This window comes from Salmo trutta, chromosome 33 (genome assembly GCF_901001165.1).
Source record: "Salmo trutta chromosome 33, fSalTru1.1, whole genome shotgun sequence".
NCBI lineage: Eukaryota > Metazoa > Chordata > Actinopteri > Salmoniformes > Salmonidae > Salmo > Salmo trutta.
In genome coordinates, this window is record NC_042989.1 from 36,618,180 (window position 1) to 36,689,949 (window position 71,770).

General features: G+C 41.6%; 2 protein-coding genes and 1 long non-coding RNA gene across 6 annotated transcripts in view; 1 reads left to right on the forward strand and 2 right to left on the reverse strand.

Annotated features, from left to right (window-relative positions):
• Positions 1-9,255: 9,255 nt before the first annotated feature.
• Positions 9,256-46,907, reverse strand: bahd1 (bromo adjacent homology domain containing 1). 4 transcript variants are annotated; one of them, XM_029730803.1, is made up of 7 exons: positions 46,807-46,907; positions 18,560-20,112; positions 14,512-14,873; positions 13,929-14,088; positions 13,474-13,553; positions 11,729-11,820; positions 9,256-11,567 (listed from the first exon to the last, which is right to left on the reverse strand). In XM_029730803.1, exons 2-7 carry the CDS (start codon positions 20,103-20,105, stop codon positions 11,378-11,380), a joined length of 2,430 nt encoding a protein of 809 aa, XP_029586663.1. In that variant the 5' UTR covers positions 20,106-20,112; positions 46,807-46,907; the 3' UTR covers positions 9,256-11,377. The 4 variants fall into 4 exon arrangements, with proteins under 4 accessions (XP_029586663.1, XP_029586662.1, XP_029586664.1 ...); XM_029730802.1 differs by lacking the exon at positions 46,807-46,907 and adding an exon at positions 23,700-23,808; XM_029730804.1 differs by lacking the exon at positions 46,807-46,907 and adding an exon at positions 22,962-23,420.
• On the forward strand, positions 46,899-48,766 carry LOC115172926 (uncharacterized). Its single transcript, XR_003871514.1, has 2 exons — positions 46,899-47,179; positions 48,521-48,766. It is a non-coding gene; the product is annotated as an uncharacterized LOC115172926 (long non-coding RNA).
• A 14,819-nt stretch (positions 48,767-63,585) lies between these two features.
• ivd (isovaleryl-CoA dehydrogenase) overlaps positions 63,586-71,770 on the reverse strand; it is a 10,972-nt gene continuing 2,787 nt past the window's right edge. The window contains exons 5-12 of the mRNA XM_029730806.1: positions 71,087-71,180; positions 70,819-70,949; positions 67,313-67,409; positions 67,103-67,196; positions 65,440-65,521; positions 65,115-65,219; positions 64,861-64,933; positions 63,586-64,675 (exon numbers count right to left, since the gene is read on the reverse strand). Of these exons, the coding sequence (XP_029586666.1) occupies positions 64,542-64,675; positions 64,861-64,933; positions 65,115-65,219; positions 65,440-65,521; positions 67,103-67,196; positions 67,313-67,409; positions 70,819-70,949; positions 71,087-71,180 (810 nt within the window). The 3' untranslated portion in view covers positions 63,586-64,541. The remainder of the gene's footprint in view (positions 64,676-64,860; positions 64,934-65,114; positions 65,220-65,439; positions 65,522-67,102; positions 67,197-67,312; positions 67,410-70,818; positions 70,950-71,086; positions 71,181-71,770) is intronic.

Below are 71,770 nucleotides of genomic sequence, written 5' to 3' on the forward strand. Positions count from 1 at the left end.
GTATGGGCTATTCTATTTAAATGTATTAACCGGACCGAGAAAATCCCATAGTTTATAGTTTAATTGGATAGGAAAAGTGAATTCCCCATACTTTCCTGTCATAAATGTAACACATATTGCCCCTACACTCACTTTTCGAATGACCACAGGGCCCACACACTACGCTTCGGTATCTTTCTGCCACCCCTGCAATTTATATGTATTTTATTTTTATTTCACCTTTATTTAACCAGGTAGGCCAGTTGAGTACAAGTTCTCATTTACAACTGGGACCTGGCCAAGATAAAGCAAAGCAGTGCGACAGAAACAACAACACAGAGTTACACATGGGATAAACAAATGTACAGTCAATAACACAATAGAAAAATCTATATGCAGTGAGTGCAAATGTAGTAAGATTAGGGAGGTAAGGCAATGAATAGGCCATAGTGGCGAAATAATTACTGGAGTGATAGATGTGCAGATGATGATGTGCAAGTAGAGATACTGGGGTGCAAAAGAGCAAAAATAAATAACAATATGGGGATGAGGTAGTTGGGTGGGCTATTTACAGATGGGCTGTGTACAGGTGTAGTGATCGGTAAGCTGCTCTGACAGCTGATGGCGGTTATGATATTGTATAGGACCTTGAGCGTGGCTGAGGTGCACCCATGACCAGCTTGGAAATCAGATTGCATAGCGGAGAAAGTACGGTGGGATTCGAAATGGTCGGTGATCTGTTTATTAACTTGGTTTTCAAAGACTTTAGAAAGGCAGGGCAGGATGGATATAGGTCTATAACAGATTGGGTCTAGAGTGTCTTCTTTGAAGAGAGGGATGACCGCGGCAGCTTTCCAATCTTTATATCCATGCTGATGGATATATACATGCTGATAACAGGTTACAAACCTGACATCAAAGCAGACGTACACATTCTATCAAAATACTCACATACCCAATCTGTGTTCAAATACTCATACTAATATACTATATACTACATGCTCTAGTTATGGTATTTGTGCCTTTTAAATTGGTAACGGTTTTGACACCTTGTATTAGAACCAATACTGTTACGTCTGGCAATTTACTACTGGATAATATGTGTTCATTTATTCGATCACACAGTGCAGCCAGTCGGGCTGATAGGGTCCATAATATTAATCTCTCGTCAATACACACACTCAGGAAACAAAAACCAAAACACAAAACAAACAATATTTGGTTAGTAATGTTTTCCTTTCTTAGAATTTGAAAAGAGTAATTTCGCCTCCATGAAAATATTTTTTCATTACTCTATATAATTTTAAATGTTGCATATGCACATTTCCGTGTAGGGTTTACATGTATAGCTGGTTTCCCAATCATAACCAATCATAGCTGTTTTACCAGTATACTGATTCATACATTTTCTTTTACAATGTTTATTTAATTTTGTATACACACATATATATATATATATATATATATATTTTTTTTTTTTTACCTGCAGGAATATTTTCTTATTTCTTCAGGATTTTATCCTGGAACACTTTCATCAGGACTCTGTCCTTGTATCTCTATAGTACCTCAGGATCTTATTCTGGAATTGCTTTCATCAGGACTCTGTCCTGGTATCTATAACATGCGTGACAGGATAGGTACTGTTTGGTGTAGCACAGAATTTTAGACCAACCTTAGATTGGCTCTCTTCGTCCTCAACTCGAAACAGGAGTCTGAAAATGTTCATGTCCAGTTGCAGCAGCTCTTTTGAAATAAGAAAATGCATGAAAACCCTCTGCAACTGGACATGGACATTTTATGAGACTCCTGTTTCCACTAATCAAAGACGAAGACAGCATCGCCAAGCTAAGGTTGGTCTAAAATTCTGTGCTACACCAAACAGTACCTATCCTGTAACTCCCAGTAATGGTTGGTTGACGATGAAGACAGTATCTCTGGTTGAATCACATTATCTGCTGTAACAGTCTGTAGCTAAGAGAACTGGTGATCAGCAGATGATGGGAGAGGTGGTCAAGATGAAATTGCCAATCCAAAGAAACATACACTAAGTTCAGGGCACACTTGTACAGCTGTGTGAGGAGTGTTGTCATGAACTGCCATTCAACCTCTCTTGGGTCATCTTCTACTTGAAATCCAGCATAATGTCCAATCCATCGAGAGGGCTACAGTTCACAGGATACAGTTCTGCTACAATGAAACACGCAGGCAAAGGAATTCTGTTTCTCTCCAAGAATCCACTCCAGGAAGAAGCCCAGGCACCAGATGATATTTTCTGTAAGACATAAAAAGATAATACATTATACTCCATTGCAAAGTTTTAACAACAGTTTAACTGTGCCAGTATAACAACAGATTAGTTGAACATGAATACATGTACATAGACACAGAGATTACATTTAGAACAATAGCTATCCTAATAGAAAGAAATATGGCATAACCCTCAACCTTTGCACAGTGACCAGACTGTACAAATGTACCTAGGTAGGTAGGCCGACAGTATCTAGCTACAGCCATGCCTAACAGGTATACTTAGTCACATCTTTCTTTTATATAGTAAAGCCATATTATCAGTTTTAGAGATTTACAATAGTTAAATGACTGCATTATTGTTTCTCCTCACTGTTAGCTAGTAAACTTAGCTAGCTAGCTAACTTGCTGGATTTGTCTTCTTCCCTCTTGGTGATGGCATCGGTTCTAGTTAAATCCAACTCTTTGTTTCTATATTCCAGTTGAAACATTTATGGTTGAATGATGCCAAGTAGTAAAAAAAATGCTCCATCATCAAATTTATGTTGATGAGAGGAATCATTTAAAGCCATTGTGGTCTGGTCAGTTCTTTCAGTTTTGCCCAAAGGATTGTGTTGTTAGCTCCCTTTCAAAAAAGCCTGCCTTGGGGGAGAGATGGGACCAGAGCACAAAGCACTACATCACACCATCTGTAGTCTTTCAGCGACTGGCAAAAATGTGTCAGCTTGTATATTTAGCAATGAATCTGCTGATAGGAACATTGTGGAAAGACGTTCAATGGCTCTATCGTACAAAGACAACCCTATCTACACACACAAAAAAGTAAAGTGCGATCAGTATCACATAGAGCAGGACCAAATTTATTTTCAGATCTCGCCCCCGATATCTATACACCGGAAGCTAACATAGGGTGTATCAGTCAGAGTGCGAAGCCCAAACCTGCCTTGCTCCTGGGCAATTATGAGTGAAACACAACTCTGACCTATGAATGCATCAGACATAATGGAAACCAGCCCAGATTCCCCCAGGGTGAAATTCCCCTTTAAGTTCGGACTCCGGTACACAGTCGGGCACTCCAATATTGTAGGTGGTGGTAATGCACCATAACAACCGCCAATAAATCCTGTTTTCCTGCAGTTCTGTTCACTAAGGCAAGGGCAGGTGAACGACACTGTGTGGCGGGTGTGACACCGGTAGCTAGCTAGGTCCCCCAAAAAACTCAGATAATACTTTTATTTCCCTGTTGACCAACATTTTAGTTCCATAGACAATCAGGGGAAATCAAGAACATCAAAAGTGTCACACAAGCATGTAACGTGAACTAACTCACTTTTGTACATCGCGCTGGTCCGAACAATTGACCTTATTTTAGCGCCCAAATAATGTAATACTTCCAGATCAACGGTAATATCAATACCATTGTAAAGCACAATTTCTCCCCTTTCCAACAAAATCAATGACGAGACCTTAATGATGCCCATCTCTGCATGATTCAAGAAGGCAATGAGCTCCGTCGGGTCTTTTTAAAAATGGCGGGTGGGGAAGCGAAACAGATTGTGTGATAGTGAGGAGAGATGTCGTGTGGGGAAACAGCTTTTTTTCACTCGATCTGTCCAACTTATCACCTTATCGCCTCTAAAATGTAAATAAAACACTCTAAAGAGTTTATATAATGTGTCATTACATACCTATTTGAAGGTTTGTGTTGAATTTGAATCAGGTTTTTTAGGGCGGTGCTAAAGTGATTTTCAGAAGTAGACAGCGGCTTTTGAGAGTCATGATAGCTTGCAGTGATGACACAAAAAATGACTAGGTATCCCCTTTACCCTGTCCCTTTCTTGTTTTTAAACGGTGAGAGAAGTGCTACACCTGGTGGAGAGAGGCTGTAAGACAGAATTAGTTGCTTTATGCGTGCTGTACATTACGTCATGACACGTCACGATGTAACGTACAGCGTCGGAAGGGGTCAGTTTTCTCAACTTTTCTCCAATACTATAGAGCCATTACCATGTCAATCAACGCTTGAATAGAAACCTAGTTCACACCACAGATTTTGATGTCAACACAGTCCCATTAGTTTTCTTTGCAGCCTCGTTTGAACGTCGCTGGTTGCACACATTTGTGTAGAATGGGGAAACGTACGTTAGATGGCTGCTCGAGGTGGGGGGGGGCGTTCATGCGGTGGTGTAAAAAGTACCCAATTTTCATACTTGAGTAAAAGTAAAGATAAATTAATCAAAATGACTCAAGTAAAAGTGAAAGTCATCCGTTAAAATATTACTTGAGTAAACTTGTAAAAGTATTGGTTTGAAATATACTTAAGTATCAAAAGTTTTATGAAATTGCAAAAATATGCTTAAATATCAAAGTAAAAGTATAAATCATTTCAAATTGCTTATATTATATATTTTAGTTTTTTATTATTATTTATGGATAGCTAAGGGCACACTCCAACACTCACACATAATTTACAAAGCAAGCATTTGTGTTTAGTGAGTCTGCCAGATCAGAAGCAGTAGAGATGACCAGGAATGTTCTCTTGATAAGTATGTGAATTGGACAATTTATGTCCTGTTAAGCATTCAAAATGTAATGTGTCAGGATAAATGTACGGAGTAAATTACATTATTTTCTTCAGGAATGTAGTGAAGCAAAAGTAAAAAGTCAAAAATATAAATAGAAAAGTAAAGTACAGATATCCCAAAAAATTACTTAAGTAGTACCTCAAAAGTATTTTTACTTAAGTACTTTACACCGCTACGTTCATGCAGGGACCAATAGGATACTCGTGAGGGGGCATTCATGGCCAAGGGAAGGGGGGGGGTCTTGTAAACAGAAGTAAATTCAATGGCTCTCTAGGTGCAGTTGACCACACATGTAAAGGTAGATTTAGTAGGTACCAGTTTATGCTAGCTACATTGTTTGTTTAAATAGCATTTATACAAGGCAGAAACATTGTTTCCATACTGAAAAATATTTAGAATGCCAGTGTCAGTGAGAAGCATAGCAACATCGAGGTAACTTTGTAATGGGTCACCCCGCTTTTGTCACAATTCTCTAAAGCTGAACCCAGAAGCAGACCAGGACAAGGTGAGTAAAATGAAGTTGAGTATTTATTTACAGTCTCGAGGTGAAAATAGAATAATCCAGGAGACGGAGCGGCAGCGGAGGTGAGTTGATGAGAGTGTATAGGCAGACCCAATGAAGTCACTGAAACCACCGACGGCCAGGCAAGGGAGATGACTGTAGACAGAGTAAACGGGGGTGAGTAACCGGCAAAAAGTACAGAACAACAAAACTAACTCTGGTAACATGAAGCTGATACGCTGACACAACATACTGTTCATTGCTAACGATCCGGGCAGGGAATGGATGTCAGGTCAGAGCTTATGAAGAGAAGAGGTGATGATCAGGACCAGGTGTGCAGATGGCTGATGAGATGCAGGTGCGGGTAATTAAGAGATGTCCCGCCTAGCTTCGTCAACTGGCAACCAGACAGGGTGCGTTCAGGAACCTCAGGAAACAGACTCCAAAACAAAAAAACAGTCAGGCAGAAAACAGACTCAGGAAGCGGGATTCCTGACAGCTTTTCTAAATACATACCTGCCCATTAGTCGCAGAGTCTGCCTTTTAATAAGATGCCAAAATAGAAAATGTTTTAAGTATTTGTTTTCAGTATCTTAATGTTGTTTTGTGTTGTGTTTTCTGATTGTTTCAGTGCATGCATTCAACACGCTTTGGACAAAGGACTTCCACAGGGCAGGCATCTCCAAAAGTTCACTCAAAAAGGCAATAGTTCTGAACTGGGATTGATTAAGTTTTTGTTGTTTTAATTATTTAACTGTTTTTCATTCTCTTTTAAACTTCTATTGGTTGAATGCTCATTGCTTAGTTATCACATGGCTCAAGTAAATTCGGCAGTTGCCTCATTAAACATAGTAAGGTTAACATCCCTATAGTGTTCACATTTCTCACATGTAAATGTTGTAAGAAGAAACAAATATATAATATAATAAACAATTTATTTGGGAAATATCCAGTCTTTTCTCTTTTCTTCATTAGCATGCTGATGATTTTAAGGTGTATTGTGGGACTCTGCATAATGTTTTCATTGTGAGATGGATCAGAACATTGTATTGGATTTATTTTGATATGTTAAGACATTGAATACATGTTGTTTACAATATTTAGTAAATGCAGTATGTTACGTTTAGTTTTCTCTGTGAGAGGCAAGTGTATTTAAAGTTATATGTAATTTGGTTTAAGTAGATAAGACATTTCAATGTTGTTATACACAAAGTAAAATAAATAAATAATGCACATTCATGATGAGTTTGCAGCAAACAGTAGAATGTTCACCAGAATTGTTTACCTGAAGTTCACAAGTCTCCGCAACAGTTTGCCACAAAACTAATTTGCATGTGAAAATATGAGCTTGCTGCAAAATTGGCCAAAGTTTTGCCAGAGCTGTTTGCCAGAAGCAAGGGTTCTCTCTCAGGAGCCTATTGGAAAGTTATGACATTCTGGATTAAGGGGGCCGAATGCTAGCCAGAACTAAAATAGACCACTGTTCAATAGTCTTGCTCACCGGAATCTGTGCACTCCAGCGACTTTAGAAGAGACTAATTCTTCAATGCTTTTCTGTACTGTTTAAAGGAACTTCTATAGTCGGTGGTTCAATCACTGGTCCTCATGATGCTCATCGCAGACCTGGGAAAATTCCCCATCCTGCTCTTATCACTTCCCTCCAAGTCTGGATTGTTTGTAAAAAAAGAGACTAATGGATTAATCTAGTCTGAAATGGTATGAAGGATCTCACACCAACCCTTTTAGTATAGAGCTGTCAATATGAGACACATTCAAAGACCGGTAGCCTATACCACATGCCCTAGGGTGGACAAATACATTTCTACAGGTCACATCATTTGACTTACTTTCCGATGACTGTGTTTACACAGGCAGTCCAATTCGGATCTTTTTCCCAAATATTGGCAATACTGATTGGTCAAAAGACCAAAAGAGTGGAAAAAAGATTAGAATTGGACTGGTTAGTTATGTCCTAGCATATCCACATTCACTCCCGCCACATCTCTATACTACAGCCAACTTAGAAGGAATGCCATTGACTTTCAAGCCAAAAACAAACATTAATAAAAGCTTAATAATTGCTTCCTCTGCGGTTACCCATTCATAAATGATTGCTCAGAACATAATGTACTGCCCTTTTGACTCCGCCAGCAACAAGAACTGAGCAATCTGCTCTGGTACCTTTGAGGTCAAGAGGAAATGGGAAATGGATGCCACCAGCCTTTGTTTACAGACCAAATTGACATAACAAGGAGGTGGTAGAAAATTACATGTCTCAAAATACAGAAAAACAATATTACACCGAGACCTTGAATTAGACGGAAGAACATCCGTAAATAACATGAGCTTGAAGTCACAAACAGATTAAATTGATGCACTAATGTTTTTTGTTAAGAAAAGCGAAGTACTCCAAATTGAAAATGTTATGGACAGCTGAAAATGGGATGAGTGATGCAGGTGTACTCCATTTTCTAAGTGTATTTAGGTGTATTTATCTACTGTTTTGTGTGTGTGTGTGTGTGTGTGTGTGTGTGTGTGTGTGTGTGTGTGCATGTATTTGTGCGTGTTTGTTTGATAAAAGCTTATAAAGGGTAAACTTCTTAGAGTTCATTCCCTTATTCATCTATTGCCTTGGGTGTAGTTGTATGCATGTGTGTTTTCTCTCACGTGTGTCAACGTGTGTGTCCACGTGTGTGTGTGTGTGTGTGTGTCAACGTGTATGTGTGTCCACGTGTGTGTGTGTGTCCACGTGTGTGTGTGTCCACGTGTGTGTCAACGTGTATGTGTGTGTGTCCACGTGTGTGTGTGTGTCCACGTGTGTGTGTGTGTGTATTTCCACTCATACCTCCGCAAGCTGCTGTAGAGATACACTTTTACAAGGTCCCTAGTGCAAATGGACTTCGATCCGCCGTATGTTTCAGTGAACAGATGTTGTACAGTTTGGGTCAATTACAGTTACAAGGGGATAAAACTAAGAAGTTTACCCTTCATTAGCTTTTATTAAACATCAAACATGCATGCTGTTAGACATGCAAATGTGCCATGGTATTCAAAACCCAGAAGCTGATTGAGTGGTAAGAGAGCCTCATGAATATGCATGACACCCCTAATTACTGTATTGGATGAAAGACGCCACACATCTCTATCTCCTTGACACCCCCATCTCCTGATCCACTCAACAAGAAGAAATGAATGGCCTCCATTAACTAACAAGGAGAGGTGGATCCATGTTTTCTAGTTAAGGATGGGTTTGGCGCAGACTTGGGAGTAGTGGGCCAAAAACAGATGTCTTTGTCTGCTCTTCACACTCCTCATGGCGTCTCTACATCACGTCTGTATTTCCTGTACATTATCATGCCTTACTAAAGGGGCAATCCCACAGTTGAAACGATTAACGATTGTCTCCCCGCCACTGTTTCGGTAAAAAGCGGAGTCATGTGAGGAATCTGTAAAAAGTCAACAATTAAATATCTTTTATCATATTGTTCCAATATTTATTGGATTGGAGGATCAATATGAAAGAACTTCTGGGTCTGTGGGTATCAAGTGTCTCCGGGTAGCAGTGCTGATCTAGGATCAGGTCTCACTGTCCATGTAAACAAAATGAATTGTGATCTAAATGACACAACTGATCCTACTCTGAGATGCTTGATGCATACGGCCCATGGAGACATCAATATTGTATTTGTCAGAAGACAGAATGATGTTAAATAAAACACTGAGAGATGAACTAGTATGACACCTTGTGGTGGGTTGTTCTTAGTACACTTCTCAGCCTGTTCCTAGCAACAGCTCACCCACCTTACAGGACCAGAAGGAAATTACACACAAACTTTAAAATATATATATATATTTTAAAGTGGGGGGAGAAAAAGAGGAAGAAGAACGTATGCAAAGATTTGCCCTATTGACTTTGCAACATCATCGAATGAGACTCTTGGGTTAAAACTAATTGTTTATTCCATTCAAATATTTGTTTATTACATGTTAAATAATACAAACAATGTGCTATGAATATCCTTTCCAGAATTCCCAGAACCTCTAAAACTCGGAATATATGCACACAAGAACAAAGAAACTGGGAATTGAGAGTTTTCTACACTGGGGAATGAGTTGAATGGGACATTTTACACTCATTCTATATCCTTTTTGGTACATACATTTCTTAGCAATTAACAGAATTTCATGAAAAAAAAGGCATTTAAAAAAGACATAAAAAATAACAATAATCTTGGCCTACTTTTCATGGAAAGTTATTGGACACCGAGTTCACCGAGACAGGCAGGCACAACAGTCAAAGTAAGAAAAATCGATCGCATCTCGATTGGACATAAAAAGGACTTGAGCGTGTAAGAGGATACTCCTATGGCTTGTGCTCTATACATCGAGATACATCTTAGAAGCAGGTGTGTGTGTGTGTGTGTGTGTGTGTGTGTGTGTGTGTACGTGTGTTGATCAGACAGGAAGCTTTTTCAGGAACTGTGATACCAAACTTTGATTCCCTCTGATCTAGGCAAACACACATGTAGATGAATCCACAGTGTGACTTCCATGTTAACGAATCAATAGCATTTTCAGTTTAAGGACACAGTCGATGATCTCATAATGGAACATGGATTAGTGCACAGTAACATGGGGAGGGGCTTGTACTGAACTGTAGCTCCACTCACTGGCAACCTTGGTTAAGATGGAAGGCAGGTTTTTTGGTGAGGTGTGAACTGAACGTATTGGAGCTTGCATCCTAGATGTCAACCGGCGGGATGTAAGGCAAGTTATTATGGGTAATGGCAGTGTGGGTGTTGTGTTCAAACCCCCGTTCATTGGTCAATTCAAGGCAGGGTAGTAGGGACAAACAACGATCGTGGGGGTGGCCCGGTTGAGTCACTGGTCATTCTCATGCTGAATCCCAAACCAGTCCCTTCCCCTCAACCCTCAGCCCTCCATTTGCGCTTTCACGTGCACCTCCTTCATATGAACAAGTGTCCCAAAGCTGAGGGTGTGAAAATGATCAGCCCCTTCGATAGCCACTTCGACCGAGCCAGCAAAGCTGCCGGTTCCAAAGCGAAGAGCTATTCCAACATGTAACGCAATATATTTTGTACAATTTCATACAAAAGAATGGAGCATTTGTTGTGTCTGATTTATATCCTGTAAAATGACAAGGGAATTTGTTCATTTGAATTTCATGCTCTTATTATTTAAATGTCATACATGAATTGCATAATTCAAGTCAAGAGTGTGTCCCGAAGTTAATGGGTTTATTTAATCCCCTCGACACTCTGGGAGTTTTGTCAGCAACACGTGACTACGTAGGGCCATGAATTGGTAGGGGTGAGGTATAGTTGGTAGGGGTGAGGTATAGTTGGTAGGGGTGAGGTATAGGCGAGAGGCTGGTTTGGGATTCACTGGTACTTTACCTCTAAGACAGTGCAGACAGAGAGTTAGTGTTTGGCGAACGCCTGGATCATTTCTACTTAGGAATGATAGTTATCTCGTAGTCGCCTTCCTTGCTTTGAAAATACTAAACAATGCACTCTTAAATTACTTTAAAAAATAAATTAAACATTTCTCCATATAGAAATAAATATTTCTCTGCACTTAAGCCAATTAAACCTTAAACTCTAGACTAAATCACTACAGATAAATATGTTAAGCCACCATCTAATTTATGAGTCATCCCATTAAATACAAAACAAGTCTTAACTGATACCATCTGCCAACACAACGTAACTAATAACCCACATAGATACAGGCAAAGTCATGGGACGATGCAAAAATAAAATAATAATTTGGCAAATCAGTTTTATTAAAGGGGATTTGTGCTCGGGGTGATAAAACACAATTCCTCTTTGACCAAGTGTGACCCTTTGCAAATCCCTCAGAGTGAGAGATAGAGACATTGGGCAAAAGCACTTCCAGACTTAGAGACTTCCTCAGCCTAAAACTGTCAACATCTTCCACTCCTTTCAAAACAGAGTGGCTTGTTCGGTCTCAAAATCCTGTCTTTTCAGCCTTCTCTTTCACTGTTTAAGATTCCTCCGTTCCACCACTATCCTCACAAGTGCTACTGCAGACTCTTCAGGATGCGTCCATAGCGGAAGTCGTAGACGTGGCGACACATGAACACCAGGTCAGGGTCGATGTCCGTTGGCACACAGCAGTGGGCAGGGACGGCGTATTCGACGGAAGGCGGCACCACTCTGGTGGCACTTTCAGGGAGATCCTCCCCCTGACGAGTCACCAAGGCACAATATCTGAAACACCAAGCCAAAGGACATGTCAAAAAGACTGCGCAAATAAGTGAACAAATACAATGCAACAAATAAAATGTAATAGAATCCACTCAACATCTTGTGTCTCCCACATACTATTCCTTCTCACACCCCATCTCCCATCAGAGATGAACAGACCTTACCTACAGTACTGTGCTAACGTCAACACGTAGCACTTGTCTTCAATGCAGGCCACGCTGTTTTCATCCTGATGCCGAGATGCAAAAATTTCATTCTGGAAAGGAAGTTGGGTGACAAGAGGGGAGTTAAACTGTATGAATCTCATGAACCAAAACAAATCTAATGTTATTTGTCACATGCGCCAAAAACAACCTTACAGTGAAATTCTTACTTACAAGCCCTTAAAAACCAACAATGCAGTTTTAAGAAAAAATAAGTGTTAAGTAAAAAATAGATAAAAGTACAAGTAACAAATAATTAAAGAGCAGCAGTAAAATAACAGTAGCGAGGCTATATACAGGGGATACCGGTACAGAGTCAATGTGCGGGGGCACCGGTTAGTCGAGGTAATTGAGGTAATATTTACATGTAGGTAGAGTTAAAGTGACTATCCATAGATAATAAACAGAGAGAAGCAGCAGCGTAAAGGGATAGTTCAGAGATTTAACATACTGTATTTACATATATCAAAATATGTCATTTCTGAACGATCCCCTAACTACGTATGTCTGACATCATCATCATCATCATCATCATCAAGACCCACTTGGGAAGGTCTATACAGACTTTTCTGATGTGCAAACTAACTAGCCAAAATCTAAAATTGACCCTCAACCAAACCCATAACCAACTCTAAAATATCAGTTTGTACATCAGAAAAGTCTGTATAGTCCTTTTCAACCCACTTCCCCATCAGGAAATCACCCAGTCATGGGAATTCCAAAAATTGTGCAGTCTAAGTTTTGATTTAATCCCAGCTGGTTATCCTTTCAGAGACTTCCGTAAAGCAGAGCAGTAGCTTTGGTCTTCTCAAAGCCCAGGGTATTCAGCAGAGCACACTGTAGTAAAACATTTTACAACCGTAATGAAAATCAGTTTTTTCATTGGACGAGTTCAGCTAGTGCCTCCCGGTTTCAAAACGTTTTCTCCCTACTGAACACACCCCAGCTCTCTCTCGCAGAGCATTGTGAATAAGGCTGCTGTTTATTATTCATAGCCTGGGTGAACAAAGTGTGTTTGTTCCTGGGGGATATTGACAACGGGAAGCCTGTACAGCCTATTTCTCCAGGAAATACATAATTAAATGGAAACAATGTGTTTGCCATCTCTTTTCCCAGGCTGAGTCTGCACAAACATTGGGGATGGCAGCCACAGTGTGAACTGGGCTTTCCGGAGAACTCACCTCACAGTGAGAGCTGGGCTTTCCGGAGAACTCACCTCACAGTATGAACTGGGCTTTCTGGAGAACTCACCTCACAGTGAGAGCTGGGCTTTCTGGAGAACTCACCTCACAGTGTGAACTGGGCTTTCCACAGAACTCACCTCACAGTGTGAACTGGGCTTTCCAGAGAACTCACCTCACAGTGTGAACTGGGCTTTCCACAGAACTCACCTCACAGTGTGAACTGGGCTTTCCACAGAACTCACCTCACAGTGTGAACTGGGCTTTCTGGGGAACTCGCCTCACCGTGTGAACTGGGCTTTCTGGGGAACTCACCTCACCGTGTGAACTGGGCTTTCTGGGGAACTCACCTCACAGTGTGAACTGGGCTTTCTGAAGAACTCACCTCACCGTGTGAACTGGGCTTTCTGGAGAACTCACCTCGCAGTGTGAACTGGGCTTTCTGGAGAACTCACCTCACAGTGTGAACTGGGCTTTCTGGAGAACTCACCTCACCATGTGAACTGGGCTTTCTGGAGAACTCACCTCACAGTGAGTGTTGGGATCGCGTCCTCCCTGTGTGTGTTCTGGGCGATAGAACCAAAACAGGCTCATCATCATCTCTCCTGAGGACACACAGACAGTGCCATTTTCAGAGTGAGAAGAGGATTACTAAAGTTGTATCGAATTGAACATTTGATGTGATGTGTAGGGAGACTATCCATAATCATTTAAACTTTTTTATCACATTCTACAAAAGTTTGTGGCAAACAGAGCGTTTGATTGCTGACTGGAATGCCAGATGGGCAGGTTTTGTACTTTTTCATACTACTCCATCAGTTGCCTGGCACACTGTCTGTGCCAGGCAAGCTCACTTAAGTGCCGACCAAGTATTTAAAACAAAACCAACACTATTTTAAGCGTTTTTTAAACACGGCGATAGTTGTATTTTTCATCCATCTGTATCAGTTTAGCAATGTGTGAAAGAGGCAGAACTTCACCTGATTCGGGGTCCTTCCACAGGGCTGAGATTTTGGCTACATAGGGCAGAGACTTCTTCCTGGTACCGGAGCGCAGCAGGACTGTGTCTCGAACCCGAATAACCTCCCCGTCTCGCTGTACTCCTTCGAAACATTTGCGCAACACTGTCGTCTCTTCCCCCTGGAAACATAGTCAATATGTCATTGTTGTTGGGACATACTATTAGCATTGTTGTTAGCACATGCTAATCACCTGGTTATTAGCATTGTTGTTAGCACATGCTAATCACCCGGTTATTAACAGTGTTGTTAGCACATGCTAATCACCCGGTTATTAACAGTGTTGTTAGCACATGCTAATCACCCGGTTATTAACAGTGTTTTTAGCACATGCTAATCACCCAGTTATTAACAGTGTTGTTAGCACATGCTAATCACCCGGTTATTAGCATTGTTTTTAGCACAGAAGTAAGAGTGGATGGTAATAATACCATACATGCATACAGACTAAGTTTTCCTTTAGAGGAAATTCTAATACTCTGTAGCCTCAGCTAGCTAAATTAAAAGGTACAACCAGTATCTCTTAACACACAGCGACACATACCACAGCGAAAACCTCCTTCTCGAAGGGCACGCCCACGGGTAGCCAGCCATTGGTTGCCCGGCGACGGGTGATCCTCTGCTGCTTGGCAGCTCCGCTGGCGGCAGGTCCCAGCTGATGCTTGTCTTGAATATGGGAGCCACCACGGACCCCAGACCGAGAGCTGCTGGGTGGCTTTGCACTCTGAGGACCCTCCCGCGTCACATGCAGCGGAATCCTCGGTTGGCTGGGGTCCGATAGAGGGTTCTGGAGGCAGGGCACTGATTGGCTGGCTGGGGGAGCGCCGGCGGTGGCGAGGCAGCCTGGTGCGGGGGAAACTGGGACAGAGGGGGGGCTGTGGTCCTCCAAAGGCGAGGAGTAGTCTTCTGTGGAGAAAAGTGGAACTGTCAGACACTGGAGTGATCAGTCTCTTAAACGCACACTCACCAGCACATCTTCACATAGTTCACATTCATCCTCTCCTTTCCTGCCATGGGCCACTCTGTTTCAGCTCCACTGATATTGAAACAGTGATGCTGCGTGCAGTAGAGATAAGAACACTATCTGTATCCGCTGTCTTAATTGTAGCTGTGAGTCACAGGACTGGCCACAGGGCTGGCCACAAATGCACATCAGAGTAGCAGAGATGGCCATTTGTTGTGGCCTGATGGACCCCAGACAGGAAGTGTGGAATCAGAGAGCTGGTTAAGGATATTGAGAGTGATCGGATGGAGGGAACATACATCTGTACAAGCAAAAGGCTCTCTGAGACATTTACAAAGAGCGCACAAGTAAAAAGGGGTAATAAAATAATCTTGGATGTTACACATCCGCTGAACAGCCAACATGAAGCACTGCCTTCAGGGAGCGAACCAACAGAGCTGCTAAAAGTTTTGTACAGGCACCAGTACGGCTTTGAAATGAAAATGGATGGCTGTGACTTACATTTTATCTTGCATAAACCTTGTCAGCATTTGTATCCATTATGTGTTAATGTTGCTGTCTACATGTTCACATCTTTCTGTTATCCGACTTGACACAACTGAACCTTCTGGAATAATGTAATAATTCTGATACTGTAATAGTGATGCAGTGGAGAGATGTTTTTTTTAGCATTCATATACCACTAGTGTTTGTTCGTGGAAATCTAGGATTCCATCAGCTGATGCATGATTGGCTCTGTACACAATGGAAGTGGAGATGATGTAGTGTAATGTAGGAGTGTGTGTGGAGTCTTTGAAAACCCCAAAGGAATCAACCCACCACACTAGAGCAGGTTCACCTGAACATTAAAGCCAGCTAGGATGACACAGCAAATGTCACATTATAATAGACTCTCGCAATCGGATAGCTTGTGGTAGTAGGAAGTCTCCGTCACTTGTCAGGGGAAAAGGGTCGATTTCTGTGTCACATCAAAGCAGGCAGCTCAACAGAGGCAACAAGACATCGCCAAATACCAATTTACCTCAGCTAATAGTGCCTCTGAGCGGGCTAGCCAACAACACGCCATCTTGATCTGTAATCAGCATACTTAAATGAGGTCATGAGTGCTGCTGTGGTCCCCGACAAATACGATCTGACCACAGACCAGCTGAGAACAAATTCCCTCAGTCGTCATCCACTGCTCCTGAGGCAGTGACTCAAGTACTGTAAAGGGGCTATGGGACTCCTGGCTGAAATGACATGTGGAATCATTTCAGTCTGTCTTGAGTGTGTATTAACAAACTATATATATATATATATATATATATATATATATATATATCTTTGTACCAGAGCTCGATACTGTACACACAAGACAGGCTGAAATGATTCCACATGTTACACATATACAAGACAGGCTGAAATGATTCCACATGTTACCCACACACACACAAGACACACACACACACACACACACACACACACACACACACACACACACACACACAGAAATGATTCCACATGTTACACACACACACACACACAAGACAGGCTGAAATGATTCCACATGTTACCCACACACACACACAAGACACACACACACACACACACACACACACACACACACACACACACACACACACACACACACACACACACACACACACACACACAGAAATGATTGCACATGTTACACACACACACACACACACACACACACACACACACACACACACACACACACACACACACACACACACACACACACACACACACACACACACACACAAGACAGGCTGAAATGATTCCACATGTTACACACACACACACACACACACACGACAGGCTGAAATTATTCCATATGCTACACACACACACACACACAAGACAGGCTGAAATGATTCCACATGTACCCGCAATACACACACACACAAGACAGGCTGTAATGATTCCACATGTACCCGCAAAACACCAGTCTCAACGTCAACAGTGAAGAGGCGACTCCGGGATGCTGGCCTTCTAGTCAGAGTTGCAAAGAAAAAGCCATATCTCAGACTGGCCAGTAAAAAGAAAAGATTAAGATGGGCAAAAGAACACAGACACTAGGCAGAGGAACTCTGCCTAGAAGGCCAGCATCCCGGAGTCACCTCTTCACTGTTGACGTTGAGACTGGTGCTTTGTGGGTACTATTTAATGAAGCTGCCAGTTGAGGACTTGTGAGGTGTCTGTTTCTCAAACTAGACACTCTAATGTACTTGTCCTCTTGCTCAGTTGTGCACCGGGGCCTCCCACTCCTCTTTCTATTCTGGTTAGAGCCAGTTTGCACTGTTCTGTGAAGGGAGTAGTACACAGCGTTGTACGATATCTTCAGTTTCTTGGCAATTTCTCGGATGGAATAGCCTTCATTTCTCAAAACAAGAATAGACTGAGTTTCAGAAGAAAGTTATTTGTTTCTGGCCTTTTTGATCCTGTAATCGAAACCACAAATGCTGATGCTCCAGATACTCAACGAGTCTAAAGGCCAGTTTTATTGCTTCTTTAATGAGAACAACAGTTTTCAGCTGTGCTAACGTAATTGCAAAAGGGTTTTCTAATGACCAATTAGCCTTTTAAAATGATAAACTTGGATTAGCTAACACAACGTGCCATTGGAACACAGGAGTGATGGTTTCTGATAATGGGCCTCTATAAGCCTATGTAGATATTCCATAAAAAATCTGCCGTTTCCAGCTACAATAGTCATTTACAACATTAACAATGTCTACACTGTATTTCTGATCAATTTTATGTTATTTTAATGGACAAAATAATGTGCTTCTATTTCAAATACGAGGACACTTCTAAGTGACCCCAAACTTTGAACAGTAGTGTATATATGACCACTGGGAGTAAATGGGGTTTGGTTGATCAGAGAGCACAGCTTGGCATCTCCAGATGAATACTCCAAAGCTTCAATAGTAAATACAGTACATTCTATTTACACAATCTGTGGTGATTACTCATTGGACCTAGTCACCCAACTAATGCCTAGAGTGGCGGGCAGGGATAAAGAAACAAAAGTTCAACTCAGGACTGTGGATTTAAACCCTACAAGGCTTTTAGATCCCACTGAATGAATCCCTAGAACACCTAATCCTAACCCTAGAACACCTAATCCTAACCCAAGAACACCTAATCCTAACTCTAGAACACCTAATCCTAACCCTAGAACACCTAATCCTAACCCTAGAACACCTAATCCTAACCCAAGAACACATAATCCTAACCCAAGAACACCTAATCCTAACCCTAGAACACCTAATCCTAACCCTAGAACACCTAATCCTAACCCTAGAACACCTAATCCTAAAACACCTAATCCTAAAACACCTAATCCTAACCCTAGAACACCTAATCCTAACCCTAGAACACAACTGAACAACTTTCTTGAAAACTTTAGATTCTTGCCTCACCTGTGACATTTCTGATTCTCTGTATTCTAAAAAAGGTAAAAACATGAGAATTTTCGCGGCAGATTGTTGCTGATTTGACTGATTGACTAAAAGAGGTCACTGAGCCATCTCAAATATGTGGTTAACACTCTGCAATCATCATGACCCATTCACATCATTATTACTACATATCTATAGGCATTTCTGCCTTCTCTTACCCATCTTGATGTTATGGCTGCAGCTGGAGCAACCTGCATTATAGCAACACCCCCTGCTGGCGAGGGTTGTTACTGCTCTGTAGGGGTAGCGACTGATTCTGCAGGGTTCTCCATAGCAGTAGACCGGGTGGGCGATTCCTGAGGGGTGGGAGCCGGTCGGGGACAGCAGCTTGGGACTCTGGACCCCACCAGGGCACAACGTGATGGAGGCCACAGAAGAGGACGGGTAGGGCATGGGGCTGGAGCTCATGGAGGTCATGAGAGTAGAGGAGGTCTCGTGGTGGGCAAAGTGGACATAATAGCCTGAGAAACATGGGTAAGGGTGGGGGCCTATGGTCAGGGCATGTGGGTGGGCAAGGGAACGGGGAGAGAGGAGGTAGTCCTTGGAGAGCGAATGCTCCTCAAGGTCGTCGTCACCGAAGCTCTTTTGGCCAAGGAACAGGGCCAGTCGGTGGCAGTACTCCCCCGACCTTTCCTGGGAGCAGCAGCAGAAAGAAGGAGTCACCTGGGTCTCGACTGGCTCCTCCACAGACTTCATCAGGTAGCCAAGCAAAGATCCACACTGGAAGTCAGATCTGATGAAGCCATTCCCCCCTGTAGTCCCCTCCCACTGGGGTTCTGGGTGGAAGTATTCCCTTTTACAGAGATCACAGCATCTCTGAACCAGCTGTGGATGGGCCTGGGATTGCCTGTGATGGAGTTCATGATGATGCCGTTTCTTTAGCTTGATCCTCACTACCCCACTCAGCTGGTTGTAGTTGGTCTTGGCCCCCCGGTGTTTGGCTTTGAAGGAGGTGCTGGTGATCTTGAGCAAAGCAGCGGCATTGAGGCTGGCCTGACGCCGAGGGATGGGACCGTACAGACTCAGCAGACCCACGTCCTCCATCTTCATAGCCTTTTGGTATTTTTTGGAACTTCCAGTTCCACAAATGTCTGATTTTACCATCTTAGGACCACTTGGGGTGTTGTGGCCCAAAATGATTGCATCCTTTGCCAGATTCCCATTGGACTGTAACTTATTTGCGAGTCTGGACCCTTGCGGATGTTCTCTGTATAAGAGCAGACTATTCACAGCCTCTGCGTTGAGAGAGGCCAGCCTCCGTTTGCGAGGTTCCACAACAGGTAATGTGCATAACACTTTTGATTGATTGTTTGGTTCCAGCGCTAGCCGATAGGCTTTGCAGGTCTTTTGTCTAGACTTGCAGGGCTTGGTCCTTCCACGCACCAGGCTATGGCTCCCTTCTTCTTTGGTCTCTATTGGAGTTTCCAAGCAGCTCCCCTTGTCCTTATCACCGCTTGTCTCCAGACGAGTGAGAAGGACTCGACAGTCGAGGCTGTCCCCCTCGCATAGATCCAGCTTCCTGCCCTCCTCCTCTTCCCACAGTTCATTGCTCTTCTCCTTCACACTGCCTCTCTTTACCTCCTTGGGCCTCCCTCTTTTTAGTTTTGGCCGGGCTCCCCCCACCATGGCCTCCGCATGTGGCAGACCTACCTGCTCCCAGGAGTCACTGGGGCGGTATCTGCATGGGTCATCACATCCCTTCATACAGACCCTGGGGGAGGAGACCAAGAAATCAATACATGGGGAGAGTTTTTTGCAAAAACCGACATGACAGTGGATGAATGCCCAATAAGAAAGTTTGGCTCAATACAGTTTTTATTACGGCCATAAAAAAACAGCTATATTTTATCTGCTGAAACACTGATGTGGTTGACCACATATTTTGCAACTGGTAATTGGCTTAAAGATTAAGCCTGTAGTAGTAAAAACGGTTAGCACAGAGGGGATATGGGTTTCAAAAAGCGACAAGGTCAGAAAGATACCGCTGCTGACTGACATAGGATCATATCCATGGAGGAATTACCCAACACACACACACACACACACACAGAGTCATATTTCCAGGAAAGCTAAATCTTGTCCTTATCCTATTGTACAGATCCAAGTGATTCATCAAACAAGCTTCAGATACTACTTTATCTACATCCTCACAGAATAAATTGCAATAAACGTTTAGCTCTCAGGAAATACAATCACATTCTAGTCATAATGTCTAAGAGTGGATTGGTCATTTACAATTCGGAAAATCGCCACTTTCCACAGTGGTCATTCATATCTAAGACTCACGGATTGAATTTGTTTTTTTCCAATACTGGCTGCACTGAAATAAAACCTAAAACCTGAAATGACCCATAATCTTCTGAAGCCTTATGATGACTTGTTTTCTCTTACGGCACTTCATCTTCTATCATACTATGACCATATCATAAAATGGGCCTATCATCAATCTGCAACCATTCAAATGTTGGTGTGACTACTACCCACTGAAATCAATGCAGGAAAACACCCATAAGTCACACCCCCTCCCCCCAATTAATTTGTTTGATATCATGAGGCAGTGGGAAATTCTTATGACATAAATGGAGGAGTTTTTTTTTCACACATCCAAGACATAAACATTCCTCCCTTACAGGAACCCAGTCTGCCATCCTATTGATGTAGTTCTGTTATTCCCACAAATCAGTTAGAACAGAAGTACAGGAGACCCCCATCTCTATGCCTCATTTTTAGTAATTTTATTTAATCTTTATTTAACTAGGCAAGTCAGTTAAGAACAAATTCTTATTTACAATGACAGCCTACCAGGGAACAGTGGGTAAACTGCCTTGCTCAGGGGCAGGAATACAGATTTTTACCTTGTCAACTCGGGGATTCAATCCAGCAACCTTTCGGTTACTGGACCAATGCTCTAACCACTAGGCTACCTGCCGCATCATATGCATGATTGCTACCAAACCCAAGTGGCTTACAGATCTGTGTTCTCTCAAGTACGAGCTTTGGAGTGCCAGATAAGTGGGGTTTGCACTTTTGGAACTATTCCATTGAGTTCATTGTGCCAAGCAAGCTCAATCAAGCGCAGTATTTGAAAGAAAAACAAATACTAACTGAACACAGGTCTGGTCCTTTTCATCTTCACAATATCCTTTCACTGGTTTCCTCCAATCTTTCAGAAACAAATAGCATCCTTTGCAAACCCACTACTGAGTCAAGATTAGAATAAGATAAGACTAGAATAATTTTTAACTTTTTTTTAAACAGATGCCTGTGGTTTTGGTAATATTGTTTTCAAAGTTTATGATCATTTCATTTACAAATCAATACTAACATGTGTTTAAGAGAATAATCCCCACAAGTATTAAGAGCATAACCAAATCCAAATGTAATTGTTCTTCTAAAAACAAGCCAACTCTATACAAGATTAGTTGTTCTTTCTTCCGTATTTTCCTATTCTATAGCAAACATACACGTTTTAAATGACACCCACAATAACGGCAAATTGACTTGATTCTGCACAGCATTTTTAGCCTTGCACTTCCAAACGTCCCACAATTTGGTTGGCCATTATTTCCAGTGGACCATGAAATGTAATACATGAGAAAGACTAATTTAATTTACAGATAACGAGAGAACAGAAGGAGACACACATTGAGTTTCTGTCTATGGATATCAAATCAAGTTGCTTCGTTGGGATACGACAGAAGGCTATGCAATGGATCAAGTGTAACTGAAGCACATTGTTTTCTACAGAAACGTTATATTGAGAAAGGGTCAAACTCTGAATAACTTGGATTAAGAAAAATATATATGTTTCTATGCTAGGCCTATAGCATCTAAATCATATTTTCTCTTTATTTTTTTTATTTTACTTTCAATCACACCAAAAGTTGGTGTTGGGGAAATATTTGCAGTTTGGCCACAATGAGTGACCAACACATTGCAAGTGGATGGTGACAAATAGCCTACTGCTGGATATGGAATAGCCTAATAATCTAAAGGTATCATCGTGTAACCCACAAAACCTGCCCTAAACTCAAAGAATACTGAGAGAGAGAGAGGCAAAACACCATGGATATGGTGAGGGAAGCGACCTTGCGCTACAGTGCAGTTCCCATAGGGCGTCATATCAATGGAATCCATATTATCACCGTCCTGGTTTATCACATTCATTTATCATCCATGATGAGCACGGGGCTATAAAACCACTAGATCGGCAACACACATTATGATTAACTAATAACTCATATGGGTGTTCATTATTACTAATCGGATATTTGATATTATAGGCAGTCATTATGGTCTGCCCAGAAACCCACATTATGAGATTGATAAATGCATTGCCAGAATCTGAATTATTGAGTTCGGCCATCGACATGGGATATTCTAACAGGATGACAGGCTGTGGTATAATATCAGAAGTAGGGGTTCAGGTGGATGCAAGGCGAGGAATAACTATGGTCACTGGCTATGCTTAATAAAGCGGTTATAAGCATGTTATTACAACGTATCTCACTCAATTAAGATTTACATTAAATATGACGTATATCCGCTATGCAATTTTACCTTCGGTCCCGATGGAAGGTCGGTTTGAGTCCACTCTTAATTCAGAATACACCTTTTATAAATGATGACCAGAGTCGAGGTTTAATTGCGAGAAAACGATGGCCCAATAGAGACGTGGTAAAACGGTGACCTACTTCCGAAGTAGCATGCTGGAGATAATATCCAGGCGCTGCATTCAGACGCTGCTGTTGCGCTGTGACATCGACTAAAATATCGTTCCAAGAGCTACGATTTTCTCAAAAGATTCCTATTATCGAAGTTTACCGAGGTCAAAATGAACTGCCAGAAATTGCAATATCGCTCTGTTCTACCTTCAACGATCAAGTTTTCTCCGACAATTAAAACTTGCTGCATGAATCAAACCTGCTTCACGACACTGCGGCGCCCTGGACTATGAAAAAATCAATATCAAGCGGAAACTTTTTTACAAAGTCTTCCTTGAATCAACCCCAATCGGAAAATCTCCAAACCAAATGCAAACCAATGACAACGACGGTATTGCGCGTCTTTGAAATCTAGGTTGTCCAATCAAAGTCTCTTTCCTCCATGGGATGGAACAAATTCAGTTCAGGCTATCCAATGTCCACCTATCAAAACAATAAAACGGTGAAATACATTTCAAATCAATATCCTGCAATGAAAGTATAGGCCTAATTAAACCTATATGAAATCCACGCCTCTTCTGCTCCTATTGCTTTGAATAACATTTTGAACACCCACTAGGTTATTATAGCTTACTTCTCAACCATAGCCATTCTAAACATAAAGGCTCTCTGATATTTGCCTGAGGACTCGGAAGTGAATTATTTCACTACTCCATCTTCACTGCATGCTTCAGTCTGAGACTGCCATCATTGAAGTCGTTTGTGGTGAAGTCAAAATGAGGGGGTGTTGTACAATACAAAGTAAATCAGCGATTGGATCATCTCTAACCAATCAGAGTATCAAAGACAATGATGACTTCTTCTGGATCTAGCACAACCCATCGGTGTCTGGGATCAATCAGAACGGTTAGAATGCGTTTGCATTCTAGAAATAGTCCGGGAGGTACTCAGATCCCGATTTATTGTGGAAAAGAAACTGACGTCCGTGGGAGTGGCCGAGCGTTTGCCCGGAGTTAGGTGTTTGGGTAGCCACGCAACTCTGATATATTTTCGCACTTCAATAAATGGTATAATGTTGAGCTAATAATTAGGCTGAGACAACTTTATGGTAATTTTAGTATAATGTTGGCATCATGTCAAAAATCACACTTATTGGGGTAAATCATAATTGGTCTCATCAATATTAAGTTTGTAGTGTATGATAAACAGCTGTAAAAGCCTCATGTCTGATTTAATGGGGTATGAAAACTGCTAAATACAGTAGGCAGACAGCAGAGAGCTTGACCCCTTACACTGAATCAGCATCTAAATTGCATTCTGAGCACTTGCTCCTCACTTAGCATGACATTTAACACCTAAGCCTTTCCTTTCTGACTGGAACCAACTTTAACAATGTCTTTGTGCAATGGTTTTTAATTACAGTATAGATTCATTCTGACTCCAGTTTTAATGGGACAATATCATGCGCCAATTCCCCTATTCTGAATAAGTGAACATGAACAAAAAACATCTTCCTCATATCTTCAAATGAGTCATACATGTTCATTAAAGTGCAACTGAAGGAAATAAACAATACTAAGTGGCCTATGTGGCATCGATATTAGTCAGAAACACATTTACTCTAGTGTCAAAATTGACTACAAAATGTAAATAGGATAATTTTGTTCATAAATTCAGCCTTGTCCAAAACGGAGTTTTGTAAGCGAGTTTGTCAAGACTTACTACTTGAGGGTTAAAAGAGTCTAAAAGAATTTGGTTTGAAATATACTTAATTATCAAAAGTAAAAGTCTAAATAATTTCACATTCCTTATATTAAGCAAACCAGATGGCAGAATTTATTTTTATTTTACTGATAGCCAGGGGCACACTCCAACATAATTTACAAATGAAGCATTTGTGTTTAGTGGGTCCGCCAGATCAGAGGCAGTAGGGATGATCTCTTTAAAAGTGTGTGAATTTGACAATTTTCCTGTCCTGCTAAGCATTGAGTAACATGAGTACTTTTAGTTGTCAGGGGACATTTATGGAGTAAAAAGTACATTATTTTCTTTTGGAATGTTGCGGACAAGTAAAAGATGTCAAAAAATATGAATAGTAAAGTAAAGTACATTTACCCCCCAAAAACTATTTACTGTAAGTAATATTTTAAAGTATTTTTACTTAAGTACTTTACACCACTGAAAACCTCGGCAAAAATGTCTGAATAATTTACAGATTACTTGAGTTAACTTCGGTTCATTCTGACTATTTTGAGGAAGTGATACTGGCTTTGTTACTATGGTGTCTAATGGGGGACAAACATCAGTAACTGCCACATCGAACCGCATCCCCAAGACTGAAATGAAGCTACAGAGAAACACATGCGGAATAGGTACATTCAGTTGCTCTTTAAGCCACAAACGGAAGAAAATGGACTGAAACCGCGAGGGACTACAAATCAACATGGATCTTTCCAATAACAAACTTTCATTTTTATTTTCTGTTGAAAAACCTTTTCCATTGCGTGCCTTAATGAATGCAAACCAGGTGCCATGAGATACATTTTTTTAATTTAGCATCCCTTTGAAACAGTGGTGTTAAAGTACTTAAGTAAAAATACTTTAATGTACTACTTAAGTAGTTTTTTGGTGTACCTGTACTTTACTATTTATATTTTTTACTACTTTTACTTCACTACATTCCTAATGAAAATAATGTACTTTTTATTCCATACATTTTCCCTGACACCCAAAAGTATTTGTTATATTTTGAATGCTTAGCAGGTCAGAAAATGATCCAATTCACACACTTATCAAGAGAACATCCCTGATCATCTCTACTGCCTCTGATCTGGCGGACTCACTTTACACAAATGCTTTGTTTGTAATCGATGTCTGAGTTTTGGAGTGTGACCCTGGCTATCCATTAAAAAAAATATATTGTGCCGTCTGGTTTGCTTAATAGAAGGAATTTTTAATTATTCATACTTTTACTTTTGATACTTAAGTATATTTAAAACCAAATACTTTTAAACTTTTACTCAAGTAGTATTTTACTGGGTGACTTTCACTTTTACTTGAGTGATTTTCTATTAAGGTATCTTTACTTTTACTCAAGTATGAGAATGTAGTACTTTTTCCACCACTGCTTTGAAACAACTTTCATAATCAATATCAAGCAGGATAGAGAGATAGACATGACACCAATTTGAGAAGTTTACAAAAGCTTCAAAATCAGTTAATAAAGTACGGTTAGAGTAGTTACTATATCCAAAGTTATTTACCATTAATATTGACACAGCATGTCAGGTGTTGAATGCTTGAATGTACAGAAGACGTACACAAACTTCAAACTGTTTGATGCTTGCCATGAACTCAACAGGCAGTAAATGTGAACATTCATTTGTACACGTTCGTGTGCACAGATTTGTAGATGACAGTTCACAACCTCTGTTCAGATAGGAGATGACACAGGAAGTCTAGTTAGCTTCAGCTCATCTTCAAAGAGCAGGGCAAGATGCCAGGGACACATGGAGCTGAGAGAGTGAGAGGAGACTTGAAACTAACCACTGTGTGTTTGTGTGTGTGTGTGTGTGTGTGTGTGTGTGTGTGTGTGTGTGTGTGCGTGTGTGTGTGAGAGAGAGAGAGAGAGAGAAGACTTGAAACTAACCCCTGTGAGTGAGTGAGAGTGAGAGAGAGTGAGAGAGTGAGGGAGTCTACTTGCGGTCAGCATTTTAGATCTCATCACATCAACTCACAAGGAAATTTTCCCGTTACAACCTGCCCTTTGTTGACAGCTTTTCTACGCCAGTAAAAAAAAGGTTGACATGCCTCTCAAAAACCATCAGTAACAATGGACCTCTGACTAGCAGGGTCTGTCTTTCCGAAGATCTGAAGTGGGGAGGTGCCCAATTTCACTCATCTGTCACTTTGAAGGACACTTTATGCCATGTGCTCTGTGCTTTTCAGTGAACGATAAAAGACATACAAAACCCCTCGGGGTGACAGTGGCTGACTCCTAAAACAGGAGTTACTGTCCCTCACCATGTAAATACTCAAGTGTGATAAGAGAGAAGCCAGGGAGCCCTTCAAATCCATTGCAGCTGTGGATCCACCAACAGCTGACGTTGGTTTGTCTCAGTGGCCGTTTTCCTCGAAACAGACCAGTACATTTCACAGCTGTGGCATTTGGCTTGATTCCAGGTAGTGGCTGATGTGCTTGAGGATTGTAGCGTGGCCATATGAAACAAGTTATCCTCAACATTAGAGCAAGTTTAAGATGTGACTTATTAAACGTTCCATGCTGGTACTAACTTAATTCAGGCATTACTAGTCGCACCATCAGTGTATGTAACTTCGATGCCCTTGGAGTTTTTATTATGTGTAGGGGACATTGCTTTCTGGTATCACAGCAATGTAAATGCTGTTTGTGACTGAAGGTGGTTCTCATCTTCAGAGAGTAGTTTACTACAAAGATAACCTCCGGGCTGTCCTGTTACATTTTTTTTAATCACTAAGCACAAACTCTGTTTGTGATATCACCAATGATAATCTTGACACTCATAGAATTAGATACAATTATACGTCATCTATTTGATTAGATGATCTGCAGAAGCATAACTGGACATACGATTTCTTTAATGACTTGGTGGCAGCAGTAAGGTCATTTTCCAACAGGACACCATGAGACTGCGTCCATCATCGACACTGAAGCGAATTCGGGGTGTAGCCCCCGATCGGGACTCGAACCCTGGTCCAGTGATGGTCAACCCAACACCTCAGCCATTATGCCAAGAGATCCAAACCTCTTGACGAGGTCACTAAGTGTTGGGTTAAGGTTGCTACAATATGATCAATCCATACACTCTAACCACATGAGAGTCGTCTATTTTAGAAAGTGACACCAGCAGAGATAAACCATCAATGGGCTTCTCTTCCCCTTTAAAATTATTTTTGAATGACTGCCCTTGAAACAGGCTCTACCAAGAAAGTTAACCATAGAGTTTTTATGTATAATTTATATAGTGAACAAAAATATAGACGCAATATGTAGTGTTGGTTCCCTGTGGCTCAGTTGGTAGAGCATGGTGTTTGCAACGCCAGGGTCGTGGGTTTGATTCCCACGGGGGGCCAGTACAAAAAATAAATAAATAAATAAAAATATTTAAATGCATGAAATGAAATGTATGCATTCACTACTATAAGTTGCTCTGGATAAGAGCGTCTGCTAAATATGTAAAATGTAATGATTCATGAGCTGAAATAAAACAACCTAGCATAAAGCTTATTTCTCAAAAAATGTGTTTACATCCCTGTTAGTGAACATTTCGCCCTTGCCAAGATAATCTATCCACCTGACAAGTGTGGCATAACAAGAAGCTCATGTTTAACCTTTATTTAACTAGGCAAGTCAGTTAAGAACAAATTCTTATTTACAATGACAACCTACCGTCAATCAGGGCAGAACAACAGATTTTTACCTTGTCAGCTCGGGGATTCAATCCAGCAACCTTTAGGTTACTGGCCAAATGCTCTAACCACTAGGCTACCTGCCGCCCCATTAAACAGCATGATCATTACACAGGTGCACCTTGTGCTGGGGACAATAAAAAGGCCACTCTAAAATGTGCAGTTTTGTCACAACACAATGCCACAGATGTCTCAAGTTGAGGGAGCGTGCAATTAAAAAAATTAAATAATGTATTGTCACGTGTCAAAATTACTCTGAAATGCTTACTTACAATCCAATCCCTTAACCAACAACTCAGTTAAAGAAAAATACCTTAAAAAAGTAAGTAATAAAAAGTTACAAATAAGTAAAGAACAGCAGTAAAATAACAATAGCGAGGCTATGTACAGGGGATACAGGTACAGAGTCAATGTGCGGGGGCACAGGTTAGTCGAGGTAATATATACATGTAGGTAGAGTTATTAAAGTGACTATGCAAAGATAATAACAGATGTGTGTGTAACCACGTCAGTCAAGGAACTCCACATCTGGCTTCTTAACCTGCAGGATCGTCTGAGACCAGCCACCGGACAGTTGATGAAACTGTGGGTTTGCGCAAACAAATCATTTCTGCACAAACTGTCTCAGGGAAGCTCATCTACAGTGCTTCATCCTTTAAAAGTTGTGATCTTACACCGCGGGACTTAGAGGTACCCAGCGTCACGGCTTCATTGCTCCAGACCACCACAAGGGGGAGTTAGAGCACTCATTATGCATTTGGGTCCCAAGGTTTTTATATGACCAATCATATCGAGTGGTTCCAATGACGAATTTTGACACGAGCCACCTTGATGTGTGGCGTGCTTCAACAAAGATGGCTGACAAAACATTACGGCGGAACCAATTGTAAGTTGCAATAATGTCATAACGAGTCAAGCAAAAATGTACAATTGAGAGGAATATGTTAGTTAATGTAGAGACAATCGTTTGTGCATATTTTTGTCATATAGTTAATTAACGAAAATCACTATTTAGCAAGTTATCTGACTAGTTAACATTAGCCAGCTAGCTAGTGTTAGGAGAATGAATTTGTAATTCGTGTTGTTGAATGTTTTAGGGACTCCTGAGAAAACCAGCAAACCAGGCTGTCGCCTTGTGAAACAGTGGATGTAAAGAATCTAGCTAGCTAAAGCATTTACTGCAAATTGAATGTACAATTGTGTAAGCTTGCCTTGCAACGCAGCTGAAGTAACATAGCTAGCTAACCATTTACTTGCTTACTGTGTAGTGGAGGATAAAAATAACTGTATGCCTATGGATGTGTAGCTAGCTATAGTATGTAGCCGATCTGTGTATGGACCCTAAAACGTTAGGATCTGAACTAATATTCATACCAATTTATGAACCTCAGCTATCATAGTGATTGTATCAACTTCAAGTCTGAATGGCATTAATGAAGCCTATGGATAGTGTATAATATAATAACTGTATTGTGCCAAGGATGCACATCCTATATACACATGTACTGTAGTTATTACCACGCATGAGATAACCACATTGTAGCCTGTACAATCAAATCAAATCAAATGTATTTATTTATATAGCCCTTCATATATCAGCTGAAATCTCAAAGTGCTGTACAGAAACCCAGCCTAAAACCCCAAACAGCAAGCAATGCATGTGAAAGAAGCACGGTGGCTAGGAAAAACTCCCTAGGAAAAACTCCCTAGAAAGGCCAATGAATATATTCACTGATCATGTACTCTTCCTTGGCAAATAAAGGTGCGGTTCAGGTATGAATCTCTGAGACATTATTTTTCAGTCATTATTTTAATGATGCTGTGTCTGTTTTGACTGGAGTGATGCTTAGAATTCCATAAAAAATGTATCCCTTTTATTTCACCACTACAATCTGTTCATCGGACGAAATTGGAAAAAACAACTTGTGTAGAATGCAAACATCCGCACCTCGATGGTGTCAACTGTGCTTATGTCTGCGTAATGAAAAAGTAGGAAAAAAATAAAAGCTTCCGACTATTTCGGGTCTAGCGATCGATGACGAACAAGCTCACTGCCCAGACTTACAAAGAGGAGATTCTCCTGATTAAAATGGTGCCCATGTAACAGTTTTGCTTCCGTCCCTCTACTCGCCCCTACCTGGGCTCAAACCAGGGACCCTCTGCACACATAGACTACAGCCACCCTCGAAGCATCGTTACCCATCGCTCCACAAGAGCCGTGGCCCTTGCAGAGCAAGAGGAACAACTACTTCAAGGTCTCAGAGCGAGTGACGTCACCAATTGAAACGCTATTAGCACGCACCCCGCTAACTACCTAGCCATTTCACACCAGTTACACCAGACTTGAAAAAAATCTAAATACACACATTGTGAGATATTTGGCGAAAGACAGACATGCCTACATTTTCCCGATAGGAAACAATTGGAAGACCGCAGAGTTCCAAAATTATTTTAGTTGTTTGCATTTTAACTACAAAACAACGTGAGCAGGTCTCATTGCCAACAATAGCGAAGCAGGCATTGTGACGTTGAACAATAAGTTAGGAATAGAACGTTCGGAAGGCGAGTTGGTGCCACGGTGCTCAATAGAACTAACAGGAGATGGCAGGGTGAAAAATGCACTAAAATAAGGTATTTTCGCGATTACTTCAAAAACGACGGCAAGCAGCTGGAAAATATGATCATATTATGAAACTGGGCTCCACTGCGGATGCAATGAAGTAGTTTTTATCAGAAAAGAACGTTGTTAAAAATGTCATGTGTCCAGCCTACTATCTACACGGATTTCAGAGCACTCTCGTCTGAGTGTACCAGAGCGCAGAATAATTACTTTACGAGCGCTCAACACCCATGGAATATGGCCGGTATCAGTAAACGTCGGAAAAAAATTTAATTCAATTGTTTCCAGCAGCACATTTACAGTCACCAACGCTCTGGTTAACATGAAAACTGCCTTACCAGCTCTGCTAGGGCGAGTAAAATGGTCAGAGTTGTCTCATTTGTGTCTGGAAATAACTAGCCAAAGTTTGCTTGGGTGCTTGACTGCCGTTGTAAGGCCAGAACCCTCAAAGGAACCCTAGTCCTCGGCCCGAAAGTCCAGTGTGCGAAACGCTCCAGAGAGCGAAACGGTCTGAATTTACAAACTGACAATTTTTCTCTGAATGGAAACACCATAATATTAATCAAATTAAGGCAAATTTCTTAAAATCAATCCCATATACTATGTTATTACAAAAAAGGTTTTAAATTCTCTGGTAATGCCAATACGGAATATCATCAAATGTTTCTCAAAGATGCCCTCTGGTGGTCAAACTAGCAATAACTTGCAGTAATAGAAGAAATGGCTGAGAATTAAATGACATGCCACAGAATGCTGCAGTAGCATGCAGGGTGTGCCGCAGTCTGCTGCAACTTTTAAAGGAGGAACCACTGTACATGCTCGTTGTCCTCACCAGGGTCTTGACCTGACTGCAGTTCGGCGTGGTAACTAACTTCCGTGGGCAAATGCTCACCTTCCATGGCCACTGGCATGCTGGAGAAGTGTGCTCTTCACAGATGAAACCCCGGTTTCAACTATACCGGTCAGACAGGGTGTATGGTGTCGTGTGGGCAAACTGTAACTCAGTCAAATCTTTCAAATTGTTGCATGTTGCGTTTATATATTATATATATATTTTCAGTGCAACACAATAAATAGGAACGAGCTGCCAGTGCTTTACTACTGTATGGCTTGAAGCTAAGAGTAAACAGTAAAGATCTTGACAAGCTATTTCAGATATTGATAAAAGTGAATGAGCATCATCTCAAGATTGAAATTGATTAAAAAAAACACATTCCCCTAAACTGATAGCGTGATTGAAGAAAAAGGGATGAGAATAAATGAGCAAAAAAATAAATAAACAATGGCTTTAGTCTGACAGATTTGTTTAGTGCCACTAACAGTGAGAACAATAGTGTATTCAGTGAAACGCTCAGAACTTCATAGATTACCCAGTCATATCATTGCCAGTCAGTCATATCGGTTCTACACAAGATTTGATATGAAAACATTTCTCTCTGGATGTTCTGTAATGCTGCACCCTTTAGAACAGACCCCGATGCTGAGCATCCATGTGACTCATCTGCATCCAGCTCTGGCTGTGTTACACAGGCAGCCCAATTCTGATATTTTGGTCAATTATTGGCAAAAGAGCTGCTAACCTGATTGCTCAAAAGACCATTTAGTGGAATTCAGACAGAAAACGCCACGTATTCGTTTAACCACTTATTAGAAAGTAAATGACAATACATTAGGTATTGGCATTAGGCTCTGCAGCTTCAGGGTAGCTCACTGCCATAGCAAAGCTCAACCATTACAAAAGCATAGCCCAAACAGTTGGAGGCTGGGGTGGGAAAACAGAAAAACAGACACGCATGGCGATGGCGAGTAACGCATGTTACAGCAACAGCATGTCACCAAGAACCACCAGCGCATTGTGGCTATCAGAGGATGTGCAGAAACTGGTCAACTAAATAAACTGCCATGTTAAGGTAGGGTGATGAATCTAACTAAATAGACCTCCATGTTAAGGTAGGGTGATGAATCTAACTAAATAGACCTCCATGTTAAGGTAGGGTGATGAATCGAACTAAATAGACCTCCATGTTAAGGTAGGGTGATGAATCGAACTAAATAGACCTCCATGTTAAGGTAGGGTGATGAATCGAACTAAATAGACCTCCATGTTAAGGTAGGGTGATGAATCGAACTAAATAGACCTCCATGTTAAGGTAGGGTGATGAATCGAACTAAATAGACCTCCATGTTAAGGTAGGGGGATGAATCGAACTAAATAGACCTCCATGTTAAGGTAGGGTGATGAATCAAACTAAATAGACCTCCATGTTAAGGTAGGGTGATGAATCTAACTAAATAGACCTCCATGTTAAGGTAGGGTGATGATAGGGGCCAACGATCGTCCACAAAACAATCACTTAGGGTAAGGTCAGAGTCTTATGCCTTCCATCTGCTCAGTAATCAAAACAAAACCATCTCAGGTATTGTTGTTGCTCAGTGTACAACTGCACAATATTGCATCTGATGTCCAAAGACCAAAGTGCACTTTTCCATATGAACTCTTATTACTATCCAAGTGCACAGATTCTTCTGCTTTTTCATGAATTGCATATTTAAAAGAGGATTATTCATTCAGAATAAAGAGAGTGACAAAGCAGGCAGTGCAAGTAACCAGCAGGGCACTTTGTGGAAGAAATAGGATTATGTATAGACTTCCTGTATGGCTTTATGCTTCCATTCATGGTGCATTACAAATAGGCTCTGACATTTCTGGAGGCTACTGCAAAGTGTCATCTTGTCACAGCCTTCCCATAACCCATTCGCTACATTTCATTAAAAGGGGCAATCAAACAATAAAGCGGTCACCCCGCCACCTTTTTGGTTAAACTTCATATGGATGGGGCTGGAGAAATGTAACCACTCGCAAATTCATAGACGGGGCTATGGATGCAAGGACAGACCATCCATGAGATCAGAATTAAAGCTTTAACCATGTTAAGACTATAGAGAGTATTTTGGGTTCTGATGGTCTTAGTTTATTTAAAAAAGGTCCAATGCAGCTGATTTTATCTCAATATCAAATCCTTTCTGGGTATCAATGAAGTACCTGTGATTGTTTTAAATTAAAATGGTAAAAATGAACAAAAATGTAGCTAGGACTGTCTGCGAGTGGTCTGAGTGGGAAGGGGAAAACTGAAAACTAGCGGTTACTAGCAGAGAGGATTGGAACTGTTTCTCATTGATCTATTAACTAAATTTACCACCTGGCTAAAAAAAACATCCCAAAAAAACAGGCTGAAATTGAGCGTTCTTTCCAAACAACTCTTACACTAAAAGGGCATTATCATATTTTCACAGTATTATGCCAACCTCATAGTGTGGAAACATATAAAACACAGGAAAATTACATTTTTGGACTGCACTGGGCATTTAAGTTCATGAGGTATTTACAAGTTATATTCTTCAAGAATCAATGAGTTTATATCACAAATTTAAAAGTAAAAAAATTGATGTTTGATTGTTACAGAACTGATTGTTACAGCAAAAATGTTTTGTAATACAGTGCATTCGGAAGGTATTCAGACCCCTTAACCTTTGACATTTTGGTAAATTACAACCTTATTCTAAAATTGATTAAAATTACTTTTTTCCTCATCAATGTACACACAGCACCCCATAATGACAAAGCAAAAACAGGTTCTGAAATTTTTGCTAATTTATTAAAAATAAAAAAACTGAAATATGACATTTACAGTTGAAGTCGGAAGTTTACATGCACCTTAGCCAAATACATTTAAACTCAGTTTTTCACAATTCCTGACATTTAATCCTAGTAATAATTCCCTGTTTTAGGTCAGTTAGGATCACCACTTTATTTTAAGAATGTGAAATGTGAGAATAATAGTAGAGAGAATGATTTATTTCAGATTTTATTTCTTTCATCACATTGCCAGTGGGTCAGAAGTTTACATACACTCAATTAGTATTTGGTAGCATTGCCTTTAAATTGTTTAACTTGGGTCAAACGTTTTGGGTAGCCTTCCACAAGCTTCCCACAATAAGTTGGGTGAATTTTGGCCCATTCCTCCTGACAGAGCTGGTGTAACTGAGTCAGGTTTGTAGGCCTCCTCGCTCACACACGCTTTTTCAGTTCTGCCCACAAATTTTCTATAGGATTGAGGTCAGGGCTTTGTGATGGCCACTCCAATACCTTGACTTTGTTGTCCTTAAGCCATTTTGCTACAACTTTGGAAGTATGCTTGGGGTCATTGTCCATTTGGAAGACCCATTTGCGACCAAGCTTTAACTTCCTGACTGATGTCTTGAGATGTTGCTTCAATATATCCACATAATTTTCCTGCTTCATGATGCCATCTATTTTGTGAAGTGCACCACACCCTCCTGCAGCAAAGCACCCCCACAACATGATGCTGCCACCCCCATGCTTCACGGTTGGGTTGGTGTACTTTGGCTTGCAAGCCTCCCTCTTTTTCCTCCAAACATAACGATGGTCATTATGGCCAAACAGTTCTATTTTTGTTTCATCAGACCAGAGGACATTTCTCCAAAAAGTATGATCTTTGTCCCCATGGGCAGTTGCAAACCGTATTCTGGCTTTTTTATGGCAGTTTTGGAGCAGTGGCTTCTTCCTTTTTATTTATTTATTTATTTATTTATTTATTTTATTTCACCTTTATTTAACCAGGTAGGCAAGTTGAGAACAAGTTCTCATTTACAATTGCGACCTGGCCAAGATAAAGCAAAGCAGTTCGACAACATACAACAACACAGAGTTACACATGGAGTAAACAACATACAGTCAATAATACAGTAGAAAAAAATAAGACTATATACAATGTGAGCAAATGATGTGAGATAAGGGAGGTAAAGGCAAAAAAATGCCATGGTGGCAAAGTAAATAAAGTATAGCAAGAAAAACACTGGAATGGTAGATTTGTAGTTTAAAGAAAGTTCAAAGTTCACATCTAAATAATATGGTGCAAAGGAGCAAAATAAATAAAATAAATAAATACAGTAGGGGAAGAGGTAGTAGTTTGGGCTAAATTATAGATGGGCTATGTACAGGTGCAGTGATCTGTGAGCTGCTCTGACAGCTGGTGCTTAAAGCTAGTGAGGGAGATAAGTGTTTCCAGTTTCAGAGATTTTTGTAGTTCGTTCCAGTCATTGGCAGCAGAGAACTGGAAGGAGAGACGACCAAAGGAGGAGTTGGCTTTAGGGGTGACCAGAGAGATATACCTGCTGGAGCGTGTGCTACAGGTGGGTGCTGCTATGGTGACCAGTGAGCAGAGATAAGGGGGGACTTTACCTAGCAGGGTCTTGTAGATGACCTGGAGCCAATGTGTTTGGCGACGATTATGAAGTGAAGGCCAGCCAACGAGAGCATCCAGGTCGCAGTGGTGGGTTGTATATGGGGCTTTGGTGACAAAACGGATGGCACTGTGATAGACTGCATCCAGCTTGTTGAGTAGGGTATTGGAGGCTATTTTGTAAATGACATCGCCGAAGTCGAGGATTGGTAGGATGGTCAGTTTTACGAGGGTATGTTTGGCAGCATGAGTGAAGGATGCTTTGTTGCGAAATAGGAAGTCAATTCTAGATTTCACTTTGGATTGGAGATGATTGATGTGAGTCTGGAAGGAGAGTTTACAGTCTAACCAGACACCTAGGTATTTGTAGTTGTCCACAAATTCTAAGTTAGAACCATCCAGAGAAGTTATGCTGGATGGGCGGGCAGGTGCAGGCAGCGATCGGTTGAAGAGCATGCATTTAGTTTTACTTGTGTTTAGGAGCAGTTGGAGACCACGGAAGGAGAGTTGAATGGCATTGAAGCTCGTCTGGAGGGTTGTTAACACAGTGTCCAAAGAAGGGCCAGAAGTATACAGAATGGTGTCGTCTGCGTAGAGGTGGATCAGAGATTCACCAGCAGCAAGAGCGACATCATTTATGTATACAGAGAAAAGAGTTGGCCCAAGAATTGAACCCTGTGGTACCCCCATAGAGACTGCCAGAGGTCCAGACAGTAGGCCCTCCGATTTGACACACTGAACTCTGTCAGAGAAGTAGTTGGTGAACCAGGCGACGCAATCGTTTGAGAAACCAAGGCTACTAAGTCTGCCGATGAGGATGTGGTGATTAACAGAGTCAAAAGCTTTGGCCAGGTCAATGAATACGGCAGCACAGTATTGTTTCTTATCGATGGCGGTTACGATGTCGTTTAGGACCTTGAGCGTGGCTGAGGTGCACCCATGACCAGCTCTGAAACCAGATTGCATAGCGGAGAGGGTGCGGTGGGATTCGAAATAGTCGGTAATCTGTTTGTTGACTTGGCTTTCGAAGACCTTAGAAAGGCAGGGTAGGATGGATATAGGTCTGTAGCAATTTGGGTCAAGAGTGTCACCTCCTTTGAAGAGGGGGATGACAGCAGCTGCTTTCCAATCTATGGGAATCTCAGACGACACGAAAGAGAGGTTGAACAGGCTAGTAATAGGGGTTGCAATAATTTCGGCAGATAATTTTAGAAAGAAAGGGTCCAGATTGTCAAGCCCAGCTGATTTGTAGGGGTCCAGATTTTGCAGCTCTTTCAGAACATCAGCTGAATGGATTTGGGAGAAGGAGAAATGGGGGAGGCTTGGGCGAGTAGCTGTGGGGGGTGCAGTGCTGTTGAATGCAGTAGGGGTAGTTAGGTGGAAAGCATGGCCAGCATGGCCAGCATGGCCAGCATGGCCATTCCTTGCTGAGCACCCTTTCAGGTTATGTCAATATAGGACTCGTTTTACTGTGGATATAGATACTTTTGTACCTGTTTCCTCCAGCATCTTCACAAGGTCCTTTGCTGTTGTTCTGGGATTGATTTGCACTTTCCGCACCAAAGTATATCCATCTCTAGGAGACAGAACCCGTCTCCTTCCTGAGCGGTATGACGGCTGCGTGGTCCCATGGTGTTTATACTTGTGTACTATTGTTTGTACAGATGAACGTGGTACCTTCAGGCGTTTGGAAATTGCTCCCAAGGATGAACCAGACTTGTGGAGGTCTACAATTTTTTCCTGAGGTCTTGGCTGATTTATTTTTATTTTCCCATGATGTCAAGCAAAGTGGCACTGAGTTTGAAGGTAGGCCTTGAAATACATCCACAGGTACACCTCCAGTTGACTCAAATTATGTCAATTAGCCAGAAGCTTCTAAAGCCATGACATCATCTTCGGGAATTTTCCAAGCTGTTTAAAGGCACAGTCAACTTAGTGTATGTAAACTTCTGACCCGCTGGAATTGTGATACAGTGAATTATAAGTGTAATAATCTGTTTGTAAACAATTGTTGGAGAAATGACTTGTGTCATGCACAAAGTAGATGTCCTAACCGACTTGCCAAAACTATAGTTTGTAAACAAGAAATTTGTGGAGTGGTTGAAAAACAAGTTTTAATGACTCCAACCTAAGTGGATGTAAACTTCCGACTTCAACTGTACATAAGTATTCAGACCTTTTCCAAAGTACTTTGTTGAACCACCTTTGGCTGAGATTACAGCCTCGAGTTTTCTTGGGTATGACGCTACAAGCTGGGCACACATGTGTTTGGGGAGTTTCTCCCATTATTCTCCACAGATCTTCTCAAGCTCTGTCAGGTTTTATGGGGAGCATCGCTGCACAGCTATTTTCAGGTGTCTCTAGAGATGTTCGATCAGTCCGGGCTCTGGCTGGGCCACTCAAGGACATTCAGAGACTTGCCCTGAAGCCACTCCTGCATTGTCTTGTGCTTAGGGTCATTGTCCTGTTTGAAGGTGAACCTTCTCCCCAGTCTGAGAGTGCTCTGGAGCAGGTTTTCATCAAGGATCTCTGTACTTTGCCCTGTTCATCTTTCCCTCAATCCTGACTAGTCTCCCAGTCCCTGCCGCTGAAAAACATCCCCACAGCATGCTGCCACCACCATGCTACACTGTAGGGACCTCCCTGACCAATCCCATTCTCCCCTGATTGCTCAGTTTGGCCAGGCGGCCAGCTCTAGAAAGAGTTGTTGGTTCCAAACTACTTCCATTTAAGAATGATGGAGGCCACTGTGTACTTGGGGACCTTCAATGCTGCAGAAACGTTTTGGTACCCTTCCCCAGATCTGTGCCGAGGCACAATCTTGTCTCGGAGCTCTACGGACAATTCCTTCGACCTCATGGCTTGGTTTTTGTTCTGACATGCACTGTCAACTGTGGAACCTTATATAGATAATTGTGTGCCTTTCCAAATCATGTCCAATCAATTGAATTTACCACAGGTGGACACCAATCAAGTTGTAGAAACATCTCAAGGATGATCAAAGGAAACACGATGCACCTGCAAGCGGTCTGAATACTTTCCGAAGGCACTGTACAGTATAGCCTACCAGCTCTATAAAATCTGTGATTCAACTTTTTTCTCCAAAAACCTTCCCAATTAAATGACTGCAAAGTAGGCCGAACTGGCAGAATGATATCATGATGATTTGTATCAATAGGGTGCACATTTGTTTTGCATACTCTGCCATCACATGTGCAAAACACTGCTAGCCTAACACAAATGTACTGTGACATCCCTTCAATGGTGCTGTCCAACACCTGACACCATTATAATGGATTAGGGGGGTACCCTGAATGGGACTCAAATCCTGGTCCCTGTAACTGTCATAAAACCATTATACTGTCACAATCCTCGCTATATGAGTCATGATGAGGGTGGCAGGTAGCCTAGCGGTTAAGAGTGTTGGGCCAGTAACCGAAAGGTCGCTGGTTAGAATCCCGAGTGTCTTCAAGTACGAAGGGGACAGTGTAGCAAACCTTGCTATATGAGCCACGTTACAATTCCCTTTCACGCCAGAGACCAGAGTTGTATTCCACACCCCACCGTTCGCTACAATACCAAAAGGCTAACATCTCTTGGTGAGGTTGCTAGGTGTTGTACAAAGGTTGTTTAGTATCATTACAAGGGTTACAATTTATTTGTTGTAATATTTATTTTTTCCAGCTGGCTCACCTCACTAAATTACATTTGTATGGCCTTAGGGCCAATAAAATGATCCTACCTAGACTAGCTTACAACACCACAATGCAATCAATATTTGCATTATTGTTTTCAAGTGAGTATAATTGTACTCTAGGCTGTAAACTGGGGTGAAAATTTCATTTGAATAATGGCACAAAAAGCCCTGTTATTTGGATCAGTTGTGGGTCTACTATCAATAGATAAGGTCTAGAAAAGGCACATTATAGTACAGTCTGGCTGCATTTTTACTTCTGATACTGATGCGCTGTCTGGTGCCGATCATCATTATCGCAAATCATCTACACTGAACAAAATAAATGCAGCCTGCAACAATTTCAAAGAGTTTACTGAGTTACAGTTCAGGAAAGTCAATTTAAATGAATTCATTAAGCCCTAATCTATGGATTTCACATGACTGGACAAGGTCGCAGCCACGGGTGGGCCTGGGAGAACATAGGTCCACACAATGGGAAGCCAGGCCCGGCCAATCAGAATGAGGGGGTGTTTTATTTCAGCTCATGAAAAATGGGACCAACACTTTACATGTTGTGTTTATATTTTTGTTCCGTGTATATCGATGTGTGCCCGATGCCACACCTCATCTCTGATTCTCCGCTGTGCGCGCAATAAATCAAGTTTGCCTATCGGCTATTTAGTGTAGTCTCAATCAAATGATCCATAGCTTATAGGCGACGAGGTGCATGCTGGGAGAAGCACAGAGCAAAGTTATATTTTCAAGATAGCTGCTGGGATGGTGTAAATAAAACTAGGCTGCATTACACACTGCAATGGATATTCCAACCCTGAGCCCCGGCCTGCTCTTGCTGATCAAAAACTTGTTTGTGTGCTGCCTAACCAATCACCGTGCTGTGTAGGCCTACGATGGCAGTTAGGAGGAAAGTCTAAACTTTTTTTTTAAAAAGCACTCTCCTGTGCGTGGACTAGCCTATAGCCTATGTTCTGTTCAGTTTGAGACAGAGAGCGTGACGATGAGAGGGAGGACCGGAGGTCAACTTTGACCGGAGGTCGGCTTGTTATTACTAGAATTGATTTTATTTAAAACAATATGTTTCTTGCCCATTATGTATTTATCAGAGTTATTGACATCACAATAAGCTAGATTCGAGTAACTTACATTGTGGTGTTGAAACTTGAAGCAGCAGTCGCGACACAATCAAACAGAAATGGACAGATCATGGTGCTGAAAGTAGAAATTCAAGTAGGCTGTAACGCCCTGGCCATAGAGAGGGGTTTTTGTTCTTTATTTTGGTTAGGCCAGGGTGTTACATTGGGTGGGCGTTCTATGTTAATTTTTCTATGTTTTTGTATTTCTTTGTTTTGGGCCGTGTGTGGCTCCCAATCAGGCACAGCTGTAGTTCGTTGTTGCTGATTGGGAGTCACACATAAGGAGCCTGTTTTTCCTTTGGGTTTTGTGGGGGATTGTTTCTGTTTAGTGTCTTGCACCTGGCAGTACTGTTTGGCTGTCGGTTTTGTTGTATAGTGTTCTTACGTTTATTAAAACTCAAGATGAACACTAACTCCGCTGCACCTTGGTCTACTCTTTCCACAGACAGCCGTTACATAGGCTTAACTCATTTCAAGTCTTCATTTTAATTAGACTTTACTAACAACAAGAGGGCTTTGTGTTGAGCCTATTTCTACCTGTTTAAGAAATACGAGGTAGACCTACGTCTTTGACAAACGAAATTAGGCTACAGGCTGCTATATCCATAGATTTTGTCGGTCAATTGCTCCACTCACCATGCACTCTTTAAATAACAGCCTTTCACTGACATGGCGATAGGGTAAGTTAAAACCAAGACTTGAACTGAGGGAGTATGAGAGTGTATGCCAAAGGCCTACCTTTTATTAAAGAAAATGGCAACAAGAAATATCACAGGCCTACCCCTCGTTAGATTAAGATTTTGAAGAAAATAAAATGGATGCGATTATATAAAGTGATCTATAACAGCGCTTTGGTCCTCGATGCTTTATGCTAGAAACAAGCAGCAAAGTACGCTGGAAAGATGTGACTCTGATGCATTATGGGAATATCATTGTTGTATTTCCTTGATATTCAGAGGTGGAGCTACAACCTTCTATAGCCAAGGAGACAACAACATTGACTTTGTTTGGGAAGTAATCTAATTCTGTCACTATCAATTGATTAAGCGATTCACTTTCTGTACAATAGAAGACGTTTAAACCCAGACAGCTTTTAGGGAAACACTTGGGATCTTCTCTCGTTGGGTTAAGCCACGGAAGAAGAGTAGCCAGCATTTTAAAGCTTACATTTTTTTTTGTGTCGGTAGGCCTACTCTGTCTGGGGTGAAAAGGGTAGGCCTAACTTTTGAAAGTACCATGCTCAGATTCCTAATGACTTCTCAGATTAAATTATTTGCAAAAAGGGATAGTTTTGTTGCAAACAAGACACACAGATTTGGCATTAGAGAAATATGATGAGATGTAATTTCGGAAAACTGTTTCTAAAACTGCATATCCCAAGCTCTGGTCTGTCCAAGAATTGAGGGTAAACGGTATGCATGTTCTCTGCTATCCACTTTATGTTTTAATTATTATTTTGGGTAAAGGAGGGTCTTTTTTTAACATTCAGGGATTGTTTAGGTAAAATATATTTTTGCTAAAGGGAGGGCCATCCATTTTCATTGCAGAGAAGTACGATTTTCTCCATGTAACCCTTATTATAAATAGTGTTCACTCCCTTAAAACAATGTACAGCAGTGGAGGCTCCTCAGGGGAGGAAAGGGATGACCATCCTACTCAGTGAATTTCATAAAAATTGTGAAACATTAAAAAGTTCTCCTTTTTAGATCAAACTATACTAAACGTCACCAAATAACTGATTAAAACACACTGTTTTGCAATGAATGACTACAGTAGCCTCAACAGCACTCTCTGGGGTAGAACCATGGTTTAGCCAGAGGACAGCTATTTTCCATCATCCTCTGGGTACATTGACTTCAATACAAAACCTAGGAGGCTCATGGTTCTCACCTACTTCCATAGACTTACACAGTAATTATGACGAATTCCGGAGGACGCCCTCCAACCTATCAGAGATCCAGCAGCATGAACTGACATGTTGTCCACCCAATCAAAGGATCAGAGAATGAATCTAGTACTGAAAGCATAAGCTACAGCTAGCACTGCAGTGCATAAAATGTGGTGAGTAGCTGACTCAAAGAGAGAGAAATAAAATAGTTCAACAACTTAATTTCTTCAAGTTAAGGAGATGATTGAGATATATTTTGTTGTATTTCATTCACTTTAGCTAATTTAGCCTACTCAAACATCCAGCTCAAACAGAGGCATGCTATTAGTGTTAGCTAGGCTATCCAACACTGGAACTCTTCCAAGTCAAGCTTCCTGTTTTATGAATTTACTGCCACGGGGGCCCGCCGGTGTAACTGCTAAACTGCTTGCTGTACACTCTACTGCGTGATTGTAGCGGGTTTACTAAGGCGTTAGTTCTAGTAGCTATGTTGACTATGACATTTGCTAATATGGTGACAACGATGTAGGCTGTGTGTAGTGGTTAGCGGTTATGGTATGAAGGTTTGACTTAGAATTTTTTTTTTGCCTGGTCACAGACAGCTGTTGTGTTGTGCACTGAAGTCCACATGCGAAGGGAAAAGGTGAGAGGAGGTGCAAGAAGGAATTATACAAGAAAAGTGATGACGCTGTTTGTATGTGTCTGCTATGAAAGTGAACGGTTTGTGCAGGTGAACAGGGATGTATTCAATCCGCCGATTCTGTAGAAGAAAAAAAATCTTCAACGGAACGAAATGGGGGATAAACCTACCTGAATTTATCGAATAGAAACTCTCGTTAGCAACTGATTGGACTAATGATTACACCCTAGATCAACTTGATGCAGGCAAGAGTGTGCCTACATTATACATCTCATGACAGGTATATGGAAAATGTGAGTATCATGTAGTAAGTAGCCTAAACCTATCGATGTTACATTAAGCTGGGTGAATGGAATATGAATGACAGTCATCCAATATGCTGTAATAGAAATAAGGCAATGATCATTAAAAAAAATTATTAGTCTTCCCAAATCTTAAACAGCACTGACCGCCACACAGTAACTGTGTATTTTGCATTTGTGAAATGATTTTGATGTGATATTAAAGTAGAAGGATTTGTTTCTAGAACCGTACCACAGTTGAATCGATTCAAATTTACTGTAGATGGCTGTTTTGGCTTCTAGAGCCAATTCGCCTTTAAACAGAACATATAAATTCCCTGGACTATAAAGAGTAACGTTAGGCACCTTAAGTCCATTATTGGGATAACTTTTACTGTTGCAAATGGTTCGATCTGTTATGGCAAAAATAAAAACGTATGTTTTGGAGAATGATTTAATATAGCAACAACTTGTCAAGTAGTCTCATCGGCTGTGGCACGAGTTCAAAGAAGCTCAGTGTAAACACATACAGTTGAAGTCGGAAGTTTACATACACTTAGGTTGGTGTCATTAAAACTAGTTTCTCAACCACTCCACAAATTTCTTGTTAATAAACTACAGTTTTGGCAAGTCGGTTAGGACATCTACTGTGTGCATGACAAGTCATTTTTACAACAATTGTTTACAGACAGATTATTTCACGTATCATTCACTGTATCACAATTCCAGTGGGTCAGAAGTTTACATACACTAAGATGACTGTGCCTTTAAACAGCTTGGAAAATTCCAGAAAATGAGGTCAAGGCTTTAGAAGCTTCTGATAGGATAATTGACATCATTTGAGTCAATTGGAGGTGTACCTGTGGATATATTTCAAGGCCTACCTTCAAACTCAGTGCCACTTTGCTTGACATCATGGGAAAATCAAAAGAAATCAGCCAAGACCTCAGAAAAAAATGTGTAGACCTCCACAAGTCTGGTTCATCCTTGGGAGCAATTTCCAAACACCTGAAGGCACCACGTTCGTCTGTACAAACAATAGTACGCATGGGAACACGCAGCCATCATACCGCTCAGGAAGGAGGCGCGTTCTGTCCCCTAGAGATGAACGTACCTTGGTGCAAAAATTGCAAATCAATCCCAGAACAACAGCAAAGGACCTTGTGAAGATGCTGGAGGAAACAGGTACAAAAGTATCTTTATCAACAGTAAAACGAGTCCTATATCGACATAGCCTGAAAGGCCGCTCAGCAAGGAAGAAGCCACTGCTTCAAAACCGCCATTAAAAAGCCCGACTACGGTTTGCAACTGCACATGGGGACAAAGATCGTACTTTTTGGAGAAATGTCCTCTGGTCTGATGAAACAAAAAAAAGAGCTGTTTGGCCATAATGACCATCATTATGTTTGGAGGAAAAAGGGGGCGGCTTGCAAGCCGAAGAACACCATCCCAACCGTGAAGCACGGGGGTGGCAGCATCATGTTGTGGGGGTGCTTTTGTAACAGTGTAGGTTCCGTCCCTCTCTTCGCCCCAACCCGGGCTCGAACCAGGGACCCTTGCACACATCAACAACTGACACCCACAAAGCATCGTTACCCATCGCGCCACAAAAGCCACGGCCCTTGCAACGCAAGGGGAAACCCTACTTCAAGTCTCAGAGCGAGTGACGTCACTGATTGAAATGCTACAAAAGCACCCCCACAACATGATGCACCACCGCTAACTAACTAGCCATTTCACATCGGTTACACTTTGCTGCAGGAGGGTGTGGTGCACTTCACTAAATAGATGGCATCGTGAAGCAGGAAAATTACATGGAAATATTGAAGCAACATCTCAAGACATCAGTCAGGAAGTTAAAGCTTGGTTGCAAATGGGTCTTCCAAATGGACAATGACCCCAAGCATACTTCAAAAGTTGTGTCAAAATGGCTTAAGGACAACAAAGTCAAGGTATTGGGGTGGCCATCACAAAGCCCTGAATTCAATCCTAAAGAAAATGTGTGGGCAGAACTGAAAAAGCGTGTTTGCGAGCAAGGATCCTACAATCCTGACTCAGTTACATCAGCTCTGTCAAGAGGAATGGGCCAAAATTCACCCAACTTATTGTGGGAAGCTTGTGGAAGGCTACCCAAAAAGTTTGATCCAAGTTAAACAATTTAAAGGCAATGCTACCAAATACTAATTGAGTGAATGTAAACTTCTGACCCACTGGGAATGTGATGAAAGAAATAAAATCTGAAATAAATAATTCTCTACTATTATTCTGACATTTCACATTCTTAAAATAAAGTGGTGATCCTAACTGACCTAAAACAGGGAATTTTTACTAGGATTAAATGTCAGGAGTTGTGAAGAACGGAGTTTAAATGTATTTGGCCAAGGTGTATGTAAACTTCCGACTTCAACAGTATGTGTCCATCCTCTAGCCAACTCCGAGGGGCTTGATGTCACTGGACTTTCTGTTCTCGCCAGCCACTCAAACTCGATTCGCAGTAACTCCGCCCGAACACTGCGCATGAAGCGTCAAAAACAGCTGATACAAACGATCGCAGGAATATCCCCCCAAAAAGTGCGATATTTATTAAGACATGTCAGGTGTATGAGACTCCGCATGTAGATATGAAACACGTACTGTACAGTTGCAAAGGGACCTAGTTTCATCCAATTACAGACCCTCAAACTGCGAGGCGGCTACGGATATCGACCTCAATAACACCAGTCACTGCCGTAACCATCTCCGGAGAAATAAAATATGAAAGTAGAGCACTTACCTGCGGACGGTAGGCTACATGGACCTCGACTCACTTCGGAGTTTTTCTTTTCCTTTTTTTAAAAATTATTATTATTTATTTTTTTACATAACATCGTCATCATCCGTTTTTTTTTTTATGTTGACGTATCACATGTTGCGAAAACATGGAGTTTCTTAAAGGGCCATGGACATACAGTATGGTGAATTCAGAAAAACTGGGACATCATGAACTGGGACAGTTTAATCCTGACGTGTTTATTTCTTGGTTTGACAATTGAAAATCACAACTGTTGTTACTTAACCCTCGCAGAGGAACCACATGATCAAAACCACATCGTTTAATTGTTGTGACATAAAGGGGGTCAGAGCAAGCTCACCCTGCGTAGCACATGGTAAGATCAGTAACATAGCTTTTTTTCTGTTTTGATGTTAAGTTTATAAAAAAAAGTCAGAAATATTGCACTGGGAAAAATTGTGATGTAAATATGCATACTATGTGCTGGTGCTTCAAAATAAAAATTGCCAATATTATGTTTATATTTTTATGTTTCAATTTTGTAATCCTGCATTACCAACCATAGTTAGTTAAAGTAGGACAGCAAGGAGTAGCTAAAGTGGGACAGTCTTATAGGCTTTTCCAATGTAGGAAAGAGATCCAGTTTACATTAGGGACCCTGTAATTAGATTAGACCGGGCTCTGATTCTTGTAGTACTGCTATCTTGCACCAAGCAGAACTATAGTAGGGGGAATTCAGAAAAAGTGGGACACTTTTTGCATTTCCTGTCTTCTGTAACCTCTTTTGACATCTATGCAGCATATTAGCATAACACGGGCTACATTACTCAAATCCTGAATATGTTTCCTAATCACACAAAATTGAATTATCATTGGGGTACTATTAAGACCATCCCAGTTTATCTAACCTGCTGTCCAAGTTTATCAAAATGCGAACTGAAAATATGGCTTTGTCTCAGTGTACACAAATGAGTGGCATGCCTCTTGTGAATATGATAAACATGTGTCCTTGTTGTGTGATGAGGAAACATCTTGAGGATTTCAGAAATGTATGACGTTGGATAGATGATAAAAGAGGTTACCGAAAACGGATCTGCAAAAACTACTTGTCACTCACATCACACATATCTGAGGCTGTGATTGACAAAAAATGTGGATGCATGGAAAATGTACATGTTTATATGGATACTAAATGTATTATACTTAATGACATTTATATAAGTAAAAAAAAAAAAAATCCTCAATCAATCTACATACAATACCCCATAATGACAAAGCAAAAACAGGTTTTTAGAAATACCTGCAAATATATATATATTTTTTAAATACCTTATTTACATAAGTATTCAGACCCTTTGCCATGAGATGGGTCTAAGTAGGGTAAGTGGCTTGGTTGAATTGTCTTGGAAGTCTTTCAAAATATTACAGTAAAAAAGTAACGGTTGCTATCTGGCCTATCTGGGGGAGTTGGACTGTTCATTAATGGTTGATAAGGTCGCACTTTTCCAGAGCAAATAGCATGGTGATTCATTTTGAGACTGTTGAGATCCAAACCGCCTTCAGCCATCTGGATCAGCCAGGGCTGAGTCATTTCATGAGAGCAGAGAGGTCGGAAATAGGAGTTGCAGGAGTAGTGGAAACAAGCTGACAATCCATGATTTGAGCACTTGCAAGTGGAACTCGAGTAATAGTAGCCAGTGTACTTTCTCTGTTGCAGACTGCTGAGAGATGCACTTGGAGAAGGAGCTGGTCAAATGCTTTTTGTAATATGAGAGGAGAAGACAAAGGCTCAAAGGCTCCAAAGTGTAAGTGGGAGATAGCATGGAGGAGAGAGAGGCAACATGTAAAATGTGAAGGTAACTAGTAATTGCTGTTTCTCCTTGCCACAAACACAATTTATATATTTTTTCTATCCCCTCCTTTATTGTATTTATAAAATATATAAAATAAACGTTAAACAAAATAATATTTCATTGAGCTATTGCCCCCCCCCCCCCCAATCATGAACTGAATTGTTATAATTTTTAGGATAGCTGCTGACATGGCAAAAGCCCTTATTACATAGCATACTGTACACAACTAAATAAACTGAATGACAAGCTACAAATCACCACATGGGGGCAAAAGTACACCAAATCCAGACCTCATTTTTACACCCATGTCATAACTGGCTATATTGTTAGTTCATTGTGTAGATGCAAGGGTTTTGCTTATTACAGTGTTGTTCTTGCTCAGAGGGAAGTAGGTAGCTTAGATCAAAGGTCTCCCAAACTCAGTCCTGCACATTTTGTTTTTTGCCCTAGCACTACACAGCTGATTAAAATATCCAACTCATCAAGCTTTGGTTATTTGAATCAGCTGTTTATTGCTAGGGCAAAAACCAAAACGTGTATCCAGGGGCGGCCCCAGGACCGAGTTTGGGATATTTGGTATTTTATTAGGATCCCCATTAGCTGTTGCAAAAGCAGCAGCTACTCTTCCTGGGGTCCACACAAAATATGAACCATGACATAATATTGAACATTAATAGAAAAGAAAAGCTCAAGGACAGAACTACATCAATAAAAAAATAAGCCTAGACAATTAGAGGTTAGAGAGTTGAATAATAGCTGGAAGATTGCATCAACTAGAAGGTTCATTTTGTTCGCAAAATGGACAATCTATACGGAACTAAAATGTAAACTCAACATGTAAATTGTTGGTCCCATGTTTCATGAGCTGAAATAAAAGATCCCAGAATTTTTCCATACGCACAAAAAGCGTATTTCTCTCAAATGATGTGCACAAATTTGTTTGCATTCCTGTTAGTGAACATTTCGCCTTTGCCAAGATAATCTATCCACCTGACAGGTGTGGCATATCAAGAAGATGATTAAATAGCATGATCATTGCACAGGTGCACCTTCTGCAGGGGACAATAAAAGGCCACTCTAAAATGTGCAGTTTTGTCACACAAAACAATGCCACCGAGGTCTCAAGTTGAGGGAGTGTGCAATTGGCATGCTGACTGCAGGAATGTCCACCAGAGCTGTTGCCAGAGAATTTAATGTTAATTTCTCTACCATAAGCCGCCTCCAACGTCATTTTAGAGAATTTTACATTTTGTTGCACGTTGCTTTAAAAAATGTTTCAGTATATATTACCGTAAGACACTAACTGGTGGTAGATTTTGCGTCCTACAATTTTGGACCTATTTTCTTTATTTTGGGCTTTAAAGAGGCCTATTGAATCATTGAATTTTGAAGAGAAAGTAACAAGTGCCATGATCATTTGGACCAATTGGACAGATATTTTTTTTTAAATGCTCCGAAGTTGAGAATATTAGCAGCATATCCAGAGATCAAACATTTGAACAGAATAATCCCATTTTTGAGAATTTAATTTCTGTACAGACAAAGCGCTACACTGAAAATAAATGTGGATTGTCAGTGGAGTATGAGACCTAACGTATTTAGAATTAGAATTGAAGAGAAATTCTATTTCTGATTACACATGGTGTCCATTTATAGTGAAGCTACATTGTGATGCATAGGCCAGTTTTTGCTGTTAAATTATGCCTATGTAACCTTGACTTTTTTCAAGGGCCAGAGTTGTGTTGATAGATGATGATTAAGGTTTAAGTTATCTAGTAAAGTCTATCTATTGTAAATAAATAACTGTGAAAAAGTGAAAGATTTGTTGAAGGCCATCATCCTTCATTTTCCTACCCATCTAATTTTGTATTATTGCCAGTATACTGTAATTCAGCTTTTAGCTGCAAATGTATAGCCTACAAGATCAGATGAAATAAACCTTACTAAAAACCCATGTTTAAAACTATACTTTTGGAATGACTACATGACCCATAATGCTCTTTGACTGAACGTTCTAAATTACCATGGCAATTAATAGTAAACCATGGCAATGATGCATCACAATAGTTATTCTATGATATGTGGTCATACAGAGACTTTAATGGCCATACAAGGTGCCACCTGTGGTAGAGAGGGGAGAAAGTTGGAAGGGTCGGCTGAGGGTTTGAACCTTGGCCTCTGGCGAGGAGTGTTACCACTCCGCCACAGCTCTGCACACCCAGTTACCAAATAGTTTTTCAATATTGCACATATTTGGTGATGTTTTGCGTGAGCAATTGGCAGTGAGAAAAATAAGCATAAAACGTTATATAGAAGAGAAGTTCTGAATAGCTTATATTACCAGCATGAATTTGTTTTGTGCAGGGTAGAAGATGCATTAAATGGAGGATTCTGTGATGGAATGGCGTTGAATCAAATGAATCAGATCCATTGATTTACGCTAGTTGTTTATACTTCACTATATTTCACTTTAATTACTTATAAAAATACAGGAAATGAAATGAAATGTTATTTGTCACATGAGCCGAATACAACAGGTGTAGACCTTAACGTGAAATGCTTACTTAGAAGCCCTTAACCAACAATGCAATTCAAGAAATAGAGTTAATAAAATATTTACTAAATAAACTAAAGTAAAAAAATCAAATAATTCAAAAAGTAACAAGAAATGTATATAACAATAATGAGGCTATATACAGGGGGTACCGGTACCGAGTCAATAGGCGGGGTACAGGTTAGTTGAGGTAATTTGTAAAGTGACTATGCATAGATAACAAACACAAACATTGAGTAGCATCAGTGTAAAAACGAAATGTAAATAGTCCGGGAGGCCATTTGATTAGTTGTTCAGAAGTCTTATGGCTTGGGGGTAGAAGTTGTTAAGGAGCCTTTGGGTCCTAGAGAACAGTCTTTGACAATTTTCTGGGCCTTCCTCTAACACTGCCTAGTACATACACTACCGAAAGATAAGCACATTTTTGGTCCATTAAAATAACATCAAATTGATCAGAAATACAGTATAGACATTCTTAATGTTGTAAATTACTGTTGTAGCTGGAATCGGCTGATCTTTTCATGGAATATCTACATAGGCGTACAGAGGCCCATTATCAGTAACCATCACTCCTGTGTTCTAATGGCACGTTGTGTTACCTAATCCAAGTTTATAATTTTAAAAGGCTAATTGATCATTAGAAAACCCTTTTGAAATTATGTTAGCACAGCTGAAAACTGTTGTTCTGATGAAAGAAGCAATAAAACTGGCCTTCTTTAGACTAGTTGAGTATCTGGAACATCATCATTTGTGGGTTCGATTACAGGCTCAAAATGTCCAGAAACAAATAACTTTCTTCTGAAACTCGACAGTCTATTCTTGTTCTGAGAAATTAAGGCTATTCCATGCGAGAAATTGCCAAGAAACTGAAGATCTCGTACAACGCTGTGTAGTACTCCCTTCACAGAACAGTGCAAACCGGCTCTAACCAGAATAGAAAGAGGAGTGGGAGGCCCCGGCGCACAACTGAGGAAGAGGACAAGTACATTAGAGTGTCTAGTTTGAGAAACAGGCGCCTCACAAGTCCTCAACTGGCAGCTTCATTAAATAGTACTCGCAAAACACCAGTCTCAACGTCAACAGTGAAGAGGCAACTCGGTGATGCTGGCCTTCTAGGCAGAGTTGCAAAGAAAAATACATATCTCAGACTGACCAAAAAAAAGTAAATATTAAGGTGGAAAAAAGAACACAGACTGAACAGAGGAAGATTGGAAAAAAGTGTTATTGACAGACAAATCTAAGTTTGAGGTGTTCGGATCACAAAGAATACAATTCTTGAGACGCAGAAAAAAATGAAAAGATGCTGGAGGAGTGCTTGACGCCATCTGTCAAGCATGGTCGAGGCAATGTGATGGTCTGGGGGTGCTTTGGTGGTGGTAAAGTGGGAGATGTGTACAGGGTAAAAGGGATCTTGAAGAAGGAAGGCTATCACTCACTATCATTTTGCAACACCATACCCTGTGAACGGCGCTTAATTGGAGCCAATTTCCTCCTACAACAATACAATGACCCGAAGCACAGCTCCAAACTATGCAAAACTATTTAGGGAAGAAGCAGTCAGCTGGTATTCTGTCTATAACGGAGTGGCCAGCACAGTCACCGGATCTCAACCCTATTGAGCTGTTGTGGGAGCAGCTTGACCGTATGGAACGTAAGAAGTGCCCATCAAGCCAATCCAACTTGTGGGAGGTGCTTCAGGAAGCATGATTACCTTCAGATTACCTCAACAAATCTGCAAGGCTGTAATTGCTGCAAATGAGGATTCTTTGACGAAAGCAAAGTTTGAAGGACACAATTATTATTTCAATTAAAAATCATTATTTATAACCTTGTCAACATCTTGACTATATTTCCTAGATGCTGATGTAACAGTATAGCTTCCGTCCCTCTCCTCGCCCCTACCTGGGCTCGAACCAGGGACCCTCTGCACACATCAATGACAGCCACCCTCGAAGCATCGCTACCCATCGCTCCACAAAAGCCACGGCCCTTGCAGTGCAAGGGGAACAACTACTTCAAGGTCTCAGAGCGAGTGACGTCACCAATTGAAACGCTATTAGTGCGCACCACCGCTAACTAGCTAGCCATTTCACATCGGTTACACTGAGCCGTTGCCATACCAGGCGGTGATGCAACCGGTCAGGATGCTCTCGATGGTGCAGCTGTATAACTTTTTGAGGATCTGGGGGCGGCCCGTCAGGAAGTCCAGGATCCAGTTGCAGAGGGAGGTGTTTAGTCCCAGGTTCCTTAGTTTAGTGATGAGCTTTGTGGGCGCCATGGTGTTGAACGCTGAGCTGTTGTCAATGAACAGCATTCTTACATAGGTGTTTCTTTTGTCCAGGTGGGAAAGAGCAGTGTGGAGTGCGATTGAGATTGCGTTATCTGTGGATCTGGAGTGGGTCTAGGGTTTCTGGCATGATGTTGATGTGAGCCATGACCAGCCAATCAAAGCACTTAATGGCTACTGACGTGAGTGCTACAGGGCGGTAATCATTTAGGCAGGTTACCTTCTTTCTTGGGCACAGAGACTATGGTGGTCTGCTTGAAACATGTAGTTATTACAGACTCGGCCAGGGAGAGGTTGAAAATGTCAGTGAAGACACTTGGCAGTTGGTCTGCACATGCTTTGAGTACACGTCTTGGTAATCCATCTGCCCCGCGGCTTTGTGGCTGGTGACCTGTTTAAAGGTCTTGCTCACATCGGAGCATGATCACACAGTCGTCCGGAACAGCTGGTGCTCTCATGCATACTTCAGTGTTGCTTGCCTCAAAGCGAGCACAAAAGGCATTTAGCTCATCTGGTAGGCTTTCCCCACTGGGCAGCTTGCGGCAGGGTTTCCCTTTGTAGTCTGTAATATTTTTCAAGCCCTGCCACATTTGACGAGCATCAGAGCCGGTGTAGTAAGATTCCATCTTAGTCCTGTATTGACTCTTTGCCTGTTTGATGGTTCGTCGGAGGGCATAGCGGGATTTCTTATAAGCTTCCGGATTAGTGTCCCGCTCCTTGAAAGTGGCAGCTCTAGCTTTTATCTCGGTGGGGATGTTGCCTGTAATCCATGGCTTCTTGTTGGGAAATGTACGTATGGTCATTGTGGGGACGATGTCGTCGATGCACTTATTCAATCGCCTAGCAGGGAGTGAGAGCGAATAGACACATAGAGCAGATGCTCCTAAGTTCTTCTGCAAAAATATAGAACTGGAGTTAGATAAATGTAGATAAATCTGAATTGTTTTTGCAAGGACTTATACAGGACACTAACCTCAACATCAAAACCATCATTCCAGTTCACAATTCCATACCTAAAATCTTGCTTGTGGACAAAATGACCTGAATGGACTTTTAATACCAAGGACTATCAAGAAAAAAATACTTCTAACAAGCCAAAACCTGCAGAAGAAACACAGCGGAACTTGGAAATACCATCCAACACAAAATTGAGTGAGTAATGTTCGGTCTGAACCTACTTTCTGAAGCCAAAAAGTAAAAGACAATCTCTAGGTTATTTTTTGCTATATTAAGCTTAATAAATAAGTCTAACACGCTGCTAGGAAAGAATCTGACTGAAACTAGAACTGAAGTGTGAAGTGAGACGTGTGAAAACTCCTGAGCCGGAGAGTTTCACAGCCCCTCTCCACCCAAATGCAGAGGCCTTTGAAGCCCCCCATCTGTGCAGAGAAGATATCCTCCTCAGAATCCCCAAAATACAGCAGCCACAGGACAACTTTGTTTGGACGTCGTAAAGGACCATTCGCTGACACTGAAAAGATATAGCTAGCTAACAACCTTCTTTTCAACACGGAAAAGACGAACGGAGACTTGCTAGCTACGTTAGTGAGCTAGCTGGGATTTTCTACAAGGAATCTGCCTCCCGAAAAAAGCTTATCCCGTTGCCTGCTGCTCTGCTGCTTGGATTCCAACTGACGATCTGTTCACCGTCTGCCCTGGCCTGTCACCTTCTGTCTGGTATAGGTACCCCCGACACACTCCCCCTCTCTTCCAAGCTTTTGCTCGCCTCCAGCACACACGCACTGTTGAGGCGAGTGACTCTGAGCTTACAATGGCTAGCCCCAAGTTTTTATATTTTTCACTTGTGCTTTATAGGTCTTTCTATTTTTCTTTAATTTTGTGTTATTGACTGTACGTTTGTTTATGTGTAACTCTGTGTTGTTGTTTTTGTCGCACTGCTTTGCGTTATTTTGGCCAGGTCGCAGTTGTAAATGAGAACTTGTTCTCATCTGGCGTACCTGGTTAAATAAAGGTGAAATAAAAAAAATCTATAAAAATGCTATTTGCCTCATGACTCCTGCGTGCTTTGTCGACTTTGAACTTGCTTGTGTTCCCAACCGTGGGACAGACTATGTTTGTTCCCACACTCGGGACTCTGACTCTCTATTGGTAACACGGACTCTTGGCCTCCCATCCTATTCTAACCACCTCTCACTGGCTTTGTATTCATGTTACCTGAATGTATTGCTGTACAATATGATATTGTTGCCATCTAATGTACATGCAAATGTTATAAAGCAACACTGCAGAGCTTTACCTGTCCTCTGCCGTACCCTGGTTGTATTATTGCTGATTATATATGGAAATGTGCATGTACACCCTGGCCCATCTACTGTTGCTAGCCCCAATTCTGATTTGTGCTCTGATATCTGCTTCACTGATTTCTGCTCTCGTAAAAGCCTGGGTTTTCTGCATGTTAACACTAGAAGCTTATTACCTAAAATGTATCAATTGAAAGTGTGGGTTGACAGCTCCAATCCAGATGTGTTGGTCATTACTGAGACGTGGTTAAGAAAGAGGGTTTTGAACACTGATGTTACCCTTTCTGTTTATAACCTCTTTCGGCAAGACAGATCTTCCAAACGTGGTGGAGTGGCAATCTTAACCAAGGAACACCTTCAGTGCTTGGTTGTCTCCACCAAGTCTGTCCCCAAACAATTTGATTTGCTAGTTTTATGAATTAAACTTTCCAAATAACTATTTGTTGACTTTTGCTGGGTGTTATCGGCCACCATCAGCACCGAACGTTACCCTAAATGCTCTAAACTCTCACCTGGCCCTTTACACTAAGTCTGAATTTATCCTGTTAGGTGACCTAAACTGGGACATGCTTAAACCTAAAGCAATTGGACTCCCTAAATCTTTCTCAGATTATTACCAATCCCACAAGGTATGACTTCAAACACCCAGAAAAGGCTACTCTCCTTGATGTTATCCTTACAAATAATCCTGATAGGTATCAGTCTGGTGTTTCTGTAATGACCTTAGTGATCACTGTTTTACAGCCTGTGTTTGTAATGGCTGCTCAGTGAAATGACCTGTTATGACTTGTCATGAGCAAGCCTTCCTTCATGAACTGGCCACTGTAAATTGGTATAGAATCAGCTTAATCCCCTCTGTCGAAGACGCTTGGACTTTCTTTTTTGATATTTTCAGTGGTATCGTTCACAAATACGCGCCCAAAAAGAAAATGAGAATTAAAAACAGGTTCAGCCCCTGGTTCGACCGTAATCTGTCAGAGTTACTCTTCCTCAAGAATTCCATTTGGCAAATCGCTCAGCACATGCACACTCAGGCTGATCGGCTCTCATTCAGGCAAATTAGAAATAAGTGTACCCAGGATATGCGGAAGGCCAAAGTTAGTTACTTTAAGGAGCAGTACTCTCTCTGTGGGTCTAACCCCAAGAAGTTCTGGAAAATGGTTAAAGACCTGGAGAATAAGCCCTCCTCCTCACAGCTGCCCATGTCCCTTAATGTTGATGTGGTTGTTACTTTTTTAAATTTGACCTTTATTTAACTAGGCAAGTCAGTTAAGAACAAATTCTTATTTTCAATGACGGCCTAGGAACAGTGTGTTAACTGCCTTGTTCAGGGTCAGAACAACAGATTTTTACCTTGTCAGCTCAAGGATTTGATCTTGCAACCTTTCGGTTATTAGTCCAACACTCTAACCACTAGGCTACCTGCCGCCTCCTTACTGACAATGGGATGAGCTCTTTAATCACCACTTCATTAAGTCAGGATTCCTATTTGACTCTGCCATGCCTCATTGCCTGTCCAACATTTCCTCCATCTCCCACCCCTTCTAATGTGACTATCCCCGATGCTCCTCCCTCTTTTTCCCCTGCCCCGCTACAAAGTTTCTCCCTGCAGGTGATCACTGAGTCCAAGGTGCTAAAGGAGCTCCTTAAACTTGACCCCCAAAAAACTTCTGGTTCAGATGGTTTAGACCCTTTCCTCTTAAAGACCGGATGCTTTTCCCCCCAATTTTTGCCTAAAATGACATACCCAAATCTAACTGCCTGTAGCTCTGGACCTGAAGCAAGGATATGCATATTCTTGGTACCATTTCAAAGGAAACACTTTGAAGTTTGTGGAAATGTGAAAGGAATGTAGGAGAATATAACACAATAGATCTGGTAAAAGATAATACAAAGAAAAATGATGGTTTTTGTACCAGCATCTTTGAAATACAAGAGAAAGGCCATAATGTATTATTCCAGCCCAGTTGCAATTTTGATTTTGCCCACTAGATGGCAGCAGTGTATGGACAAAGTTTGAGACTGATCCAATGAACCATTGCTTTTCTGTTCAAAATGTTGTATCAAGACTGCCCAAATGTGCCTAATTTGTTTATTCATAACTTTTCAATTTCAAAACTGCATGGTATTCTTTCACTTTAATAGCTAATGTAAATGGGACAGTGCAGTTAGATTAACAAGAATTTACCCTTTCTTCCAATATCAGATATGTCTATGTCCTGGGAAATGTTATTGTTACTTACAACCTCATGCTAATCGCATTAGTCTATGTTAGCTCAGCCGTCCCGTGGATGGTACACCGATAGCGAGGAAGTTAAGGTTGCTGCCCCTATCATCACCAAGCCTATCAATTGCCTTTTTAACCTGTCTCTCATCTCTGGGGAGGTTCCCATTGCTTGGAAGGCAGCCACGGTGCATCCTTTATTTAAATGGGGAGATAAATTTGATCCTAATTGTTATAGGCCAATTTCTATTTTGCCCTGTTTATCAAAAGTGTTGGAAAAACTTGTCAATAATCAACTGACTGACTTTCTTGATGTTTATAGTGTTCTCTCGGGTATGCAATCTGGTTTCCGCTCAGGTTATGGATGTGTCACTGCAACCTTAAAGGTTCTCAGTGATGTCACCATTGCCCTTGATTCTAAGCAATGTTGTGCTGCTATTTTTATTGACTTGGCCAAAGCGTTTGATACGGTAGACCATTCCATTCTAAGGAGTATTGGTGTCTCTGAGGGGTCTTTGGCCTGGTTTGCTAAACTACCTCTTTCAAAGGGTGCAGTGTATAAAGTCAGAACATCTGCTGTCTCAGCCACTGCCTGTCACCAAGGGAGTACCCCAAGGCTCGATCCTAGGCCCCACACTCTTTTCATTTTACATCAACATAGCTCAAGCAGTAGGAAGCGCTCTCATCCATTTATATGCAGATGATGCAGTCTTATATTCAGCTGGCCCCTCCCCAGATTTTGTGTTAAACGCTCTACAACAAAGCTTTCTTAGTGTCCAACAAGCTTTCTCTGCCCTTAACCTTGTTTTGAACACCTCCAAAACAAAGGTAATGTGGTTTGGTAAGAAGAATGCCCCTCTCCCCATAAGTGTGATTACTACCTCTAAGGGTTTAGAACTTGAGGTAATAACCTCACACAAGTACTTGGGAGTATGGCTAAACGGTACACTGTCCTTCTCTCAGCACATTTCAAAGCTGGAGGCTAAAGTTAAATCTAGACTTGGTTTCCTATATTGTAATTGCTCCTCTTTCACCACAGCTGCCAAACTAACCCTGATTCAGATGACCATCCTACGCATGCTAGATTACGGAGACGTAATTTATAGATCGGCATGGAAGGGTGCTCTCGAGCTGCTAAATGTGGCAAATCTGATGACCGAATGGTAAAGTACCAATGCTCCTTATAGGACACATCACTGCACTCTATACTCCTCTTTAAATGGTCATCTCTGTATACCCATCGCAAGATCCACTGGTTGATGCTTAGTTGTAAAATCCTCTTAGGCCTCACTCCCCCCTATCTGAGATACTTACTGCAGCCCTCATCCTCCACATACAACACCCTTTCTGCCAGTCACATTCTGTTAAAGGTCCCCAAAGCACACACATCCCTGGGTCGCTCCTCTTTTCAGTTTGTTGCAGCTAGCTGCAAAAAACACTCAAGCTGGACCGTTTTATCTCCATCTCTTCATTCAAAGACTCAATCATGGACACACTGACAGTTGTGGCTGCTTCGCGTGATGTATTGTTGTCTCCATCTTCTTGCCCTTTATGCTGTTGTCTGTGCCCAATGTTTGTACCATGTTGTGCTGCTGCCATGTTGTGTTGCTACAATGTTTCTGTCATGTTTAATAATTGCGCCGAAGGAGATGGCCCCCGTTTTACGATCCCGTAACCAATTGTGCATGTTTTTTCACGTTATTTGTAACTTATTTTGTACATAATGTTTCTGCCACCATGTCTTGTGACCGAAAAGAGCTTCTTGATATCAGGAAAGAGATTACTCACCCCATACTGGAGGAATTCTTCTTCTTCAACGAGTCGGACGGGAAGGATTTACTCCAGACACCCGACAAAGCCCTCATCCCCGTCATTCGCAGGAGGAAAAGACGGAGATATCATGGACGACGGTCAGGGTGTCTTGTAAGGATCCGTCGCCGAGAGTGTAATCTACCTTTACCATCGGTCAATCGATCGATAATAAAATAGAGGATCTACGAGCACGTATATCCTACCAATGGGACATTAAAAACGGTATTATCTTATGTTTCACCGAGTCGTGGCTGAACGACGACAAGATTAACATACAGCTGGCGGGTTTTAAGCTTTTCCAGTAGGATAGAACAGCGGCCTGTGGTAAGACAAGGGGCGTGGGCCTATGTATATTTGTAAACAACAGCTGGTGCACGAAATCTAAGGAAGTCTCAAGGTTTTGCTCGCCTGAGGTATAGAGTATCTCATGATAAGCTGTAGACCACACTATTTACTAAGAGAGTTTACATCTATATTTTTTACATCTATATATCACCGCAGACTAATGCTGGCACTAGGACCACACTCAATGAGCCGTATACGGCCATAAGCAAACAGGAAAACGCTCAACCAGAGGCATCGCTCCTTAGTGGCCGGGGACTTTAATGCAGGGAAACTCCAATCAGTTTTACCTAATTTCTATCAGCATGTTAAATGTGCAACCAGAGGAAAAACAAAAAAACTCTAGACCACCTTTACTCCACACACAGAGACACGTGCAAAGCTCTCCCTCGCCCTCCATTTGGCAAATCTGACCATAATTATATCCTCATGATTCCTGCTTACAAGCAAAAACTAAAGCAGGAAGCACTAGTGACTCGGTCAATAAGAAAGTGGTCAGATGCAGCAGATGCTAAGCTACAGGAATCTTTTACTAGCACAGACTGAAATATGTTCCGGGATTCTTCTGAAGACATTCGAGGAGTACACCACATCAGTCACTGGCTTCATCAATAAGTGCATCGATGATATTGTACGTTTATACCCCAACCAGAAGCCATGGATTACAGGCAACATCCGCACTGAGCTAAAGGGTAGAGCTGCCACTTTCAAGGAGCGGGACTCTAACCCAGAAGCTTATAAGAAATCCCGCAATGCCCTCCGACGAACCATCAAACAGGCATAGCGTCAGTACAGGACTAAGATTGAATCGTACTACACCGGCTCCGACGCTCGTCGAATGTGGCAGGGCTTGCAAACTATTACAGACTACAAAATGAAGCACAGCCACGAGCTGCCCAGTTTCAAGAACCTACCAGACGAGCTAAATTACTTCTATGCTCGCTTCAAGGAAAGTAACACTGAAACATGCATGAGAGCACGAGCTGTTCCGGATGATCACACTCTCCGTAGCCGATGTGAGCAAGACCTTTAAACAGGTCAACATTCACAAAACCGCAGGACCAGACGGATTATCGGGACGTGTACTCCGAGCATGCGCTGATCAACCTGTCCCTGACTGAGTCTGTAATACCAACATGTTTGAAGCAGACCACCATAGTCCCACCATAGTCCCTGTGCCCAAAAGGTAACCTGCCTAAATGACTACTGACCCGTAGCACTCATGTCTGTAGCCATGAAATGCTTTGAAAGGCTGGTCATGGCTCACATTAACACCATTATCCCAGAAACTCTAGACCCACTCCAATTTGCATACCGCCCAAACAGATCCACAGATAATGCACTCTCTATTGCACTCAACACTGCCCTTTCCCACCTGGACAAAAGGGACACCTATGTGAGAATGCTATTCATTGACTACAGCTCAGCGTTCAACACCATGGTGCCCTCATCACTAAGCAAAGGACCCTGGGACTAAACACCCCCCTCTGCAACTGGATCCTGGACTTCCTGACGATCCGCCCCCAGGTGGTAATGGTAGGGAACAACACATTCGCCACGCTGATCCTCAACACAGGGGCCCCTCAGGGGTGCGTGCTCAGACCCCTCCTGTACTCCCTGTTCACTGATGACTACATGGCCAGGCACGACTCCAACACAATCATCAAGTTTGCCGATGACACAACAGTGGTAAGCCTGATCACCGACAACGATGAGACAGCCTATAGGGAGGAGGTCAGAGACCTGGCCGTGTGATGCAAAGACAACAACCTCTCCCTCAACATGATCAAGACAAAGGAGATGATTGTGGAGTACAGGAAAAGGAGGACCGAGCACGCCCCCATTCTCATCTACGGGGCTGTAGTGGAACAGGTTGAGATCTTCAAGTTCCTTGGTGTCCACATCACCAACAAACTATCATGACCCAAACACACTAAGACAGTCATGAAGAGGGCACAACAAAGCCTATTTCCTCCTCAGGAGACTGAAAAGATTTTGCATGGGTTCTCAGATCCTCAAAAGGTTCTACAGCTGCACCATTGAGAGCATCCTGACTGGTTGCATCACCGCCTAGTATGGCAATTTCTCGGGCTCTGACAGCAAGGCACTAGAGAGGGAAAGTGCGTACAGCCCAGTACATCACTGGGGCCAAGCTTCCTGCCATCTAGGACCTCTATATCAGGCGGTGTCAGAGGAAGGGCCTAAAAATGGTCTGACTCTAGCCACCCTAGTCATAGACTGTTCTCTCTGCTACAGCACGGCAAGCGGTACCGGAGCGCCAAGTCGAGGTCCAAAAGGCTTCTTAACAGCTTCTACCCTCAAGCCATAAGACTCCGGAGCAGCTAATCAAAGGGCTACCCAGACCCCTCTTCTACACTGCTGCTACTCTCTGTTTATAATCTATGCAGTCACTTTAACTCTACCTACATGTACATAGTACCTCAATTACCACGACTAACCGGTGCCCTCTCACATTGACTCTCTACCAGTATCCTGTATATAGCCTTGCTTGTTATTTTAGGGCTGCCGTTTAATTATTAATTATTTTTAACACATTTTTTACTTAACACTTAATTAAAAAAATCTGAACTTCTTAATTAAAGCATTGTTGGTTAAGGGCTTGTAAGTGAATGTGACAAAATTAGATTTGATGTGTTGATACCATGCTGTGTTGTCGCCTTAGGTCTCTCTTTATGTAGTGTTATGGCTCTCTTGTCATGATGTGTTTTGTCCTATATTTTTTCCCCCCCCACAGCCCCCTTCCCTACAGGAGGCCTTTTGCCTTCTGGTAGGGCGTCATTGTAAATAAGAATTTGTTCTTACCCGACTTGCGTAGTTAAATAAATACAATTGATGAAGTCGGTGACTAGGTGGTATACTTGTCAATGCCATTGGATGAATCCCAGAACATATTCCAGTCTGTGCTGGCAAAACAGTCCTGTAGCGTAGCATCCGTGTCATCTGACCAATTCTGTATTGAGCGAGTCACTGGTACTTCCCCCACTTTAGTTTTTGCTTGTAAACAGGAGGATATAATTATGGTCAGATTTGGAAAATGGATGGCGAGGGAGTGCTTTGTATTCATCTGTGTGTGTGGAGTAAAGGTGGTCTAGAGTTTTATTTTTTCCTCTGGTTGCACGTGACATGCTGGTAGAAGTTAGGTAAAACGGATTTAAGTTTGCCTGCATTTATGTCCTCGGCCACTAGGAGCGCCGCTTCTGGAAGAGCATTTGCTTATGGCCTTATACAGCTCGTAGAGTGCGGTCTTAGTGCCAGCATCGGTTTGTGGTGGTAAATTGACAGCTACGAATAATATAGATGAGAACTCTTGGTAGATAGCGTGGTCTACATCTTATCATGAGGTATTCTACCTCCGGCGAGCAATACCTAGAGACTTTAATATTAAACATCACGCACCGTTGAATTTTAAATAAGACATGGCCCAATGGTGCAAAATCCAAGTCATTTTTTATTCTACACAAACAGGAAACCAACCAATTTGGATACTTACAGTTTGAAACAAAATCTTGAGGAATTTAACAGATCTTGCTGATTTAAAGAGAACATTTTGTTTTCCTATCAGACAATTTTTTGTTGATTTAACCATTCGAATATGCTCTTAAAAGTAAACAATGATTTTCTATAATGGAAATATCATTGTTTTTGCTGACCACCATCATTTTACATTCATTCATGGAGAGGATTCCTACACAGCTCAACACCACTGAGGTAAATGGAAAGTTGTTCACAAATACTTTGAAAAAAATAAGAGTGACAACACAACAACAAAAAGATAACAATAGTTTTAGAAGTTGTTAATTGTAGCCACTTGTGTACAAAGCCATGTACCCAGGAAACACCAATGGAAGGGGGATATATTAATCTGAAGTTTGCTATGATTTAAAAAATGCTGCTGCTTGCAAGGTAACTCTTTGCATACTAGAGTCCTCCACTATATAGACTAAGGTCATTTCACTGCAGGGTAGAATCAATAAAACCCTACTAAATGCCATAAATTAAATTGTTACTTTTAACATTTCTGTGAATGATAAATACAGTTTCATTGGGTTGAAACCAGACTACTTATTGTATCTAAACACTGGATGCAGAGATCTAAGTCCACACCAGATGAATCATCAATCTTGGAACGTGAACCGTTGGTGCTACTCCGGTGCTTGTTGCCCGTGACTAAAGCTGGTATGGAGAATCATAAAGTGTTCCCTTGGCTGTTTCTCCTACAGGGACCGTTTTGGTCCAAGGTAGAAACTTCTTCATTGGGTGAAAGGGTTCTACTACACAGGGACAGGCAAATAACCCTTTTTTCAAGAGTGTATAATGAGATTTCGTGTAAGGCCTTTGGGTGAGTCTTGATCCAGTCCGTGTACTTCTCTTCAGCATTCAAGGTCTACTTGTACATGGCATTGAAGGCTCGACCAATGATGAGTCTGCGCACCTCACTGGTGCCTGCTCCGATCTCATACAGCTTGGCGTCCCTCAGGAAACGGCCCATGGGGTAATCATTAATGTAGCCGTTGCCACCTGCAGGTGGAGAAACGCAACAATGACTTGTCATTAATCAAATGAAAAACAAGCCCTCCAATCCCTCCACAGAGAGATTTTAGTTAGGATGAACACAACTGTAAAACAGTCGCACATGCAGTGTTAACATTAGCTACAAAGAGCAACATGTTTCTATAAAAGTGCATGGTTGGCTTGGTTCTTACCCAGGCACTGAATTCCATCCAGAGCAACTTGAGTGGCATTCTCAGCACAATATAGAATGACCCCAGCACAGTCCTGCAATAACACCAAGTTAATACAGTGCCATCCAATATTGTTTTTCTATCATATTACATTATAAAATGTAACATCACATTTGTCATCAACACTTTCATCCAATATATATCTGCTGTTAGATTACATCTATGAATTTCACATTACATTAATAATGGACTTTGTTGTTGTCGAGAATGCTCACCATGGAACTGAAGTGTCCCTTGTCACAGGCTCGTGCCACGTTATACAAATACTGTCTACATGCACCCAGACGTGTGTACATGTCGGCCATCTTTGCTTGCATTAACTGGTAGGAAGGAAAAATCAAAATTCCAGAAAAGGCAAAAAAAGTTGTTATACCTGAAAGCATCATTAATTCTCACATCAAATTTTGTCATTTAAAAACCTTAAAAAGAAGTGGTATATGCAAGAGAAATAGGTATAGATCTGTTGTAAGTGGAATATGATTGACATAAGTGTGCCCTTTCTTATTTGACCGCCTGAGAATGGTTTGGTTGATTTCCCACCTGGAAGTGTCCAATCTTCTGTCCGAAAGCTTCTCTAACGTGCAGGTAGGGAACGGAAAAGTCCATCACAGATTGCATAATTCTGAAAGAGGGGAGCATTTTCTTCATTGCAGAACATAAACTCAGCAAAAAAAGAAACATCCTCTCACTGTCAACTGCGTTTATTTTCAGCAAACTTAACATGTGTAAATATTTGTAAGAACATAACAAGAGTCAACAGACATAGACGAAAGAAGTTCCACAGACATGTGACTAACAGAAATTGAATAATGTGTCCCTGAACAAAGGGGGGGGGGTCAAAATCAAAAGTAACAGTCAGTATCTGGTGTGGCCACCAGCTGCATTAACTACTGCAGTGCATCTCCTCCTCATGGACTGCACCAGATTTGCCAGTTCTTGCTGTGAGATGTTACCCCACTCTTCCACCAAGGCACTTGCAAGTACCTGGACATTTCTGGGGGGAATGGCCCTAGCCCTCACCCTCCGATCCAACAGGTCCCAGACGTGCTCAATGGGATTGAGATCCGGGCTCCGCGCTGGCCATGGCAGAACACTGGCATTCCTGTCTTGCAGGAAATCACGCACAGAACGAGCAGTATGGCTGGTGGCATTGTCATGCTGGAGGGTCATGTCAGGATGAGCCTGCAGGAAGGGTACCACATGAGGGAGGATGTCTTCCATGTAACGCACAGTGTTGAGATTGCCTGCAATGACAAGCTCAGTCCGATGATGCTGTGACACACCGCCCCAGACCATGACGGACCCTCCACCTCAATCCCGCTCCAGAGTACAGGCCTCGGTGTAACGCTCATTCCTTCGACGATAAACGCGAATCCGACCATCACACCTGGTGAGACAAAACCGCGACTCGTCAGTGAAGAGCACTTTTTGCCAGTCCTGTCTGGTCCAGCGACGGTGGGTTTGTGCCCATAGGCAACGTTGTTGCCGGTGATGTCTAGTGAGGACCTGCCTTACAACAGGCCTACAAGCCCTCAATCCAGCCTCTCTCAGCCTATTACGGACCGTCTGAGTACTGATGGAGGGATTGTGCGTTCCTGGTTTAACTCGGGCAGATGTTGTTGCCATCCTGTACCTGTCCCGCAGGTGTGATGTTCGGATGTACCGATCCTGTGCAGGTGTTGTTACACGTGGTCTGCCACTGCGAGGATGATCAGCTGTCCGTCCTGTCTCCCTGTAGTGCTGTCTTAGGCATCTCACCGTACGGACATTGCAATTTAATGCCCTGGCCACATCTGCAGTCCTCATGCCTCCTTGCAGTATGTCTAAGGCACATTCACGCAGATGAGCAGGGACCCTGGGCATCTTTCTTTTGGTGTTTTTCAGAGTCAGGAGAAAGGCCTCTTTAGTGTCCTAAGTTTTCATAACTGTGACCTTAATTGCCTACCGTCTGTAAGCTGTTAGTGTCTTAACAACAGTTCCAGAGGTAAATGTTCATTAATTGTTTATGGTTCATTGAACAAGCATGGGAAACAGTGTTTAAACCCTTTACAATGAAGATCTGTGAAGTTATTTTGATTTTTAAGAATTATCTGAACGACAGGGTCCTGAAAAAGGACATTTCTTTTTTTGCTGAGTTTAGATAGACGTAGACAGAATAGGCTCATGGGCATGTGTTATAAAAACCCAGAATATGTATATTTACCCGATAGGTCCTGCTGCAAGCACAAGTCTCTCCAGGTCAAGTCCACTCATCATCACATAGACTCCCTTGTTGAGAGGACCCAAGACATTCTCCACTGTAATCAAAAAGACGACGTTGCAATTGAAAACGTAATTCATTATGATACAAAATATTATTGAATACACACAGATGTGCATACATGCTCAGGCACATGCGCACGCACACACACACCTGGAATCTTGCAGTCCTCAAAGATAAGTTCACAAGTGTTGGATCCCCTCATTCCCAGTTTATCCAGCTTCTGTGCTGTGCTAAACCCTGGCATACCCTGTAGGAATAAAAGTTGGGCACAATTTACCAATATGTCCAGACTAGGGTTGCAAAATTCCAGTATCTTTCACAAAACGCCATGGTTTTCAAGAATCCTCCAAAACACGATTACTGGGAAACCTGGGAAATGTTGGGAGAGTCCGTGTTCAGAGGCCGAGACAGAAGTGTTTTATTATTGATCATAATAAAATAAAGTGTAAACAGGCCCAGACCCATAACTGATTAAGTATAAACAGGTCCAGACCCATAACTGATTAAGTATAAACAGGTCCAGACCCATAACTGATTAAGTATAAACAGGCCCAGACCCATAACTGATTAAGTATAAACAGGCCCAGACCCATAACTGATTAAGTATAAACAGGTCCAGACCCATAACTGATTAAGTATAAACAGGTCCAGACCCATAACTGATTAAGTATAAACAGGTCCGGACCCATAACTGATTAAGTATAAACAGGTCCAGACCCATAACTGATTAAGTATAAACAGGTCCAGACCCATAACTGATTAAGTATAAACAGGTCCAGAACAACGGACCCTCTAAAACTGCATGCGGTCGTGCAGAACAAATATCAGCCCATGGAGAGAAGCCAGAGATTGAACTTCACTCAACTTTTTAGAGCAGTGGTCACCAACCGGTCGATCGTCCTCCAAGGCATTCCTAGTCGATAGCCAAACATTTCTGTCAAAACCCAACGATAAAGCCTTGTGTTCCTATTTTGTTTTATTCGTCTCGGGCTGTTGTCAGTAGGTGCTGCCGATTCAGCTGCTCTGTGCAATGGGTAGGCAAACTTACCATTTGGAACCATTTCATGTGTCTGAAGGTACAAACTCTGCCTTCCCGGCAGGCCCGGAGAGCAAATCAAGTGCACTATAGGCTTACCGCTGGCCAATATTACTGTGTCTCCAGTAATTTAGCAGGCATAAAAGAAAGCAAAGTTGATACTGTGAGATTTAAAAACATGACTAGAGAGAGACTGTATTCAACAATTATAAGCCATAAAATGCACATTCTTCCTATTTCCACTCAACGCTACAACAAGCACTGCAGCAGTAATGAATGAGTAGGAAAGTGTATCTATAGGTGTTGTTATTATTATTAGCGGCTTTGGTCTTTTAATAATCAAGGAATATTTCACTTTCTCTGTTCATAGGAGTAACAACATGAATTTGTAGGCAGAAGTAATGCGGTGTGACTCGAGTTTCGCCATCAGCTGGAAGACGGTGTCCCTTTTTGGTCGGTGTCAGCAGAGGAAAGGGAGAGCGGAGGGATGTTGAGAGGCAGACCTTCAGTCTGCTGCCCTCTCCCTCAGGCCAGTAAAATAAAAAAAATGTAAAAGTATGTTTACTGAGCCTCAAGTAATACAACAACGGATTGATTACCGGTGTGATCATATAGCCTACCTCAAATTGAAATATAATTTGAAAATATATATATTTTTTAAATGTCCCGAACTATGCATTGGCAGGGCAATTCAAGCAAAGCCAATATGCGGTAGTAATGTATTGGGCATATAGCTTACTGCACAAACCTCATTGCTACAGTACTGTTTTTAATTTGTTAATGTTGCATAGGCTTATGTTTAAGTCATATAAAAAAATATATAATCTGAGCAGTAGATCTCAGCTTGCATTTTGACTCAAAGTGATCTTGACTCAGAAAAGGTTGGTGACCACTGTTCTACAGTTTTCCCAGGAAACGCTCAACGTTTCTCTTTACTGTGGCAATTGTGATCGAATCAATGCAATATTAGCCACTTTCAATGCAACATACCGAAACAAACTACACAACAGATTTTGTTGTAGGCAGAACGCATCGGAGTAGGATTCTATTGCATTGACACACAGGCCGTACTCTACACAGCCCGGGGCGGCATAACCAATCAGAGCTACAATAGGCCTATATGCAAACAGACCATATATGGATCTGTCCCATTTACTTTGAACTGGACTGTGTTTACAGCATGAGCAGTTGTGAGTAGATGTGCTTGTTTTGAGATCAAAGCAAGAGCTGCATGTAGCCATGTGTGTACATTTTGTTCATATCCTTTGCTAGTTAGTGAGTTATTAGCCCAGTTATAGATCATTTGTAGACAGCAATGGGGGAGTGATTGCTTCCTACAAGAGCATAAAACATGTACATTCCTTGACATATTTGAAAAACGAGTCAGGTAAAGAGATTGTCTTAAAGGGGCAGTGTTGTATTTTGAGACAAGCTTGAATAAGTTAAGTAGCCAATAGGCAGAGGGAACATTAATTTGTCTGTTTCTCTGTGAATGGTATAATGCATTTTATTTTGTAAAGTGGTTTACCTAAACAACATTTCCAGTCACCTCCTTGTCTGAAGGACAAGTGGATAAACAGGTTAATGCCAAGCCCTGCAGGTTTTTAAAAAAAGTCTCATGGAATGTAGGCCTACATTGAACACCAAACATTGGCTGCTACTGTAGGCTGAATGATAGAACAGCTATTTCCATGTTAAAATGTTATAGGAGGCATTTTCTCCATTGTTTTTGATGGTAGGTCACTCTGGTAGGCCCACATTATGATCAAATAGACACAGTACTTAGCCACTTAGCCTACTTACCCACTTAAAACTAACTTAAAGCCAGTACAGCTTCAGAGTTCACAGTAAACCTGTAACTTAAAGCAGTTACAGATTCAGAGTTCACAGTAAACACGCGCTGGAAGTTAGACTTTTCAAAACGTTTAAGTTCGCACTCAGCAGACCGGAATTTTGCTTAAAGCCGAACAAAAAAACTAGAGGAAATATAGACCCAGACCCATAACTGGTTAAGTGTAAACAGGCCCAGACCCATAACTGGTTAAGTGTAAACAGGCCCAGACCCATAACTGGTTAAGTGTAAACAGGCCCAGACCCATAACTGGTTAAGTGTAAACAGGCCCAGACCCATAACTGGTTAAGTGTAAACAGGCCCAGACCCATAACTGGTTAAGTGTAAACAGGCCCAGACCCATAACTGGTTAAGTGTAAACAGGCCCAGACCCATAACTGCTAAAGTGTAAACAGGCCCAGACCCCATAACTGCTAAAGTGTAAACAGGCCCAGACCCATAACTGCTAAAGTGTAAACAGGCCCAGACCCATAACTGCTAAAGTGTAAACAGGCCCAGACCCCATAACTGCTAAAGTGTAAACAGGCCCAGACCCCATAACTGCTAAAGTGTAAACAGGCCCAGACCCCATAACTGGTTAAGTGTAAACAGGCCCAGACCCCATAACTGGTTAAGTGTAAACAGGCCCAGACCCATAACTGGTTAAGTGTAAACAGGCCCAGACCCATAACTGGTTAAGTGTAAACAGGCCCAGACCCATAACTGGTTAAGCTGTTGTAAGTGAAATATGGAAGGCATTTGGTTTCATTGCCGACGATAAATACTTGCCTTCTCCACAATGAAAGCTGTGATACCCTTTTGGTGAGCCTCTGGGTCTGTCTTAGCGTACACAATGAGAACGTCGGCATCTGGCCCGTTGGTGATCCAGAACTTTACACCGTTAAGAATGTAGTGGTCACCTGCAGCAAAATAAAAACCCAGAGAGGAGATGGACAGCATTATGAGCAAGGATGCCATTTAAGAGGTAAGGAACTGGCTCAGTGAACTTGTGCTACTACGGAAAGGGGCTTTAAGGAGAGTATTCCAGAGGGCTCACCTTCTTTTTTGGCCTTCAGTTTCATGGACACCACATCGGATCCGGCGTTGGGCTCACTCATTGCCAAGGCACCCACGTGCTCTCCTGTCATGAGCTGGGGAAATGATATTAGAAAGAGAAGACATACAGTGCATTCAAAAAGTATTCAGACCTTGACTTTTTTCACATTGTTACATTACAGCCTTAATCTAAAATGTATTAAATCAATTGTTTCTCAATCTACACACAATACCACATAACGACAACAGGTTTTTAAAAATGTATTCAAAATTAAAAGAAAAAGTAATACCATATTTACATGAGCATTCAGACCCTTTGCTATGAGACTCAAAATTGAGCTTAGGTACATCCTGTTTCCATTGATCATCCTTGAGATGTTTCTACAACTTGGAGTCCACCTGTGGTAAATTTAATTGATTGGACATGATTTGTAAAGACAGACACACCTGTCTATATAAGTTGACAGTGCATGTCAGAACAAAAACCAAGCCATGAGGTCGAAGGAATTGTCTGCAGAGTTCCGAGACAAGATTATGTCGAGGCACAGATCTAAGGAAGGGTACCAAAAAAATGTCAGCAGCATTGAAGATCTGCAAGAACACGGTGGCCTCCATCGCCTGGCCAAACTGAGCAATCGGGGGAGAAGGGAGGTGACCAAGAACCCAATGGTCACTGACAGAGTGC

Coding starts and splice junctions, on each gene's coding strand:
- bahd1 (XM_029730802.1), bottom strand. CDS start 23,725: ATGTTTAGAATGGCTATGGTTGAGAA. Junction 14,874..18,559: donor CAGCCATAACATCAAGATGG/GTAAGAGAAGGC, acceptor TTTTCTCCACAG/AAGACTACTCCTCGCCTTTG. Junction 13,554..13,928: donor GTGGAAGGACCCCGAATCAG/GTGAAGTTCTGC, acceptor GTGTGTCCTCAG/GAGAGATGATGATGAGCCTG.